Genomic DNA, 70,302 nt, shown 5'->3' with positions numbered 1-70,302 from the left:
CGGCACTTGCGACAGCAGAAGGCAGATGGCAGAAGGCAGAGGCAGCCGTGGGATGGACAAACGGACTGCGGCCGCACATCTGGTGGGACACAGCCAAGCCCTAAGAAGGAAGGCCAGGCTGGCACCTGCCACCTCACGGGAGAACTGAAGACGCTGTCATGCCCAGTGAACCTTGGCAGTCGCAGCTGAGACAGCAGCGTGCGGTTCCTGCACGGGAGCCACCAAGTTCAAGGGGGCAGAAAGCAGGACGGCGACGCCAGAGCCCGGCGCTGAGGGTGTCACGGGACCGAGCTCAGTTCAGCAGGAGGAACAGAGTGTAGGAGCTGGCGGGAGGCGGGGGGTGCACAGCCACGGGCCCATCTTCATGCCACCACACGGTGCGCTGAGCCACGGGGAAGGCGGTCGGTTTGTGTTACGTGTGTATTTTTTTTTAGAAGTTTTTTTAAAAAGACTCTATTTATTCATTTGACACAGAGAGAGAGAGAGAGAAAACAAGCAGGGGGAGCAGCAGAGGGAGAAGCAGGCTCCCCAGAGAGCAGGGAGCCTGATGCGGGGCTCGATCCCAGGACCCGGAGACCATGACCTGAGCAGAAGGCAAACGCTTTGCCAACTGAGTCCCCGGGTGCCCCATCACATGACATTGTGAAAACTGAAGAGGCAGAATGAGAAGCTGGAGACGGGGTAACAGAGGCCTAGACCTGGAGCAGGGGAGGGTGTGCAGGGTCCTCCAGGAAGAAATGACATCGTGGCTCTCACAGTGGAGGAGGGACAACAGGCTTGGCCCAGAGAGGCACGTCCCAGAAGGCAAGGGGTGGGAGAGGCTGTGTTCAGGTGGGAAGGAGCTGGTATTCTGGGGGGCTGAGAGGTCACAGAGCTCAAGGCAGAAAGCAGCTGGCAGGGTGGGGGGTCAGAGGGTACCCCCCACCCCGACAGGAGGCTGCTGGGCTCCCTAGGGCTGGCATGCCCCCAGCGTGACACAGCAAAGAGCACCCCGGTGGACGCCAGGCTCAGCACCCGCACCTGCTGGGACACCTCCCCAGGGTGGGCTCTCATTTAACAGACATCCACCCCTGCTGCCCGGAGCATAGGGCAGCCTTCGTCCACTCTCTTGGTGGTAAAATCTCCATCCCTTTGCACCCAAATAGGACCTTAGTCCCAAGAGGCTGCTCTAGGATCTCCCTGGGGAAGCCCAGCAAATCCTCAGGGCAGCGGGGTTCCAGGAGCCTTTGTGCACAGAGGGAAAGCTCCCCACCCACCCCCCGGCCGGGCACCCAGCCTGCCCACTTACCAGTACCAGGCGCGCTCTGTGTCACAACGGGGTCCTCATCACTCGGTCCTCCACTCCCTCTCCCTCCACCCATTCTTGGAGTCCTGGCCCCTGAGCCCGCAGCTACTGCTTTCCAGAAATCAGGGGCTACGCGGCAGCCTCCAGTCCCCCAGCTCCTTCAAATCTATGTCTTCTCTCTCTCTCTCTGCTTTGCGTCTTCTGGGTAATTAAACCAAAAGAGCCTAGAAAAACCCCTTCTAATCAATAATTCAAAGTGTTGGTCTCCTGTGACTTTTTTTTTTTTTTTCATTACAATTCTCTGGGTCAGGCATTCATGAATTCTACAGGATGGAGCCCCCTGCCGGGACACAAAAGTAGAATTAATGTTGTCTTTAGGTAATTATGTATTTTAAAATTATCCTTTTTTTTTCTCTAAGCAGCCAGAAAGACTTGTTTATGAATAAAGGGAAATGCTACGGTCTCATGAGTTGAGCACTTGTAAAGAAAGAGACATTGGAGTATTTGCTGAGGCAAGAAAGAGGTGAAAATAGCTCAAGCCCCGTTTAAAAAATTCTGACGTGACATTTCGGCTTTGTAACAAGCACCCCTGGGTGTCCTTTCCCCTCTGCTCACCCCACCCACCACCTCTCTCTTCCCGGCTGTGGGGACCATGCCAACACTCGTTCTCTCCTTCCTTCAATGTTCTATTTCACTAATGGGAGGCTGATTTTGTGCAGCGTGGCAAGGTGTACAATTTAAAATACCTCCCAACTCTACCACAGCTTGACGTGACCAGGTGAAGGTGTCTGGCCAGCAAGACACAAACAGGAGTCTACTGTGTGAGATCTCGGGGAAGACGAAGCCTACTCGGCTGGCATAGGCCCATGCCTTGCCTTTCCTCCTGCCTGGAATGTCAAAGTGATGGCTGGAGGAAGAGCAGCCACTCTGTAACCATGAGGATAAAACCCGCATGTGAAGAATGGCACAGCAGAGCGCTAAAAAACAAACCCAAACCCTAGCCCCAGCTGCACGGGTCCTGAACAGACTTCTCTGGGAGTCTTGTGATGTATGAGAAAGTAATTCCTGTGTGTTGAAGCCACTGTTAGCTCACTTTTCTGTTGCGCAGCCAGTGCAAGCCCCAAATGACACACATTTCTAGGTAAGAGGACATGCACAGAGCCAACTAGACCATCACAACTGCAGGAGCTCTCCCCGGCTGGACCTGGGATTTTGCCGACCCTGTGCCCGGGGGAGACGTGGCCATCGTCCGAGGTCATCCTCCACACTCCTGAATGGCTTCGCTGACCTGCAGGCTGGGAATGCAGAATCGAGTAACATGGTCTCTGAGGTCCACTACCTCCGGAGCCACAGTGAGCCCCTGCCATGGGGGTTCGAGCCCCACAACGACCCTGCTGGAGCCCAGGCTCCTCAAGCCCCCCACAGCGGCAAGCTCCCTGGTGCCCCCTGCTGCCGCCTGAGGTCACTGGCCTCACAGCCAGTCTGACAGGGCACCACCTCCCTCTCCAGCCCGTGGCACCCTCTCCCCTGCCTTGCCTCCTCTGCTCTTTGCTTCCACCCCGGGGGCCACTGTTTCCTCCCCCTCCTCGCTCCCTTGTGTTTGGTGGATTTCCATGAGACCCATCCCGGTCTCCTTCCTCCTGGGGCCTTCCCCAAGCCAGGCCATATGATTCCGGGTGCCAGGATTTGACCCCTTCTCTCTTCCGTGCTGCAGCCCCCACGACCTGCCGCACCTGACCGTGCCCTGCGAGGGCTCCGAAGACGCTGACACCTCAGGGTCCACACGTGAGGGCTCAACCACGTAAATCAAAGCCACCGAGAGGAGCACTTCACGCCCATGAGGACGGTGGTTATTTATTTATTTATTTATTTAGGCAAACCGGGAACAACCCACCTTGGCAAGGGCGTGAAGAAACTGTTGGCAGGAGCGTTAACTGGTGCAGCCGCTGCGGGAAACAGCAGGACGGCCCTTCAGAAATTAAGTACAGAATCTGCGCACCACCCAGCGGCTCTGCTCCTGGGCACGTGCCCCGAAGGGGGAAGGCGGGGTCTCCGACAGGTCTGTGTCCGCCCACGTTCAGAGCAGCAGCGCTCACAGGAGTTGAAACGTGGACATGACCCAGGGGTCCACACACAGATGAGGGGGGAGGAGAAGGTGGCCCTGCACGGTGCGAGACTGCTCAGCCCCGAAGAGGAAGGCCAGGCTGTGCCTGCCCACATGGGAGAACCCCGAAGACCTCACAGTGAGGGAGGGACGGCAGTCACTGGGAACGGAGGAGACAGCGGGGGCCAGGGCCGGGTGCCGAGCAGGAGGGGCTCGTGCTGGATGGGGACCGAGTTCCGGTGCGGGACGATGAGGACGTTCTGGTGACGGATGGTGGGGGCTTCCCACCCCCGGACGGCACACTCACTCAGGCACCGTGAAGAAAATACATTTTACGTCAAATGTATCTTACTACAATTTGTTCAATGTCTGTTTTACTCTCCGTCTTCCACCAACCTTCCCAGTGTGTGTGCGTTGCCGACGCGCTCACCTCCCCCAACTAGGGAATCGTCCTTCACCGCCCCCACCACTGCCCACCGGCCATCAGCAAGCGCTGTCCACACCTCCTGCGACTACCACCCAGTGTCAACCCGCCGCTCTTCACGGCCGCCACGGCGATCCAGCACGTCCTTGTGTCTACGTGGGCCGACGCTGGGGCCCCGCCCGCCCTCGCGGAGCCTTCCCGCCAGCGCAGGCCGCCTCCCTGCCTCCCACCGATCCACGGCTGCGGAACGCACCTGCAACCACGGCCAAGCCGCTCGGCGCACAGCCTCGCCCAATCCGTTCCCAACTCACTCTCCGCCCTCCCCTCCCACGCCCCATTCCCCATGGGCACAGCCCTCCAGCTACCCCACCGAGCACACCAGGGCCCTTGCTGCGGCGCTCCCATGCCTGGGCTGCGCTGAGCGCCAGTGCACCCTCCTTATCCTTCGGGTGCCTCCCGGGAAGCCGCCTCCTCAGACAGGCGTCCCCTGACCCCCGACCGAGGGAGCCCCTCTGCTGTTCTCAGTCACAACATCCATTTGCAATTCTGTGTCTGTGGACTTGTTTGACGTGCCTCCGTGACCGGACTGGGAGCTCCTAGAGGACATGATGGTCTCTGCCGGTCTGGCACACAGCAGGTGCTCAATAAACGCTTGCTGACCGAATGAAGACGTGGTACGCGGAGCTCTCCCGATCCGGCCAGGGGCCGGCAGCTCCGTCTGGGGCTGTGATTTCCCCAGAGAGAGTGGCTCACCCGTTGACCGTAGTCATGCACTGGGACCTGCGGTTTAGTGGCACTCGTTCCAAAGGGAAGAATGCTTCTGCCAGAGGGGACAACTGTGACTTGGCTGACCTAGAAGATGACTCCGTCATCAGCCACACTGGGCTCCTCTTGCCACCGAATCAGCAGGCCCGGGGCTTCCTGTGCTGGCTGGAATGACTGGTACTAACTGTCAAGGTTAAAACGGGTTGGTTCTGTGGCACGAAGGAGGAGGAGTGCGGTCCAATGCAGGATGTTCTCTGGGGTGCCTCTTGGGTCTCCCAGGTCCTGTGACCAAAGTCAACTGGAAAATAAGACCAACCCAATTCTAACGGGCACAGCCAGTGGTCAGCCAACTACAGCCCACAGGCCAACTGTGGCCCCCCACCTATTTCTGTCAATAAAGTTTTATTGGAACATGGCAGTAGCCACTGGTGTGTGTCGTCTTTGGCTGCTTCTGCAGTGTATGGCCCTCAAAGCCCGAATGTTTGCTATCTGACCCTTTACAAAACAGGTGTGCCAAATCCCGGCCTCGGCGCACCGCCCGGGGAGCCCGCCCAAGGCAAAGGGAATGTGGGGCCAGTAGTGGATTCAGTGGGAGGTAATGACAAAGACTGGCCACAACCAGTGGCCACTTGTAGAGATGAGGCCACAGTACATATGGCTGTTCCTTCCCATTTTGATATAAAAGCTTGTATAGACAAACCAAATGTATTTGATTTTCTCCCTCCATCAACCCTCTGTCGTCTACATGCGATCCACTCGCAGCAGTGAACCTTACATCTCGTGTGTACACAAGTCATACGTATGTCAGAGGGAAGTTTTCAATCAGCCAAGAGAAGACAAAACATTACACCAAGACAAAGAGCGACGTCACGTCCTCCTCTGGGGGTGGCTGGCGGGTTTGTCCATCTTGCGTTGTGTGAAGCGTGAGCTTTTACGCCTGCGTGTGGAGACAGAGTGTGTTCTAATGACACGCATGTGGGCGTCAAGTTGACGGAGGGGACCATGGTGAGGACCTTTCCCGGAGGCTGGGTCAGGCGGGTGGGGTCGGTGCGGGTCTGGGGAGCCGGAGGAAGGAGCAGCCGATCTGCTTAGCTGCACGGTCGCTGACCTGCGGGCCCAGCTGGCTGGTGTGACGCGGCACTGGGCCCCAGCCACCCTGTCGTCCCCAAGTCCTTCTTCAGCTTCCCCCGCTCCTGGCCCGGGCGTGCAGAGTCAGCCCCCGACAGAGGGCCCAGCTCTGCAGAGCCCCTGCCCCGTAGGTCGGAGGCCAGGAACAGACCCAGCCCCGGCCCATCCTCACGACTCCAGCTTGTACGGGGGTGTGGGCTGTCCTGTCCTCCCCACGGCCACCCTGTGGACTTCACGTGCCCACACGGGACCAACACCCACACTCCTAGAACTAGGCCTAGGACAGAAACAGATCCCCGTGTGGGCAGCCTCGCGGGGCGCTGTCTTCCTGAGCAAGCGGGCCTCGGCGGGGAGCGCCTCCGCATAGCCTTTTCCTATCCTGTGTAGAAAGGGTTAATGCATTTTGGTGAGACGGAGTGCGAAAAGGTCATTCTGCAAATATTCGAAAGCAATTTCATGAAACAGTGAGCTCTCATCCATCTGCTGTACCAGCCTGGCGGGCGCCGTGGAGCCCAGAGCCCGCGCGCCCGGTGACATGATGACTCCCACCGGGGAGGTCGCGTTGTCTCTTCCGGGGCTGAAATGAAAAGGTATACAGCCCACGGTACACGCGGGCCCGCGATGCCGGGGAGACTGCGGGAGCCGGCGCTGCTGTTTACGGAAGATCCGCGATAAATCAAGCCGTATAATTGCAGCCGAAGGTTTCATTTGTTCTTTAATGTTCCTCTGATCTTCTGGAAATGAAGGAATTTCACATAAAACAAGGAGTCTGATGAACTTTCTTCTCGCCCACAATTGGATCGTAAAGTCGGGTACGTGCAGTAATTAAAAGGACGGAGACAAAGGAGTCGGCGTCGGGCCTCTGCCAGGACCAAGGGGCTCGGCTCAGGGCACGTGGCACCAGAAAGGCCCCATGCGGGAAGGCTTTGTGGGCATTTGTTTGCTGGACCGAGGGAACTGTGTGCGAGGACCAGAGCCCGCACACAGCAATGGCCTTGAGTGGACGTCACTGATAAAGGTCAGGCTTCGAGCAGGGAGAGGAAGTGCCTGATTTTTACTTGAGTGAGTTCAGGCTTGCGCTCCATCTGCACATGGGCACGTCTGGTCCCCCCTCTCCACAGCTCCTCTGCACCAACGCAGCCTCACAGCTGGCCCACGAGTCCCCCATGTCCCGTTTCTGGGCTCCCTGCTCATGCCTGCCAGGCCCCTCCCAGCCCCAGCATCTGGCCACCAGGACTCCATGCGGAACCTGCAGTGGCCCGGGGGGCCCCTGAACGCAAGCAGCTCATTCATGGCCCCTTGGTGGCTTCTCCAGCAGCTGTCCATGCTCCGCCCTGCTCAGGACCACAACTGACCTCTGACCCTCACCTGGTAATGACCCGGTCCCACTGGTGGACCCTCTGTGTCCAGATCCCAGCCAGCTTACCGCAGCTGGTCACACCAGGTCCCTCCAGCCCCTGCCCTCTGTGGCCCATGCGAAGCTTCTCTGCAGCTCAGCAGGGAAACCGGGACGGGTTCCCGGACACGCGCTGACGACGGAGGAACCAGGACGGGTTCCTGGACACGCACTGACAACAGAGGAACCAGGACGGGTTCCCGGACACACGCTGACGACAGGGTAACCGGGACGGGTTCCCAGACATGAGCTGACGACAGAGTAACCAGGACGGGTTCCTGGACATGGGCTGACGACGGAGCTGCCGACGGCCTCTGGAAGGCTGGTCTCCTTTGAAAAGGGCTGCAGTGCGGTTGTGAGGACAAGAGACAACAACGGACTGAGGAGGGTCCGTCCCCAGCAAGGCCCCGAGCGCACCTGACCACACCTGCCTGGGGCAGATCCACATGCTCGGAGGCGGGGACCCTGTTGCTCACCGGACCCTGGGCTGACCTCGGGCTGGGGACACGGGCCGCCCCCTCATGCCAGCAAACAGACCACCTGCGCTTCGTCTCACTTCGAAAATCCGGTCTCTCGGATCTTTGCGCACGATGAAGCAGAGATACGGCCGTGCCAACGGTATCGTTCACATTCTTCCATTGATGGTTTTTACAAAACTCAACCGCCAGGATCTTTTCCCACAAAATGTAGTTATATTGTGACATACTGCTTTGTAAACAGTTTTTTTCTTTTTAATTTCAGAACTTGAACATTCCCTGTCTTTCAATATTTGTCAACAATACTTTTAGCCTCCTGGCGTCCACTGGCACAAATGAGCAGCCCGTCACGGCCACAGGGCTGAATTCCACGAGCTCACACCACTCACCCCTGCAAAAGCAGCTCCAGGCTGAACGCCCTTGTACGTGATGCTTTGCAAACAGCTTATATGATTTCAGGGAAAATGAGAATGCAGGGTCAAAAATCATGGCAAATTATAAGACTTTTGCTACATTTTGCCAAAATGCCTCCCAGAAAGACTGAAGAGCTCATACCCGCGGAGCAGTACATGAGAGTCCGTCTCCCCACACTGCTGCGCCCGTTAGCTTGTACCTCTCACATGGTCTCATCTGTGCTTTTGGTGGTTCATGCAATCGAACATTTGTCTCTTCTTTTATGAATTACCTTTGTGTGTCTGTTTCCACCGGGCAGAGCTCACAGTTTTTCTTCCCAATCTGGGGAGCACTTGCTGGGCAGCCTGTGGAGCAGGACAAGGAGAACCCGGAGTCCTGCTGGGTGGGCCAAGGGACGGCCTGTGACAGCCCCGCCCTCCTGGCTGAGCAACAACATGGCTGGGAGGTGGCTGGAGAGAATGTGTGGCTGGTATGACACAGGGAGGGAAGGGGAGAGGGTACCAGAGGCCCCGTTCCAATTCCAGAACAGGAAGAGGGGAGAAAGGGAGGGGAAGGGGGGAAGGGCAGGGAGAGAAAAGGTGAGGCGGTCTCAGGAAAGAGAAGTCTCCGCAGGATGGTAGGGAGTCCATGGACTAGAAAGGGCGTCTGCAGAGAGGCTCAGAGCCACACCCCAGTCCTAGGGCGGTCATCTGCAGACTGTTAAGCAGGACAACGGAGCTTACACCAGTGGTGGGAGGATGGGAGGTGGTGAGGGACCCCTATAGTTCCTGGACCACCACGTACCCTGGACATAGCCCTGACGCCCAGGATCTGGGCCCCTGCTCTTCTATCACACTCTGCTTTTTCACCAAAGCCACTGGAATCCCTGTAGCTCCGAGGCGTGCATCATCTCCTCTCAGACCGAAATGCTAGTGAAAGGCCAATCATTTTTCATTTCTGATTAAAATGTCACAGATGAAATTGGGAATAATTCAGCAAAGGAAGCTCCCACTCCTGTTGGTGCGGGAGGCAGACTGGCTTTGGGGGGGGGCAAGAAGCCACACCCTCCCTCTCTGCCCAGCAGCACCGCTGGGCTCCCTCCCCCCAACACGGAGGGGTCGCTGCATGCGTGGGCTCCTGGGGGTGACTGGAATACACGCGGGCAACCAGAGCACGACATTCCCGCTCAGGGCTCTCAAGAGCCCCCTGCTCAGCTTTTTCCAAGAATGCTCTGTTCGAGGTGCTTGGGACCACAGGCGCTTCTCCGCGGATTCTGACTCGGCATGCCTGGAGCAGGACCAGGAAAGCAGTATTTTAAAACAAGGGCCTTAGGTGTTTCTTACGATCAAGCAAAGAGCTGATTTTTGTCCAGCACTTCTCACATTAAAATTTAAAATTAAAGGGAGATTTATTTTATCTTTTTAAAGACTTTATTTTTTTATTTGAGAGAGAGCACAAGCAGGGGGAGCAGCAGAGGGAGAGGGAGAAGCAGGAACCCCTCTGCCTGCTTGTGATCTCTCTCTCTGTCAAATAAATAAATAAAACTCTTTTAAAAAATAAAAATAAAAATATCCTAGAGCAATAAAACACGGGAGGTCTTCAGGCGGCTCAGAGATCTCAGAAGGAAATCACAAAGGGGACCCGATACTCAGCACAGCTATCCACCTTGAAGCATCTGCTGATTCCTGGGAAAAATCTAAAAGCTGAGAAGCTGTGCTTTGTAGGAGCTGGTCAGAGGGAAGGAAGGACGAAATAGAACCAGCACCAAGGTGCTGTGAGGCCAAGCACAGCCCTTAGAGTCTGACCCCTGGGAGGGCAAGCATGGGGCTCAGGGTGAGCAGGGGAGGCTGGCATGCACCCCAAGCTTTCAGATGGGATCAAAGCCCAGCAGAAACAGACCGGCTTGCACGAGGACGGAGGCCTGGCTTCCAGTCTGCTCCATCCCAGGCTCGGTTAGGACCTTGGCCCCTCCCTCACTTCTGAAAGTACAAGCACACCCTCTCAGGAAGCAGATGGAGTCACCCAGACCCTCGAGTCACTTCACAGTTTTCACACATCGTATCCGACGTCTGGGAGCAAATCACACAACGGGAGAAGCAGAAGGCTCAGAACCAACAGAAGAAACAGACATAGAAATAGACCCAGAGAGACTCAATTTGGGAATTACCAGACAGACACTTTCAAAATAGCCGTGACAAAGATGTCCGAGAAAACGAAGGACCAGATGGAGAATGTTAGCAAAGAAAATTTTAAAAAGTTCCAACACAAGGATGCCTGGGGGCTCAGTCGGCTGACTGCGTCCGGCTCAGGTCATGATCTCAGGGTCCTGGGATCGAGCCCCGCATCAGGCTCCCTGCTCCATGGGGAGTCTGCTTCTCCCTCTGCTGCTGCTCCTGCTACTTGTAGGCTCTTTCTCTCTCTTTCCCTTTGACAAATAAATAAATAAATTTTTGAAAAAATAAAATGAAAGATCAAACACAAAGTCTAGCAGTGCAGGATCCAATCACCAGGACGGAGAACTCTGTGGGTACGTTTGGTTGCAAATCAGGCACAGCTGGAGAGAGGATCAGTGACTGCGAAGACAGGTGGGAAGTGAATACCGGGTTGGAAGAGCAGAGAGAAGAAACAACAGATGGGAAATCCTGGAGGGAGGCAGAGTGCACAGGACAGGACGGGGCGTGGAGGGGGCCTGGAGAGGAAAGAGCAAACAGGACGCGAGGAATCTGCACAGAGATAATGTCAGAATTCCCCGAACTGACCGAAGACATCAAACCATGCATGCGGGAAGGGCTACGAATCCTGAACAGGATACATACGAGGAAAACTGCGTCTAGGCACATCGAGCAAAACTGCTAAGAACCAAAAACAAACATAAAGCTCTATTTTTAAAAAAAAAGGTTAAAACTTAAATTTTATTAATTTGTTATTTGCTTGATTATTTATTAACAACCAGTGACCTCAGCGTCTCTGAGAATTGGGCCAGGACACGGGTGGGGGGTGGTGCTTTTTACAAATGTGGGTTCTAGGGCCTCTCCACTGGGAGAGACTGACTTAGTCAACTCGGGGCAAGGCTTGTGAATCAGCATTTCCACACGCCGCAGAGGTGATCCCGCTGCAGAGGGTCATGGAGCAGCTCGCCCTCACCCCTCAAGCCACAGGTCCAGGGCACCCCGTGAGCAGGTGGCGGCCTCGGGCAGTCTGGGAAGCCGTCTTCAGACCCCACACCCAGTGGACCCAGGGGCGCCGCAGGGAAGATGGGCACTCCCGAGTCGTAGAGGAAACCCCAGCCGGCCCGCCCAGCCCTACATGGAAGGAGCCACCCTCACTTGGCCCAGAATGCACCGCAGAGGCCCGTGACCTCTCTCCAGCCTCTCTGGCCAGGGCCTGAGGAAGGGCGCTCTCTCCCCAGCATTTCCACCTTAGCCCGGTGACTGACCGCCCCTTTTGCCCAACTGTGGGCCTGGGCACAGTGCCAAGCTCAAGCAGCCAAGCCCCCATGGAGCCCAGGCTCCAGACCCCAGAAGAACTCGCCGGGAGGGTGGGGGGTGCAGGAAGGGGTCAGGGGGTGGGGTGCGGGCAGTGAGAGGGACATGGGCTCACTTCCAGTCTGCAGCCACCGGGTACTTGGAATATGGCCCTGGCCTCGGTTTCCCCGACTATGGAACAGGCGTGTGGCACCTGAGAGCGCTGTGACACAGAATGCCACACCTAACGCTACATGGAACTATGTGGGAAGCAGCTGTTGGGCTTCGTGGGCTCTGGGAGGAGGACCACTGCCCTCTCCCTGCTCCCGCCGACCACCTGAGTTTCACACAAGGGACAGAGTGCGTTGGGTTCAGCCTTTCCCAGTTCCTGCCTTTGGGATCTGACTTCCCCACAGAAAAGAGTGCTCCCTGCCCCAGGCTAGGCTCTGGCTACCACCGGGGGTGGGGGGTCAGGGGGGCTGTGGGCGTCTGGCCAGTAGTACTCATGGTGGCAGGCAGGTGAGGGTGTCCAACGCGGGGACCTAGTGTGGGGTACACCCTCCCACCCATCCCTCCCACCCATGACTTCCATGGCGGCCACTGCCCCCGGCCTCCCTCTGAGTCCCTGCCTGGCTCTCAGCTCTGCCTGAACTCAGAGGAAGAAGAGAGCCCCGGTTGGTGGTCCAGGGACATGGAAGGCACTCCCCGAAAGCCTGCTACGTCCACAGCTCCCAGGGGCAGGGCCCTCCCACCCAACCTGGCGGAGCTCCTGGTCGGTGATGCACCTGCTGGGCCTCGGGGAAGACGTCCAGGTTGTAGATCCCCCTGCCTCCCCTCAGGGCTCTGAGCCACGGCACCCTATGCTTAGCCGCAGCTGACACATCCAAGCTCTTCCTCCGAGAAAAGCCGGATACTGTGACCCAAAAGGCACCTGCAGGTCCCCGGGGCTGGGACAGGAGCCCAGAACGTGGCAGGGAGCACTGTTTTCTGGAGGAGGAGGGGGATCAGACCCAAAGCAAGGGGGTGAACCAGGCACGGCGCACAGCCCGCCCCCAAGCAAGGGCCGTAACCTTGGGAGAGAGCACTGTTCAGCCAAGGGCAGTTCCAGGGGAGGGTCTCAGCTCGGGGCCAGCAGCTACCGCAGCCCTGCGAGAGGACAGGCAGCGCATGTCAGCACCCGGCCGCTTCCAACAGAGCTCGTTTCTCAAGTTCAGTGTTGGCCTGGAGCAAACCCCCAGCTGTCCTGTTCAGACATGACATGGTCCCAGACAACAACGTCTAATTTACTTTCTGCTCCTGGAGAACGCTCTCCAACAGCACGCAGAACCAGGTTCACCCATCCGCCACACATCACCGCCATCCGGAAACCGGGGGAGCACGACCCCGTCTCGGGGCCCTGGCGCGGCTGCTGCGCTGCGGGGCTCGGCTTTAGCAGCCGGTCCATACCTGCCTGCTTTCCGTGTGCAGTGACCACGGGAGAGGGCATCGGGTGGGACTTCTTCCAGCTGGAGTTCCTGCAGGTTCCACAGCAGGGACGATGGGTGACAGACAGCCACACACTCTAAGAGAAGGGACAGGACTGTTTTAGCCTGGGTCCTGGAAACACAGGGCCTGGGACAAGGAGTGCATGTGGAACGTGCCAGGGCCCTGGAGGGAGGCCCGAGAACAGGGAAGTAGGGGGCAGCTCACCCCAGGGGGTTGTCAAGCTGATCATGACCACGGGCAGAGGTCTGGCTCTGCCTGCCTGGCCGCTCCCCGAGGGGCAATGCAGAATGTGCCTCGTAACTGTCTGCCCCGAGGTTGGGAGCGGAGAGACGTTATCCCCTGCCTCCCACCCTGTACTGGTCACCAGCTGCCCCCTGCTGTGTGAATGTCACCATACATCCAGGTTTGTACATGCGCCAGAGTGACAGGGTTTTGCAAGGAGGAGGAGGAGGAGGGAAGGGAAGAGGAAGAGAATGGGGAGGAGGAAGATGGGGAGGGGGAGGAGGAGGAGGAGAGAAAGGAGGGGTAGCAGAGAAAAGAGGAAAAGAGGGGAAGAAGAGGAGGGAAGGGAGTAGTAGTGGGGGGAGAGGAGGACCAGTAGTGGAGGAGGAGGAGAGAGGAGGATGGGGAGGAGGAGGAGGGGAAGCAGAGGAGGGGGAGGAAGGGGAACAAGAAGGGGAGGAGGGAAAGGAGGAGTAGCAGGGGAAGGAGAGGAGGGAGAGGAGGGGAGGAGGAGGGGGAAGAGGAAATAAGGAGGAAAGGGAGGAAGAGGAGGAGGGAAAGGAGCAGCAGGCAGAAGAAGGGGAGCGGGGGAGGGAGACGGCGGGGGGTGGGGGGGCAGCAGGCAGAAGAAGGGGAGCAGGGGAGGGAGACGGGGAGGGAGACGGCAGGGGGGTGGGGGGCAGGAGGAGGAGAAGACAGCCGTGAAGAAGTCCCGAGTGCACGTGCCCCCAGTCCTGGGCAGATGTGGGCGCCTGGTAGCCCAGAAGGCGGAGGGGACCAGCGCGCACCACACTCCGGGCCCCGCGGCACACCTGACGGCGCTTCTGGCTCCAGCGACGGCACGTAGCTCCGGTGTCAGCGGTCGGTCGGCTCCAGCAGGCGACTCCGCGGCTTTCAGACAACCGCGCCGACCGCCGCGGCTGGCCAGGAGGACGCTCCCATCTCAGCTGAGCCGCCTGTCGTCTGTGACAGCTGCCTAGTCCCACGTTCTCTTTATCTCTGGGCCCCAGATATTAGACCCCTGGACTCTCAGCCTGTCTAAGAACCTCCTGCAGAACTCGTCTTACACGCTAATCCCAGCGCCCTGCCCCCAGAGCTCTGACTGAGGAGGGCCCTGCTCTAGCAGGTGACGGAGCAGGCAGACCTCGCACTCCCACGGAACGTCCCGTGGAGGCGGGAGTGTTTAACCCCTGCGCGCCTCGGGATGGCAGGCACCCGGACTGTCGCTAGGATGTCTAAGGAAGTGAATTTCAAATTTCCTTTAATTTTTTTTTAAATTTTAGAAGCCATCTGTGACTGGGGCTACTGTGGGGACAGCACAGCTCGGACCCTGCCGCTCAGCAGGCGCAGCCCAGCAGCAGCCACGGCACGGCCGGGAAAGGTCAGAAACGCAGAGTTCTGGGTGCACCTGACACCTGCTGAACGAGAGCCTGTACCCAGACCCCCGGGGTGATCTGTCTGTGGACAGACTTTCCGGAACACGCCGGTGCCGGACATGGCCACTGCCCAACCACCCGCTGCTCACTCGCCCCTCCCGTGACTCACCGACTCCAATTCCCGGCTGTGTGACCCAGCTCCCGCCCTTAGCGCTGGGGCCTGGCCTAACGAGCACTATGGGTCTGAGAGGAAAAGAGGCACGCGTGTGTGTCTGTGACGGGAGAGAGGAAGAGACATCCAGGCCGAGTCGGAAAGGCTTCTGCGTGCATGCCAAAGGCTCACACCTCCCTCGCTGAGCCACAGAAAACCATCTGGCATCGCGAAGCAGGCAAGTGACACAGGTCATGTTTTATGACAATCACGTGGGATGACATGGCGGACGGGGAGGAGCTGAGCACACTGATCTCCACCGTGCGCCCGTTCTTGTGCTCCGCATCACTTCAGGGAGTAACCCTCGCTGTCTTACCGCACTGCTGGACCTGAGTAACAGCAAAAATTCAGGACTTCCAGCAATGAATCTCTTCTACCGTGTATCTCTTCTACCGTGTATCTCTTCTACCGTGTATCTTTTCTACCGTATATCTCTTCCTCCGTGTATCTCAGTGTATCTCTTCTACGGTGTATCTCTTCTACGGTGTATCTCTTCTACTCTATCTACTCCTAGAGTCTCCCAACCCAGATCTCCAGAGTAACACAGTACTCGTTGTTGCTAAGCTTGGGAGGAAATAAACCCTTTTGCATTTGAGTCCCAAAGAGATTATTTCTCAGTGATAAACCAAATAAACACTCACCATTTACAGTCAAGCAAACTCTTTGGGGTCTGATTCACCATTGAAACGACGTTTGCTTCAAAAGCACACTTTGTAAATGTACCATGCTTAAGATCAAAAGTATAAAGAAGATATTCACAGGATACATTATAGCCCAAACCATGAAACAGGATGGATTTTCCTGCAGACACCTTGTCGATTGGTTTTCACATGGTCTGTTGTCCGAATCAACCACAAATACTAACATTAACCACAAATAATAAATCTTACGATGGAAAACAGCTGCTATGGCAGTGGGAAGAGGGAGGAAATGAAGTGGGGGACTGAGACGGTGTTTCTAGTTTTTTGTCTCGTCCTAGAAATCCCTCACTGCCCCCAGAGGGCCGGTACTGGTCCGCGGAGGCATGTGCCGGGGAAGAGCGAAGAGAGGGGTCTGCTGCTGCCCAGGTGACAGCGTTCTGGGACACGCTCCGTTTTCAGAGACCTGACTGACGTCGTTCCTTCTATTCAAATACTGTGAGCGGGAGAACAGCCCCCGGCAGAGCACCTGGACGAAGATGGGGAGACGGGTGCCGGGACACGGGCCAGAGACGCCAAGGTCACAGAGGGGCCGACACCAGCAGGAGACAAGACACAGGCCCTAGGTCAGGAGGGGCCAGGGGAGAGTGGGGGCCATCAAGTCACAAGCCCCCTTTGTGGACTGAGCCGCCAGACCAGCCCTCAAACCCACCCGGCCGTGTGCACGGGCCTCACAGCAATGGTGTCTCCACGTGAGGGACACACCCCAGGAGCCAGCTGGCGGTCCACTGGGGTTTGGGAAGAAGAAACTAGAATCTCTTTTTGTACTTACTTTTTTATCTTTGCAAGACAAGAAGTTTTGCTACAAGATCCAATACAGACTGACATCGGCCCCTTGTCGCACCTGCTGTCAGAAGTCCCGAGTCAGGCTGGTCTGCAAGTTGTGCTGGGGGAACAGGAGGGGAACGTGGGACATGGGTGGGGGGAGGGGGCTCGCTGTCAGCCTAGCGGGGCGTCCTGTGCTGCCCCAGGTACGAGGATCTACCCATGTGGCTCTCACTGAGCCAACCCTCTTAAAGTGCGTGAGTGGCTCTAGGAGACTCTGGCAGAGGAACAGCCAGCCAGAGAGTTCTCCGGAGGCAGCGGGAGTGAGCAGCAGCAGCTGGTGTCTCCGCTCCTGACGAAAGCTATTCGTCAGCCCCACGACAAGGAAAAGCGGTAACGTCTGCCCAGAAGGGAGCCCCCAAAGCTGAAATTTTCACCAGGACCCTCCAGCAGGAATCTGTGCTCATCGCAGCTAACAATGAGCCCCTTCCTATAGGACCACGGTTGCCAGAGGTTACAGACCCAGAAGACGAAGATGGACACCCACGATGCTTTTAGTAAGAGCCACTATCTCAGAAAATACTAACTCTAACCCGTCTTCAGCAGTGTTCACTGCAAGGAATCAGAAATGTTTGTAAGCCTTTAGAGAAGAACGCACAGACAGGAGCACGCCATCCACGAAAGACTCGTTCCTCCCGCCACGGAACTACGGGGAAACTCAGGAAACAGTCGAGGGGGACAAACCCTGAAAAGTAACATCTTCTACTAGATGACAGGGGAAAACACAGCGGACCATCCAAAGACGTAAGTTCTGGAATAAATTTTTCAGGGTGGGAGAGGCTGGATAAAAGGACAGAAGCTTCCAGCATGTCCCCGCTTATGGTCTCATCGTGAGAAGAACGAATGAAAAGCTGAGATGTTAAAGACGTCAAAGTCATGAGGAGGACAGGAGCCTCAGAATCAGCTGACGTGTTCACCAAGACCGTGTTTTAGGACAAACGACGTAAGCGAGGCCGGGACGGGACGCCTCTGGCTGGCATCTGCCTGTGCGGGGAGCGTGGTGGACCCCCATGAAGGCTCAGCCGCAGCATCAGCCCATCATTCAGGGACAAGAAGTGCACCACGTGACTGACGGCACCATGATTCTGTGCCACGGAGGACTCTACCGCACAGCGGACAACACTGATGATATTTTAGGCTAGGAGAGACCCAGGAGAAATATTCTGGTTCACCTACATTTCTCTGACAATCCCAGGATAAAATACTTTTTTTTTTTTTTAAAGATTTTATTTATTTATTTGTCAGAGAGATAGAGGACAGGCAGGCAGAGTGGCAGGTAGAGGCAGAGGGAGAAGCAGGCTCCCCGCTGAGCAGGGAGCCCAATGTGGGACTCAATCCCAGGACGCTGAGATCATGACCTGAGCCGAAGGCAGAGGCTTAACCAACTGAGCCACCCAGGCATCCCAGGATAAAATACTTTTAAAAAGAGCTGTGAAGCTTCAAGATAAATTTACATGTACCTTTTTTAAAAATTTTATTTATTTGTTTGGCAGAGAGAAAGAGCCAGAGAGCAAAAGTAGAGGCAGCGGCAAAGACAGAAGGAGAAACAGCTCCCCGCTGAGCAGGAAGCCTGGTGTGGGGCTTGATCCCAGGACCCCAGGATCATGATGTGAGCCGAAGGCAGACTCTTAGCTGACTTAGCCCCCCAGGCACCCCTGTGTGGACTTTAAACAGAGGTGAGTGCTCCACATTTTCTGACTTTTCTATGGTACAAATGGCCACCAGTGGCCCATTCCCTAAGCATACAGTGCCACAGAACATATAGCTGATCTTGTGGGGAGAAGTCACATTCCACTGAAGAGACAGAAGGGAAGGTCTGTGACACACAGCATGTGCTGGAAATGGTGATTTGGAAAATTCTCACCATTCCATGATCGTGCTGCCACAGACCACGTGTGGCACCTGTAAACACGTCCACGTCTGCACAACCAAAGCACCAGGGAGCAAGGCTGCTCTGACTCGATTCAGAGTCTTTCAAGTTTCATTAAGTTTCAAAGCCGCGTGCTGACCGAGGGAAGGTGCTGCGTCTTCTGAGTAACACACAGCAACGAGCGCGTCAGGACCATGGGTGTTCACGAGCCCAATCTCAATTTAAAAAGAAAAAAAGAGGGACGCCTGGGTGGCTCAGTTGGTTGGGCAGCTGCCTTCGGCTCAGGTCATGATCCCAGCGTGCTGGGATCGAGTCCCACATCGGGCTCCGTGCTCGTCAGGGAGCCTGCTTCTCCCTCTGCCTCTGCCTGCCATTCTGTCTGCCTGTGCTCGCTCTCCCTCTCTCTCTCTGACAGATAAATAAATAAAATCCTTAAAAAAAGAAAAAAAGAAAAAAAGAGGGGCGCCTGGGTGGCTCAGTGGGTTAAAACCTCTGCCTTCGGCTCAGGTCATGATCTCAGGGTCCTGGGATCGAGCCCCGCATCGGGCTCTCTGCTCAGTGGGGAGCCTGCTTCCCCCCACCCCACCGTCTGCCCCTCTGCCTACTTGTGATCTCTGTCTGTCACATAAATAAATTAAAAAAAAAAAAAAAAAGAAAAGAAAAAAAGACCTCCGCAAACTTGGTAGACAGCAGGGCCAGTTTCAGCAAGTGTCGCAGGGCTTGTGTACGGGTCCGTGCATCTCTGGAAGGTTTTGTTTTCAGCTATAAAGCCCTTCAAACCCAACACTGAGAGAAATGAAATTAGAACCAGGCATTTCAGTCATTCCAGGGAGATTAAAATAAGGTTTTCAAAAACAGTAAATTTCAAAAAATTTTCCATCACGGCTTTCCCTTTTGGAAATTCAGTGCATCACAGATTACAGATAACCGACGGCTTCTAGGGTCTCGTCTGTTTTATTTGTGCTTGTTTCCTGTTGTGCCTGGTGTTATCTGGAAAGAAACCTATTGTTCATTTTTAAACATATAAAACCTGCATTTGGGGAGGGGGCGCCCAGGCAGGAGAGAGCAGCCCTACAAGGGAGAGCAGGAGGTCGCGAGGGACGATGACCATGAGAGGTGAATGGGGCCGAGCAGCACAGACCACGGGACACGCACGGACCGGTCCAGAAGGGCCACACAGCCGGCGTAACAGAAACTGTTCTAGAAGAATCCAACTGGGAGACGAGGCTGAAGGACGGAATCTGGCAGCAGGTGGAGGCCAACGCGCAAAGCAGCCAGCGCACAACCCAGACCAGGCCGCCGCATGCTGTCCCCTCCTTCCTCGAGAATCTACCCATTATTATTTTGTGCCGGGGACTGGGGTGAGTCCCAGACCCCCATGACCTTGCCCGTGAGGAGCTCAAGGGCTCATGCAGGAGGTAAGTGCGCAAACACATGATGAAAATACTGTGTGACCAGCTGGATTTCAATGATCTCTGAATGAGAGAAAAGGAGAATGGGGCCCAGGACCCGGGCTTCTGCAGGGAGCTGTCCACACCTAGACGCACGCATGGCTCCTGGGTTAGTGGGACCGGGTGACTGGACATTCCTAGTCACGTGCGCCGGCGGCTCCCCTCTCCAGTTTACCTTCTCGGTAAGTCACACCCAGGTCTACGCAGGGCAGCATTGAGGACAGACGCTGGAGCTCTGCTACAGCCCCCATGGCCATTCGTCTCCGCCTGGCCCATCCCCTCACCCATGGCCGGATCACGCCGGCTCACTCCCTGGGCTCAAGTTCTTGTGCTCAGCCTCTGCTTATGCCCTGATGGGCACTACCTGTACTGTGGGGGTTTTCCCCTTCCCGATACGCTCTGCATGAGGACTACCACCCAGTCCTGGCCACCAGGGTCACCGCTTCTGGGCAGGAGACCCGCAGCCCCCCAGCCTTCCAGAATCTCATGAATCTCACAATTTTAAAACATTTTTTACTTCCATGCATAAATCACCAAATCAAATGCTATTATCCAAAGAACACGGATCCGTGGTATAAACACATTCCCTCATTCCCACGCTCTCCAACACCAACTGCGCACGCAGGCATCCACCACGTACGGGAAACGGCCAGCACTGTCCCTTCTCTTCGGAGCTCACGGTCTGGGGAAGAGGCAGATGTGACAGCCAACAGTCAATGCGCAGGACAGTGCGACAAGGAGGACACGACCGGGGCTGTTTACACGGGTGGAGGGACACTAACTCTGCCTGGGGCCACGGAGGAAGATGCCACACAAGATGAGATGCCCGAGCTGAGTCGTGAAGGGTAGATGGGAGCGTCCAGGTGAGCAAAAGGAGAGAGGGCATCGCGGCCCACAGGGCAAGCATGCGACCTGGTGCGAAAGGCAAGCGATACCCATGCCACTCGGGGAGGGGCACAGACGTGTGCGTCCGCAGAGGGGGCCTCCTGCAGGAGAAGGCAGCCGGCCGCTCCCTGTTACCTGTAGGCCCTGAATGGCCAGACTCCCAGACTCACGCTTTGTAAGGTCACTTGGACTGGAGTTTGGGAAACAGAGGACAGCGCCAGACTATGGGCAAAAGAGGCCAGAAGGGGGGTCTCCTGCAAATGCTGTGAGCCTGGACCCCAGGAGTGAGGGGTTGGGGACGGGAGAGGGGAGGGGACAGGTGACAGCGGCACTCCAGAGGTGAACGCCACGGGCCCCGGCACAGGCAGGGCGCGGGGGTGAGAGCAGCATCTAGGAAGATGCCCGGTTTCCGGTCACAAGCAAACCTCCTGAGCAGAATCCCGGCTCCCACGCTGGGAGGCCATCTGCCAGCCCACAGCCCACGGCGCGTTTCATTTCCAAAGCAGACACCACAAGCAAACAAGGTATTTCTAACCCACAGGACATTAGACCTTAAATCCTAAGTGACCAACACACAGAGACATGGAGATGGCACTAAAGCATTTAAATCCTAAAAGGTCTCGGTCTAGACTGTCAAGAGCTACAAAGTATCAGACATGGAATCGCAGGGGGAGCAAATGAAGTCACGACGAAGTGCTAGAACATTCCGGGGAAACTGCGCACACACGGACAGATCGGTGAACAGTTGCTGAGCCTGCCCAGCCTGCCCAAGACTGGGCAGGCCCAGGACAGGACGCGCTGAGACCGTGTCCCCACGGGGCGAGATCCCCGGCCCTCACCCTCGGTTGGGACCACAGCACCTCCCCAAAAGCTGCAGAGACTTCCTGACACGTCGCCAACCAACAAGACAGGCTGCAGATCACACCGTCATCGCCTGCGTTTTTATTCACGTCCTGGCCGGTTTGGGAAGGTGGTTTAGCATCAGCTGTTGTGCAATTACACTGGAAGGCAGGTGGCCTGCATGCACGAGGATATCCTGACGAGGCAGCGGACAGGCTCCGCTTTCCCCTGGGACACGGCCCATGGCCACGGGCGTCAGGGTTTAGGGGGACGGCTCTCGTACAGGACTTCGTCCACCTTCACGTCGTTCTCGTCCACGGGGACCTGCAGGCAGATCTGCTCTCGGAAGGCCAAGGCCATGGTGTAGGGCCCCACGTCCTGCTCCCGCAGACAGCGCTTCAGGTACGCGTCATAGTAGCCCCTGCCTCTCCCCAGGCGGTTCCCATGCTCGTCGAAGCCGAGACCTGGCACGAAGATGAGATCGAGGCCCCCTGCGGGAGAGAGGAGCACAGGTGAGAGGGTGAACAGTTTCTGGAAGAGACGGACCCCTCAGGAGTCTGTGTTCCACTGTGGAATGACATCTATCCTCTCCTCAACTGATGAAGAAACACACGACCGCTCTAGAAAATCCAGTGAGCACAGGTCAGAGAATCCGGGACGGACACTCAGCGGCTCTGGGAGCCCATCCCCATCTCTCCAGGCATTCTCCTGTGTACAGCTCGGATGACGTGGGTTTGCACCATGGAAGCCCATGGTGACGTGGATTTGTTTTACAATAGGGGATAGTGCTGTAAATGCACTTCCTCGTCCTTACAATTTTCTTGACAATGTTTGCCTTCCTCTGGCTTAGTGCCTTGCGAGATACAGCACAGCACACAGAGAGCGCGCAAAAGACATGATCGCCAACTGTGTGTGTCAACGGCAAGTCTTCCGGCCAACAGGCCACTACTAGCAGGTATGCTCTGGAGGAGAAGAGAGTCACACGTGGATTTGTGGCCACATGGGGGGTTGGCACCCCCAACCCCCGAGTAGTTCAAAGGTCAACCATATGTTTAAAAACGTCAGATTCCCAGACCCCATCCACACCTACAGAGAATTTCCTTGGATAGCGACTAAGAACATTTTTTCTTTCTTTTTTTAAGCATCTCTGCGATCCCACACACCGACCAGGATGGGGAGCCAGTGTCCCAGCACCGTGACAACTGGAGGGGCAAGAGAGGGTCAGAGAGAAGCTGGAACGGACGGAGCTGTCCTCCAAGTCAGCGATCAGGCAGATGAGGTCAGCTGTGGGGGGCGCCAAGGCCTGCGCGGCTGTCAGCTTCCCTGGACTCATGGGAGAGCAGGCTTCAGCCCAGACAGGGACATTTTAAAGGTACAAAAGGGGGCCCCAACGGTCCTCTGGCTGGAACCCTGCCAGGGAACACGGGGACCAGGAGTGGACACACATTATCGAAACAGAACAGGTTGCCGGGGCTCACGGTGCAAGGCAGGGTCTAGGAGGCAGCAAAACGCTGGCGACTGTGAGGGGCGTGGGGAGGTCCGTGAAGGAGGCAGGACAGACTGAGACGCGGCGACTGCGAGGGGCGTGGGGAGGTCCGTGAAGGAGGCAGGGCAGACGGCGTGGAGAGCCGCGTGGATGTGGTCAGTCCCGCTGGAGGGCCCTGCTAACATCCGGCAGCACGTATGTGGGACCAGCACAAATCAAGAGCCACCGCACATGCCCAACTCAGGGCTGGGCCCAGCGGCCTCCCCTGCTGGCTGCCTGAAGGCCGTGTGGGGGCCTCTGGCGAACTCGAGCTTGGCACGGACACACTCCCCACGCAGCCCGCCGCCAAGAACGTCCCATCTTGGAAGCTGTGACTCCTCGGGAACAGGGTGTTCGGGGAGAGGTGCTCAGACTGCCGGCCAGGCTGGCCCCCCGCGGGCCGCAGCTGCTCTGACTACGCGCAGACATGCGGCGTGAGCCCAGCGCACACCTGCCAAGCCGCGCCTGCCAGAAGCCCGCAGAGTCCGCCTCCGACCGCTGTCGTGAACTTCCGTGTAAACCGGCTTGTCTTTTCTGGCCAAACCTGCTCGCGGTCCTGGTCCCCGACTTTCCCTTTCCTCCCTGACCCTGGCCTGCTCCTCCTCCTCCAGTGGGATGAACGGGGGTACGTGCACAGAGACCGGGCTCGCTCTGGGTCCTCCCGTCGCCAGAGCACACTGGGGCTGAAAGCTCGGCTCTGTCATCTACACACGCACACACACACGCGCGCACACATGCACGCACATCGTTTCCCAGGCTCCTGCTGGAGATGGAGCTCAGCCAGAATAAAACGAGCGAGTGTGTGACCCCCATCTCCGCGGAAGCTCTGCCGACCGCCTGAAAGCAACAGGGACAGGGACAGGGCGCCCCCAAGGCCTCGCCAGAGGGAAAGGCCGTCTGCCGGCTGTTCGGGGAAGGACACATGGGAACCTTGGCGGGACCTGGGTTTTTAAGGATGTGGCAGAACTGGGTTCTGGTACGTTTCAGAAAGTAAGGGAAGGTCGCAGGAGCAGAGAGACGGGGGCGGGGGGGCACAGGGGAGAAGGACCCCACTGAAGAGGAGGGGGCATGAGAGAGGAGGTTGCCAGGTTGGGGTACGAAGGTTCAGGAGGGAGAGGCAAAGTGCCCCCCTCAGGTCGGCAGAAAACAAACAACCCGAACCCCCCACGGACAGAGGACCTGAGCAGACGGTTCTCTAGAGAAGACCAGAAAGGGCCAACAGACACGTGATTTCCGTACATTAATTTTGTATCTGGGACCTTACTGTAACCTTTTATCAACCCTAGCAGTTTTCGGCTGGAGTCTCTCGGATTTTTATATGTGGTACCACATCGTCTGCAGATAGTGGAGGCTTTACTTCTTCCACACCCATCTGGATGCCTTTTCTTTCTTTTTCTTGTCGAACTGCTGTGGTTAAAACACTCGGTACTACGTTGAATAACGCTGGTAAGAAGGGACATCCTCATCTTGTCCCTGATCTTGGGGGACAAGTTCTCCGTTCCTCCCCACGGACTGACGCTGGCCGCGGGTTTCTCCTCCATGGCCTTCACTGTGTGGAGGTTTGTGCCCGCAGATCCACTTTGTTTAGAGCCGTCATCAGGAATAGGTGCTGAATTTTGTCAGAGGCTTTTTCTGCAGTTGTCAGGGTGACCACGATTTGTATTCTTCATTTTGCTCACGTGAGGACCGTGTGGGCTGACCGGTGAGTACGGAGCCGTCCTCGATACGCCCCGGGATAAATCCCACTTGATCACCGGGAGTGATGCTGTTACTGTGTCGCTGAATGTGGTTTGCCAGTGTTTTGTTGAGGACTTTGGTTCCTGTGTTCATCAGGGATATCTTCTGTGTCTATAGTGTCTTCATCTGGGTTTGGTGGGAGGGTAATGCTGGCCTCACAGAACGAATCTGGAAGCATTTCTTCCTCTTTTTTTGGAATATTCGAGGAAAGTAAGTAGTAACTCGTCCTTAAATGTTTGGTAGATTTTCTTGTAACTCATCTGTCCCTGGACTCTTGTTTATTGGGAGATTTTTGTTTTTTCTTTTTGTTTTTGTTTCTGAAGTAGGTTCCATGCCTAGAGTGGAGCCCAACACCGGGCCTGAACTCACGACCTGAACATGACCTGAGCTGAGATCATGAGTCGGACGCTCAACCGACGGGGCCACCCAGGGGCCCCGGGGCAGCTTCTTGTTTACCAACTCAATTTCGTTACTAGTAACTGCGCTGTTGAGACTTCCTGTGTCTCCCTGATTCAGTTTTGGAGCTAAGAGGCACAGAAGGAGACGTTCAACGTCACTCGTCACCGGGGAAAAGCACATCAATACCCCAGTGACACGTCACCTTGTGCCTGCTGGGATGGCCATTTAAAACGCCGCATATAATGAACGTTGCTGAGGCCCTGGGGAGACCGGAACTCTGTGCATCATTGCCAGGAGCACAAGAAGGTGCAGCTCCTACGGCCAACAGTGCAAACCTTCCTTACAAAACTAGAAGTGGAACTAGGCATACTAGCCACAGAGCGCCCCTGGAACGCGGGTCTTAAAGAGGGCTTTGGGCACCCCTGTTCAGAGCAGCCTCCCTCACAACAGTCCAGAGGCAGAAACGCCCAAACGTCCGCTGACAGCTGCGTGGACAAGCACAGGGAGGCTCGCGCACGGGGTGCTACCCAGCTGTGGAAGGAAGGAGCCCGGACCTGCTATGGACGCGGAAGACACCAGGTTAACGAAGTAAACCAGGTGCAGAAGGACAAGTACCACACGAGTCCCACGCAGGCAGCGCCTGGAGCAGCCGAACTCAGACATGCTGTGGGGTCGCGGGAGCCGGGGAGGAGAAGACACGGGGGGGCTGCCCTGGCTGCCGGCCTCACCAGGCAGGACAAGAAGACACAGCGGATGCCTGCTGTCGCGCACTGTGCCCAGAGCCAACGTGGACGCCACTCTGAAAATTTTGTTAAGAGAGTGGCTCTCGGGGTGCCTGGGTAGCTCAGTGGGTTAAGCCTCTGCCTTCAGCTCAGGTCATGGTCTCAGGGTCCTGGGATGGAGCCCCACATTGGGCTCTCTGCTCTGCGGGGAGCCTGCTTCCCTTCCTCTCTCTCTGCCTGCCTCTCTGCCTATTTGTGATCTCTGTCAAACAAAAAAAAAAAAAAGAGAGAGAGAGAGAGAGAGAATGGCTCTCACGTTATGTGTTACTTACTACATTTTTTTAATGCAAAGATACCAAAAGGAAAGCCAGGAGGAAATCAAGATTTCCACCCGTCGATACGTGAGGAAGGGAAGCCAGAATTTCAGAGCATGCACCTCCAGGCCACTAGAAGAAGAGAAGGAAGAAAGGAGGCAGTGAGACAAGAAAATACCTTTCTCAAGTCCCTTGCAGTCCAGGTGGTCTCGCTCCCCCCAGTGTCACAGCCCCCACGTGCACTATAGCCCTCACGGCGCTCCCCTGGGTCTGGACGGAGGAGGCAACACCTAGAGATGGGAAGACGGCGAGTGTTACCTCGCACGGTCGCTGGAAGCAAGCTCTACAGTGAGTAAGCACGGAGAATGGCTCTGGGACTCTCAGGTGACAAGAGGCCGTGAGAGGGCCCTTCTCGGGTAGGAGTCCCGACGATCTGTTTGGGGTGTTGCTGCTGGATCCGCGGCCAACAGGACAGGTAGTATGACTCCCTTCAACCATGGGGTCACCTGCGGCCCCGGCTCCGGGTCCTCAGAAGCCCGCTCGGGCCTGCGTCTACATGACGAGTCCAAGCGTCCTCCTGAAGCGCGGAGTCTCCTTGCTTGACGTCCGTCTGCTGTCACCGCAGGTTCTTCCCGTGTCCTCCCCCTCGTCCCGCGCGCGCCCTCCTCCCCACGCACAGCCCGGGCCGCGTCACGCCATCACAGCACGGTCCTGCATACTTTCCCTCCCCAGAGGCAAGGCCCCGACGAGGCCTGAAGGTCACACACAGGCTTAACAAGCTCCCCTTGCACCCACCGGTCTGACCCTGGGCCGTCCCCACTAATGGGGGACCCCAGACCCTCCTGAATGCCCTGCAAGGTCAAAACCCGACAGAGACAGCAGGAAAAACGCTCGGTCTGTGCACAAGTCCTCCAAGTGCCTCTGGTGGCTCCGTTTCCACCGTGGGCTCCATGCGAGAGGGAAGTGACATAGGGCTCCACACGCATGGAGACCCCACCTGATTCCACTCAGTCGTGCGTGCCTCACAGACAGCCCCGCCGCGCCAGACTGTACCCACTGCTCAGAGCGCGCGCCCTGTAAGGCCCGAGACTGCCCCACACAGTCATGAAGGTGGTTCTGCGCTCCAGGGCCAAGGCTAAGCTTCAGACCCACATCCTGCATCTGCTCAGACCCGGGCTGCCCTCCGTCTGGGCGGGCTCTGGACCGCCAGTGCCCCCTGGAGACAGCCCCCGGTGGCGCTCGGCCCTGAGGCTCCTTCTCCACTGCTCTGCCTCTGGGAAGCTTTCCTGCTTCAGTCCCCTGAGCGAGGAGAGGCGGCTGGAAACAGTGCCCGCAGCAGAAGGCTGGCCGTGACCGTGAGACTAGGTGATGCCTGTAAATGCCTCCGCCCAGGGCCAGGCCAGGCTGCGTCTGATGAGAGGCTGTTGCCAAGCGCGCTCCTTTTCTCATTAAGAAATGTCAGACATTGTTGCTCGAGGCCGGTAGCTGAGGAAGTGGTGGGGGTCTGCAGTCTTTCAGAAGATCCTCCAGCCAGAGCCTTCCCACATCCCCTTGGAAGGGGCTGGCACCCGCGCTCTCAGCTCCGGGCGTGGAAGGAGGCGGGGGAGGGCTCTGTGCAGAACATTCCTCGTACAGTCAGAGAATAAACAATCCAGGCTCATGGCCACAGGGTCCTTACAACCACTTAACTCAGCCCCATGGTCCAAAAGCAACCACTAACGCATGTGGCTGTGCTCCAGGAAGGCTTATTCGAGGCCAGTGGCGGGTCCGCTGTGACCCGTGGGCTGCTGGCCACTGAGCCCGCCCTAGAACATAAGGGAGGAGTTTCAGGGAGAAGGGACCGGAACGCTGGCAGAAAGGATGAGTACAGTCAGGACAGGAAAATACGCAGTAGATTTGGCCACGAGGAAACCACAGGGGCGAGGGTGCACCCAGCAGGGACACGAGGACAGACACAAGGACACGAGGACAGACACGGGGACACGAGGACAGACACAGAGCCGCAGACCTTTATGCACCAAAACAGAAAGAACAGGAACTAGGCCCAGAAAGAAAACGAAGACAGAGGGTTTCCTCGGTGCCTAGACGGGGCCGGGAAGCACTGCGCTGGGTGCTGAGGACAGTCCGCCGGTGCTCGGCGTCCTCGTTCTCCCCAGCCGCGGAGGGGGCAGCTGGCCGTGGACCCTCTTCGGGCTCCCTGACCTCTGACTCCTGCCCTGGGTGGCCTGTCCTTGCCCTAATCCTGCAGAGAAGGCTGGAAATGAGGAATGTCAGAGCCTGGGAGCCCCGCAGCGCTGTTTCCTGCCCCTCCTCTCACTAGCACAGGGCCGGGGCCGAATCTGTGGGCCGTCCCCTCCAGGTGCCACTGCACCACCAGCAGGGCGCCCACCTGCACCAGTCTGCCCGAGCGTGCGTTCCTCCTGCAAGTCCAGCGGGCACCCGCCTCCAGGCCCTGCCTGTCTCGATCCCCCCTCAAACTCAGCCTTCGTCCTGACTCCCCCTGCTCAAAGCCTTGAGTTAATCAGAGTCTCTTAAAGACAACATCCAAGTTCTCTGACTGGGTCAGGGGAAGGACCCACACACCTCAGCCCCATCACGGCTCCAGCATGGTCTGTCCTGAAACGTGGGCAGTCCCGTTCCACAGAGGGGCCCACCGCCCCACAGCCCGGCCCCATGAGGTCCTGAGGGCCAGTCTCGGCTCCTGCTATGCTGTTCTCCACGCCGGCAAGGTCCTCTAATCGCTGTGTTGACCTGTCTGGTCGCGACAGTCCCGACGTGCACAAACATCAGTTAAACGTCCACGCAACACCCCCTGCCCATGAACTGTGGTGTGGCCTGCCCTTATCTGACACGGCGAGGAGGGGGAGGAGTCCCTTCCTTGCCTTCTGGGGACAGTTGTCTCCTTTTCCCAGAATGATGCCAAGTCCGGTTCTATTTCCTTGGAGAGAAAGCCAGAGTGAGGACAGAGCGACGTCTGACTAGATCCAAGTTGTCTCTGTTCGCGCCTCCCATGCACGGACTCTTCCCCACAGTCCAGCTTCTAGAAGGGAAGAGAGGGAGCAGCGGCTCCATGTCTCACGCGCCCACAACGGGGCAAGTGCCGTGCTACATGCTGGGGAGGGAGGGGTGACTAGATCGGCGGCTCAGCACATCCGCTGGGCGAGGCAGGAGGACGGGGCTCACACACCCAGTTCACGGACGGAGACCCGAGCTCCGCGCTCAGAGAACCCGAACGCCACCTTATGGGCGCTCAGCTCCGAAGAGAAACAGCTGAGGGCTGCCTCCCGGGGGCGTCGCTCCTGCCGCCAAGGGCACCCGCGGGGCCAGGCACAGGATGGAGGAAGCACAGGGAGGGCCGGTGTGCAGGCTTCTGGGGGCTGCGGGGCCTGGGTCCCAGGGCCAGCTCGTAGTAGCCGGGAGACGTCAGTCAAACTGCGTCGACCTGCAATCCGAGGTGGACAGCACGTGAGGACGTAAAGAGTTTCTCAGCCATTCAAGCCACGTGTCAACTTAACCGGTGGCTGTGACCAGACTCCCCAGCCCGCCGCTCATGACAGACGCGCCCTGGGGGTACAAGAAGCCGAAATCCTGAAATAAAATCCAGAACCAGAAATTCAGGAGGGCTCTTGCCACAGAAGTCGATACCAGATGCGTTGAGCTCATCAGGGTGCCTCTGAAAAAACAGAGGGACGCAGGACCCCTCCCCCGGGTCCCCCATCCTGGTGCACGGGGTCCCACAGTCACGGGATCGCAGTACAAATACGCACGATGTCCGACGGGTATGACCACGACGGTTCCAAGCGTTCACCTCCCTGCAAACGCAGGCTGCCCTGGGAGCAGGACGCTGAGGAGACCACCTCGGGCAGAGAGCTGGCTGTGCTCTTCCATTACACGGTAAACGCAGCGCCGCTCACCCGCCCTGCTGTGTCATGGGCCATTCTGGCCCTTTGGGACCCTCCATGCAGAATCAAATACACTGTAGTAAAAGCCATCTTTTTTTTTTAAGATTTTTCTTTACTGGGGCACCTGGGTGGCTCAGGAGGTTAAGCCTGAGAGAGAGGCAGGTCATGATCTCAGGGTCATGGGATCGAGCCCCGCATGGGGCTCTCTGCTCGGTGGGGAGCCTGATTCTCCCTCTACCGCTTCCCCTGCTTATGCTCTCTCTCCTCCTCTCTCTTTCTGTCAAATAAATAAATAAAATCTTTAAAAAAAAAAGATTTATTTATTCAGAGAGAGTCACGAGCAGAGGGAGGGGCAGAGAGAGAAACCCGAAGCTGACTTCCCGGTGAGTGAAGAGCGCAACACGGGACTCGCTCTCATGCTTCTGAGGTCGTGACCTGAGCCAAAATCAGGACTCAGATGCTCAACTGACTGAGCCCTCCCCAAAAATCATCTTTGAAAGACAATCATCTGTGATTGATCATTTCTGTGTTGTTACTCTAAAATCCACTCTTTGAACACAGGGCCTAACACTTATGTCAAAATACAGGGACTGTACTTGTCATGGGAGCACGGGAGCCATTCCCTCCGTGCTCCCCAGGCAGGCCACCACTCATCCGCTAACGAGGTCTTCAGGATGTGAGACGGTCTCTGCATGCCTTCGAGTTAAGCCTAAGTGTTGATGAGTTCCACGCTTTCATTCAACCCTGTGAACACGGACTACGTATCCAAATGAACAAAGCGGAGATGACGGGAATCAGACTCTTCTAGAGGGGCCGAAAGCCAAGACAGAAGCAGCGTGGGTGGTATTTGGTGACTTAGCTGCTGAGAGCGTCACCAACGGCACCCCCTCCCAACCAACCCAGGGAGCCTAGAAAACCTCAGGGACAACAGCACGGAAGCTGAGCTAAGGTAAACTATGAAGGCCAATCAGCCCCTAGAATATGGCTGAGCCTCTTCAGGACAGCTCGGGAAGGGTCCAAAGAAAACCGGCAACAGGGACCAGCTCTGGAGAAGCAAACTGGGGGAAAAGAGGACCTCCCTCACCTCAGTCCGTCCTTCTGCTGTTTGGATTTTTTACCACATTCATAGATAACCCAAAATTTTTAAAAGACTTATTTGAGGGAGCCAGCGACAGAAAGCGTGAGTGAGGAGAGGGACAGAGGGAGAGGGAGAGAGAGAATCTAACGCAGGCGCCCCACTGAGCGCAGAGCCCGACCTGGGGCTCGATCCCAGGACTCCAAGATCACAACCTGAGCTGAAATCAAGAGTGAGATGCTTAACCGACTGAGCCACCCAAAAACCCTCCCCCCAGATATTTTTAAAACCCTTTGGAAGTATCGACCCTCAACAATTTCCAGGACAAGGGCCTGGGAGGCCATTTGATGTGGCAGGTGAGCGTGCTTCCGGAAAGAATGCCGCGTGGGGACCCTGACCTACCAGTGACTCGCCAAGGAAAATATTCCTCAAATTGCCTGTCTCCCCCTAAAACTCGGTGTCCCCTCCCTAAGATGGAAACCATACCACCACCCGCAGCAGGGGTGACCAAACGAGCAGAGGCGGCATGTGAAGGCGCTAGCAGGTACTCAGCAAACACACGGTTGGTAAACTCTGGGCACGAGTAACCCGTTCTCTTCACAGTGACTCCGAAAGTCACTTCTTCTCCAGGAATGCAAACACGTGTAACAGGAATGCTGGGCCAGGGGAGGGTGACTCTCTAGAGCCACCTGCTGTCACAGTGAGAACTGTGCAGGCCAGAGATGCCCCAGGTCAGCCGGCACAGAGCAAGGAGCCAGGGCGACTCGCAAACACACTGTCCCCGAAACAGGTGTCACAGGAATCATTTTCCCCATTCCACCGGTCTCTCTCTTTGCCCAGGCCCCTAGAGGAGAATCTGCTTACAAATCCAGGAAATTAGAGTCACTCTTTGACAACCCCGTTTAAAAACCACGTAAGTGCCAGACGCTGTGGCAGAACATGACTGGCCAGATGACCTCCCAGTGTCTCCCCAACAGCCCCGCGAGGGCGGGAATTACTATCCTGGCTCTTCAAATCGGAAAACCAAGGCTCAAAGAGAACACGCATCTGCTCAAGGCCGTACGGGCAGGAAATGCGAGAGGCGGAGTATGGGCGCTGATTTCCCAGGGCTTGCAAGGTGTGGAGGCTCTTTGGTCCCTGCCTGGAGGGATAAAGCAGACAATGGACGTGCTCCTTACCAGCCCTGGTTGGGGGAGCGGGGGTCAGTCAAGCGGATACAACCACGTCTCAGTCAGGTTAAGGTCATGGTGAGAGGCAGACAGCACAGTCGAACTGGGGAAATCCAAGCAGTGAGTACGGGAGGGAGAGGTCAGAGGGCAGGCAGGGCTGAGAGGCGGCAGACAGCGGGCACGTTCCCCCACAGGGAGCCTTGGCCACCTCCAGGCCCGCAGGTGGAGAGATGGGAGCAGGGAGGGCAAGGCTCTAGGTACTGAGAGCTGTAGCCAGAAGGGCGGCTGGCCAGGACGGGGGTCTGGGCAGGGGAAGCACCGAGGGCAGGGGCAGGAGGGAGCAAACACCGAGCTCTCCCTCCCACACCCTCTGGTTTCTGTCGGGGCCTCCCGCTGGCTGAAGACCCAGAAGCCAGGACCAGGTGCCTGTGACGTGGTCCACGCAGGGGGACTTCCCCGGCACCAAGCAAGTGACAGAGACAGACAGCTGCTGGGGGGGAGGATGTGCAAAGGGACCCAACAAACAATTTATACCTGCCTGTGATCCGTGCTTACTTCGGGTTTGGGGAACTGGGTGTGTTTATTATTTCTTTACATTCCTCTGCACTGCTTGAGTAAGTCTCATCTTTATCGTCAGAACAAAGCTCTCTTCTTTTAGAACAGAAATCCTTTCAGAGCCCTCAGAAAACCTCTGCGTCTCCCTCTGAAGATGCGCTTCAAACACGTTTGCTTTTTTAGGTATATCCTACTGTATCGTAAAGTTAGCTAGCATGGCATACAAAAGTAAGCCCAAAACTTAATAAATGACTAAAAGTCCTTAGGAAATGATCATTTCATTTGCATTTCTTAAATCATCAACAGGACCAACAGCAAGCAAGGCACTAAGGACGCAAGAGGTAGCAGTGAGGTACCCCCAACAGAGTACGGGGCTCAGCCAACCACAGCGGGGGTCAGATCTGGCCCGTTGCCTGCTTTTGTAAACCAAGTTTCTTTCTTTATTTTTTATTTTATTTTATTTATTTATTTGAGAGAGAGAGTGAGAGAGACTAAGAGAGAGAAGCAGACTCCCCACTGAGCAGGGAGCCTGATACAGGCTCGATCCGAGGACCCTGAGATCGTGACCTGAGCAGAAGGCAGAGGCCTTAGCGACGGAGCCCCCCAGGTGCCCTGTAAATCAAGTTTCAATGGAACACAGCCACGCTCCGTGTCCACACAGAAACAGTGAGCTGCATGGCTACAGCAGAGAACGGAGGGCGCACGGAGCCCTTTACAGAAACCGTCTGCCATGCCTGCCCAGCTTTAGAACATCCCCGGTAGGTTACAAAGGAAAAATGGTAGCAATGTACCGCTATGAAGGAGAAACGGCAACAATGTACCCTTACAAAGAAGAACCCATAAGGGGGTACTGTTAGAAAGGAGAAACAGCAACAATGTACCCCTACAAAGGAGAAACAGTAGCCCTGGGGCTGCTACAAAGTTGCAACAGTAACAGCACAGCCCGGCTCCTCCCCACGGAGCAGACGCAGACCACAATTAGTCCTACCAGAGAAAGAGAATTAAACTGAACCCAAGACGTGCAGAAGGCCGTGCAGGAAACGGACCCGCGGCAGCGGCCTCATCCAAATGGCTCTCAGGGTCACATTCATTCTGGCTCCGAGCCTGCGACACTGTCCCTGCTGCTGGTCACCACGGGGCCCCTCGGAAGGCCTCTCCCACTGAGAAGACGCTGCGGGACGTCCTGCAATCCCCGCTAACTTCCGGCAGCCTCCGGCCGTGCGCGTCCCCTCGCCCACCTGCAACACCAGTGGACGGAATGATTCCGTTTCTCAGCTCGGTTTACGAGCAAAGCTTAGAGGTTTGGAGGACTTTAAGGACAATTCCTCATCCATCCATGTGACACAATCAAGAAATAAAGGAGGCCAACAATGGAAAAGCAAATGCCATATGACTGCACAGAAACGGAATCTCTGAAATAGCTGATTCACCAAGACGGGGAGCAGGAGGCTGTCTGCCAGGGCCCGGGGCTGTGGAGCTCGGGCAGAGGCTCCGACGGGCAAGAGGGAAGGTAGCCGAGGTCCGTTCTGCAAGGCCGTGCACATGTGGAATGTTCCCGAGCTCCACACGGAAAGGTGGCTGCTCAGGAAAATTCAGGTGCATGGGGCAGGCAGTTTGTCCCAGGCATAGGCCCTGCGAAGCCGGGCTCCAGGGACAGGAGGACCCTGGTGCACGGGAGAGCCATGAAGAACGGTCCCTCCCGCCAGGCAAACCCACAGGGGTTTCCGGAGCTGCCTGTGCTGTTCTCACTTTTCTGGAGATCAGCCCTCGAAGTCATCAGCCTGAATAACGACGGCATCGTCCCTCCGCCTCACGAGCTTATTAGCAAGATGGAAGCTTCTCCTGGTTTCCGCCATTTCTCTCGCCAGCACGTGAATGAGCACTTCGAAGTCCTGCAAACTCTCTGGCTCTGTACATTTTGCTAAAATAAACCACCCAGGGCACGGTATCTCTTCGCGACCCGGGAGGACTCGTGGCCTGGCTGCCATGAGCCGTGGATCACGTGCGACAGATTCCGCTACTGCAGGCCCGAGATAAGGTAACCGGGGACTTGGAAACAACAGTCGCTGGTGTTCACAGACGCCGTCTTCCGGCGGGTCCCAAGTGCCGTTCTCACTCCAGCCACCCCTGTGACCTGCTTCTGGAAGCCTTCTGGTTGGGGAGAAACCTGTCCTCGGAGCCTTTCACATTCCCCAACACCTGCTAGAGCGGCTGGACGGGAACGAGGAGAAAGGGCTCGCGGTGGCTCACCGGATGGACACACTTAACTCTCCGGATTCCAGGATCCAACACACCCGACACACGGTATGCACGCGGACGAGTGCGCACGTCTCACACCCCCACGCTGGGGTGACATAAGTAACGAGGGAAGAAGCGCAGGGGTGGGAGGAAGGCCGGCGTCCACGGAGAAGGGGGTTCACCCCGGCAAACCGGCACGTGGAGGGGCGCTGGCCCGACCAGCCGTGGAAGGCGGAGGAGGAGCCCGGCGCGTCAGGATGGAGAGGCCGGGACGGAGGACCAGGAACGCACGCAAAGAGCAGAGGCCCGGAGTCGGAGAAGCAGGAGTGCGTTCAGGGCCAGTGACCAGCTCTCTCTGGAAGGGCCCACCAGCGAGACATCTGGAAGCGCACGTTAGACCGCAGCGAGACACACCTCCAGTGACAAACCCACGTCATTCTGTGGGCTGAGCTGCTGACGCCCCGGCTCAGCCTCCAAGAGGAAGACCAGCGGCCCCAGAGCCCAAACGGACTGCGGCAGAATCCGAACTCACGAGGCATGTGGGGGAGTCACAGAGGGAGAGGACAGCATCCTCGAGACCTCAGGAAAGAACCTGACTTTCCTACTGTCCTAAACAAATTCTACATGGAATACCCCTAGTGAAGGGCGCTGGGCGGCTCCGTGGGCTGAGCGTCCGAGTCCTGATCTCAAGGTCATGAGATCGAGCCTTGCATCGGGCTCTGTACTGGGTGTGGAGTCTGCTTTAAAAAAAAATAAAAAATGTTCCTAGTTAAGCGATTTCATTCCTTGTTAAGATTTGTCACAAACCCGCCAGCTCCTCCCTCGTGCCAGCAGCACTGTCTCAGCGGGGCTCCTGGGGGCGGCCTCGGCGGCCAGGCCTCCAGACTACAAACCCGTCCCTGGACTCCTTAGCCAACAGGAAAACTGGATATCCCCCAGAGCTCCCTGAAACCTTTACAAGGAAGGACACGCCTGCATTTGGGTAGTGACTGCACAAATCTGCACGCGTGACAGAACCACACAGAAGCGCGTGTACGTGTCCTGCACACCGTGGCGTGCGCATGTATACAGGTGACACGGAGTTAGCTGCAGTGGGACCCGTGTCCCGTGGTCACCACTCCACCACAGATCTGGGAGATGCCACTGCGGAGGCAGGCTGGGGGAATAGAACCCAGCACCCCCCCACCAGCTGTTTCTGTAATTTATTATTTCAAAATAACAAGTTTCAAAAACGTTCAGAAAAAGCATCTCCTGCTGTGACCTCCAACTCCAAGAATCTCAAACCAAACCAGCTCCCATCTACCCTGGATCTCGCCTTCCTCGACAGACCTCAAGCTCGAAGCACAACAGAGCATCCCCCCTTGGCTGGGGTCTCCGTGTGTGGCCGACCTCGGGCTGTGAGCAGGTGACTCTCCCCGTAACGCAGCCCCGGCCGGCCCGTCAGTCGGTGGGTCGCAGCCCCGTGCGCACCATGCCGGCGCCCTCCCCTCACTCGGCTCCTCCTGCGGGCTTGGATGAGCTCACAGCAGTGGCTGAGTGTGGGACAACAGGTGTTCTGAGAGCAAGAGCGACCGCGCCCAGGCAACCTTCATCACAGTATCATTCTAACTGTGCCGTTTCATTATGAGTGTCTGTCATTCGCCTCCTATGGGGTCTTGTTTATTAATTCAACTTCACCTTAAGTATGTACAGACTGGAAAAAACATCGAGTACTTCAGGTCCTGGGCCTCCGTGGTTTCAGGCATCCTCTGGGGGGCGGGAACACAGCCCCTCATCTAAGGGAGAGTGGTTATAACGTATTCACTACTCGCCTGGACCCACGCGCTCTCCAGCCTGCCACATGCGTGTCCTGCCTGCCAAGTGTCTGTACTCAGGTGACTCCTAACTTTCCTTCAAGGCTCAACCCACCATGACTTCCTTCAGCTGCACCCAATGCACGGGGCTCTCACGGCCCCCGAGCCCAGGGAGTGCTGGGGCTCACCACAGGCGCCCGCTGGAGTCCTGCCTCTGCCCTACAGATGAACCCCCCCACCACGCTTCCCACGAGCAGACATGGACAAGGCGGTTGGCGGAGTAAAGGGAGGAGGTCGTTCTGAAACTCGGCATCACCCACTTTCTCACTTTGTCTAACGTGGCCTGTAAGTGCGCCTCTCACTTCCTGCCCTGATTTCTCACGATGCAGAACAAAAAACCTTTTTTCTCCTGCTTGGTGTCTTTGCTGGAAAAGATCACGGACTCCTGATGGCATGTGGAACCAAGTGGTTTCTAGGACATCCCCCCGACCTCACAAGCCAGGCCGTGCGGAGAGGGCGTACAGTTATCCCACTGTCCACACACAACAGCTAGTGTTCTATCCACAGCGGGACGAAGAAGGGACACTAGAACAAGGGTCATCCTCGCACCCAGTAATGCTACATTCAGGCAACAAAAGTTAGCTGTTTTCAGTTTGTTTCACCCAATTATTATAACCCAAGAACCTAACATCATCAAGAGTCTCTATAGAGCTACCCAGACAAATCAAACAGCATTCTTCCATTCCCCCAAAACGTAACTTCTAGGTGGGGCCTACACATTTTTCTTCTCTGTGACTTTGGTGGCTGACTTTTACCGTCATCTGGGTTTTACAAGAACATCTGGGTTTTGGCCTCGCCCCATGTGCCTGTGTGACCTCGGATGGGTCGTTTCCTGTCTAGGTCTGTGCCTCCAGCTGTAGGACGGAAGGAGTGAGTCAGAGGATCTCCGAAATCCCCTCCTGCCCAACAGCCCCCGGTGTGCTAGTTAAGTGAATAAAGAGGTGAGATGTGGGATACCGCAGAAAAAAACATCTCAGACCCACGCTGACATCTGCTGGAAACTGGGGAACCCTCAGCACCCACAAGTCCAACAGCCCTTAAGGACCCAGCCTGGGACACCTCACTTTGAACACATGACATCAGCGATGCAAGCTTCTCATTGCATTAAGTTTTCTGGGCGCCTGGGGGGCTCAGTAATTAAGCATCTGCCTTCAGCTCAGGTCATGATCCTGGAGTCCTGGGACTGAGTCCCGCATCAGGCTCCCTGCTCAGCAGAGACTGCTTCTCCCTCTGCCGCTCTCCCTGCTTGTGCTCTTTCTCTCTCTCTCAAATAAATGACATTTAAAAAAAAAATAAAGTTTTTTAATATTTGGTTTTCTAGGACTTAAGAAAACATTGAAGAAAATAACTTTAACGTTGCTTCCAAGACTTCTGGTCCCATCTGGAAATCTGAGCCCACGCTCCTCAGCTTTCCTGCACAACAAGAACTTGACAACACAATGGAAAAATATTCTACTCACAGTAACAAAAAATACTAATTGACTAGGAATGCACTTCACAAGCAACAAGCAGAAACAGTATGACTCAAACCAAACACGTCTACAGAGGAACCTGGAACAGGCCTGGGACAACGGGGGAGACCGCACTCCTACAGACACTTGAATGATGTAAAAAAATGTATTTCCCACAAACTAACCTCGAACTTTAACACAGTTCCAACCAAGATCTCTAGAGGATGTGGGGAAGAAACTGACAAGATAATTTTAAAGTTAATCTCAAAAATGAAGGGTTCATAATAGTCTGCTAAATTTTTCAAACTAAGAATTGTGGGGGCTGGACTCCCTCTAGCAGCATCACCGTGCACTGAGGGGTCACACCTGGCCACACCGATCGTACGTCAGGGTTGGGACACACCTGTGGAGGAGACCAACACATCCAGGAACAGACCCAAAACACACAAGAATGTAGTCCCTGAAAACGGTGGCATTTCAAAGGAGTGGGGAGAGGGCACATTATTTATGAAATGTTGTTGGGACATCTGACTATTTTTTTTAAGTAAAAAATTAGGTTCCTCTCCTATACATGAACACATGTTCAAAAAAAATTAATAATTTATTTTTTTAAGATTTTATTTATTTATTTGACAGACAGAGATCACAAGGAGGCAGAGAGGCAGGCGGGGGGGGGGGGAAGCAGGCTCCCTGCTGAGCAGAGAGTCCAATGCAGGGCTCGATCCCAGGACCCCGGGATCATGACCTGAGCTGAAGGTAGAGGCTTAACCCACTGAGCCACCCAGGTGTCCCCCAAATTAATATTTTAACATGAAAAAATAAAGTACTAGGATAAAATAAAAATTTTTATATTCTCTAGAATGTAGAAAGACTCTCTAAAAATGAAGCCAAAGGCAGAAATTGTAAAGGAAAAGACTGATCTCACTAATAAGGTTTTAATCCATCTGTACCCCTCAAAACAGAAACACACACAAAGTTAGAAAGAAAACGATAAAAACATTTACAGCATATACATGGCTGACTCGTGGCTAAATTTAATAAAGAATTGTTACCAACTGGAAAGGAAATGATGAACACAAAAAATATATTTACTCCCCAACATAAATGGGGCAAAGAATAGCACTTTACAAAAGACAAATTAGGTTAAAAAATACAAAGCTTAGCACAGATTTTGACATTTGCCATAACGAACATGTTAACCACTGCAGCTCTTCAAAGAAGGGAGAAGGAGATTAGAACGAGATTGGGGAATTCCTCTTGGTTAATTCTACAAAACAAAACCAGAAGCACTGGTGAGTCCACACCATTACTTCTAGGGCTGAGAATCCACGCAGCACGGGTGGTGAGATGCCCCAGGCAGGTTTCTCCGGAGGCTGCTGCCCACCTTCTTCAACGTGTGTCCGGGTTCCTGCCGTGGCGCCCCGTCTCCTCCCAACAGCGCCCCCCGGGGAACCAACCCCGCCTCACGCCGAAGGCCTGGCTCAGCCACGTCCTCCCAGACTCGTCAGACCGAGAGCGCCTCCACCCTGGACCCCCGTGGCCCCCCGTCGCCAGGCCTGCGGCCACCACCCCACAAGTGATGGGCATCACCGCCATCAACAGCGCCTGCTACGTCACGAGCAGGGTAGAAGCCTCACCCAGAGTTTCTCATGCAGCCCTCATGACGCCTCAGCGACACAGGCCTCGCTGTCTGCATCCCCAAATGAGGGGCCGAGACTCAGAGGGATGACGAGGTCTCCCGCGTCCCCTCGGCCAGTCCATGATGGAGCCAGGGACCAAACCCACTGCTCCCCCTGCCCTCCACACAGCGGGCTCCGTCCTCCGCAGTCTGCACCCCGGGTGCCCTGGACCCCGGACCTCGTGCGGCTTCTCCTTACAAGGCGTCGCCCGCGACCGGTATACGGTAAGGGCTCACGAGTGCGTGGACGTTTATCATCGCCGCGTTCGTCCATCTGTCCTGGGAAAGGAAACGGCCCTGTTCCGCACCGGAGGTGGGTGTGCGAAGCCGCTGGACGTGGGTGTGCGAAACCGCCAGACGTGGGTGTGCGAAGCTGCTCAGACATGGGTGTGTGAAGCCGCCAGAGGTGGGTGTGAGAAGCCGCAGGACGTGGTGTGCGAAGCCGCCAGAGGTGGGTGTGCGAAGCCGCTGGACGTGAGTGTGCAAAGCCCTAGGGCGTGGGTGTGCGAAGCCGGCAGAGGTGGGTGTGCGAAGCCGCCGGATGTGGGTGTGCGAAGCCACTGGACATGGGTGAAACCGCCAGAGGTGGGTGTGCAAAGCTGACGGATATGGGTGTGCGAAGCCGCTGGATGTGGGTGTGCGAAGCCGCGGGACGTGGGTGTGCGAAACCGCCAGACGTGAGTGTGCGAAGCCGCTCGGATGTGGGTGTGTGAAGCCGCCGGACGTGGGTGTGCGAAGCCGCTCGGACGTGGTTGTGCGAAGCCGCTCAGACATGGGTGTGCAAAGCCGGCAGAGGTGGATGTGCGAAGCCACCGGATGTGGGTGTGTGAAGCTGCCAGACTTGGGTGTGCAAAGCCGCCGGACGTGGTGTGCGAAGCCGCCAGAAGTGGGTGTGCGAAGCTGCTCGGACGTAGGTGTGCGAAGCCAGCAGAGGTGGGTGTGCGAAGCCACTGGATGTGGCTGTGCAAAGCCACTGGACATGGGTGTGTGAAACCGCCAGAGGTGGGTGTGCAAAGCTGACGGATATGGGTGTGCAAAGCCGCTGGACGTTGGTGTGTGAAACCGCCAGACATGGGTGTGCGAAACCGCCAGACATGAGTGTGCGAAGCCGCTCGGATGTGGGTGTGTGAAGCCGCCGGACCTGGGTGTGCAAAGCCGCTCGGACGTAGGTGTGCGAAGCAGGCAGCGGTGGGTGTGCGAAGCTGCCAGACGTGGGTGTGCGAAGCCGCACGGCCTCTCCCAGGAAGCACAAGGGACGCACCCACAGGACTTCCGCCCCCGTCCCCACTGCAAGGCTAAGCGGCCCAACAGAGCGACTCACGTGAATACGCAGACACGCGTCGCGGTGCTCTCTAGGCCGCTGCTTGTAACTTAGAAAAGGGAAGCAGCCTGATGTCCATCAGCACAGGACCGCTGCGGACAGAGCACATCGACACTTCGCGACCCCTGACAACACGGAGTCGATCGCCGTGTGCGGCCGTGCAAGTCATTCTAAGTTTTCTTAACAAGTGAAAAAGCGAAACGCAGAGCAGAAAGCAGAGCGTCACGCTGTCTGCACCGAGTTTAAGAAGAGCGCACACAGACGACGGAGGGGAACCCCGCAGCGTTCGCCGCGCTCAGGTCTGGGGAATGGATGGGGCAACTCTGACTGGTCATCGTGTCCCTCGTTCGACCTCCGAAATCACGGCCCCGCGCGCGTGATCGCTTCCACGAAGAGCGAAGGAGCTGCTGCTCCGCCCCGTGGGCTCGTCTTCCGCATCCCTCCTGCACTCGCGGAAACACCGCGCGGCGTGGACGGGCCCAGCCACCGGCAGCCTGAGCCCCGGGCCTTCCCGCTCTCCCGCTCGCAAACTGTATCCTCACTGTGAGGCCGTGGCGGCTTCCACGCGGCCGGGACTCCTCCCCGCCGACGGACAGAACGGTGTATGTAGGTCATGCCTGCCTTCAGCACTTTTCGCTTTACTGCCAAGCCCATGGAGGGTGCCCGAGAGGCCAGTCCTGCCGCGGGTGGCTCTTCCTTACAGCTTAGTGCTAGCGGACCGTGGAGCCACAAACACGAAGTTCACGATCGCCCCTGAAGGGCGAGAAGGCCCAGGCTGCTGGGCGAGCGCAGGCTGCGGTCGTATTTCTAATTTCCCGCTTCCCTCGATCATACGAGCCCCGAGAAAAGAGTGTCTCACCGCAAAACACAGCCTCCCTTTCATCTGTTTTTTCTACGGCAAAAGCTGATGGACGGAGAACGACCTGACCCGCGGCCTCTGGAGTCAAGCACGAGACGGACGCCCATTTCTGTGGACTTAGAGGCTGTTTTCTCCTTCTAGCTGACCCTTTCCAAATTTATACTTATATTTTCTCCCTACTTTTTGCAAACGATACTGATCTAAGAAATAATTTCAAGAACCCAGGACCTAGAGGGAATGACCACCACTCTGGCCCATGTCTGTCACAGTCTCATGGTCCACCCATTGGCTCCTGCTTATAAAATTGGGGTTCACCCCATCAGCGCAGAGTCCTACCCCCACGACTCCCGAATCCACGTCACTGTTTCCTAACCTCCGGATCTATGCACCCCACTAGCTACCTACAGCCACCCCTGGGGGCCCCAGAGCCCCCTCAACCAGGTTCACTCCTGCTCCCCACCCCTCCCACGCCCCCAGCTCGGTGAACAGCACCACACCCCAAAGCCGGGCTGTGCTCCAGTGGCCTGACGTGGTCCGTCACCAAGACAAACCCTGCCTGCGTCAGGGCCCATGTGTCCTCTCTGTCCGTCGAGTGGCAGCCACTTACCCTCCTGTTCCAGCACATTCCCTGCTGACACCGCTCCGTGTCTCGGTGGGCTTTGTCTCCCCAGCCCGCCCCCTCCTAGGGCTAGCAGCACGGTCTTTCCAAAACAGAGACTGTCCCCGTCACTCCCCTGATTACAGTATTTCGGGGGCCCCCCCCCCCCGCCAGCACCTGCAGGAAGAAAGTCAAGCCCAGATGCAGGACAGGTATGGTCCTGCACGAGTCGGGGCTGCGGGTGTCCACTGTGGAGGCAGCCCGAGGCCACAGCCAGTCGGGCGGAGCGTGGCAGAGGCCGCTGCTTGTCCATCTGCACCCCTATTCCCCTCTCACACCCACTTGCCCTCCCTCCCTCGTCGCGGAACCAGCACCTCACTCAGGAGCCCACGAACCCCACATGGCAAGACTCCTGCCAAGCCTCTTGTGTTTACCACACGGCCCCTGACAGAGAATGTGTGTGGACGGGGACAATCGCAGGTTCGTGCCCATGGCTGAAAACACAGCGTGGACGCGGGGACCATCGCCAGGAGAGTGAAGCCAGTCCTCTGTGCTCTTATCATCATCACCACCATCATAAAGACGGGGGAGGGAACTTCCGGGGTGACGGCTTCCAGCACAGGATTTTCAAAAGCAAAACTATGCTGCACTCGCGGTAAGGGTGTACAATGCCATTACCCGACATGCAGAGCACTAATGGCGGTGGGGGGGGGCAAGGAGCTTACAGCAGCTGAGTTGCTGTATTTGCGGGGGTTAACATTTAAGCTGGGCCTTGAAAAGGGATGATTCCGATCCCAGCACGCTGACAAAGACGAGGGGCATTTCAGGCTGAAGGCACAGAGGCCTTCTCAGAAAGAGGAAACACGTGGGCACCCACACACTCACACCTCTCCGCTCGGTATCGCTACGGAGGCGGGACTTCTGTTCCAGGCACAGCTGGAGTCCAAGCCAGGTGAGTTTTCGGGTCCCTCTGGCAGCTGTGGGAGGTGAGGATGGCAAGTGTCGGCAGGACGGCCGGGTGACAGGTCCCGCCACACCCTGGAGCGGAGAACTCAGCCCAGCACTAACCAGGCTCCACGGGCAAAGGGGAGATTTTCTCTCATCTACCGACTCGGCGTCCCTGAGGTCACCTCTTACCTTTGTGTTTCCACGCGGAAAATTCTCTGTTTTTCTAGAAAGAACATGTCATAATGCATCATAAAGGAACATCCCAGTCTTGTGGCCTTTCAAAATGCCATAATGAAGAATTGTAAAGGGTGTTTTGCTGCTGAAGGCATTCGAACAGGCGTTCCTGGCTCTTGCCACACAACAGAGGAATAAGATGGAGGGCTCCAGGGTCCCTGGGTCTGCCCAAGACTGTTCGTTAATCCTTAGGAGAGGGCTCTGGGGGGACGGAGGGACAGACAGACAGAGAATGAGAGACCCCTTGCTGGGCAAGACGAGGCACTGTCTCTGAGACCACGGGAAGCCGTGGTGGGGCTTGTCCGCACACAGCTCTCACCGTAAGGATCACAATTTACTTTGTTCTAATTCAAACTCCTCCTAAAAATTCTGCCTCTTCTCTGCATTGAATATAGACAAAAATGTACATAAGCCTAATGGACATTTTAATGTTTCTATCAGAGGTTAAAAAAATAAAAATTGAACAAGAAAAGGCGTTTAAAACTTGAGGTTCTGTACGTGGGGAGTTAAGTCACCCAGCTTAGTCCTTTGAATGACCCGTCCGTGAGCACCGGGACCCTCGATGAATCGTTACCCCGGGCCAGAGCACGGAGCCAGTTTGCCCATCTTGGCTGGCGTGACAGGCCCTAACCTCCAAGGAAGAATCTCTTCATCTTACTGGGCTGGGAAGGAACAAAAAGTGAATCACGCTCCGTGATACAAGCACATACTCCAAAGCTGCTCCCACAAAAGATGAAACAGAACATTTTGGAACAGCCCCAGGAAGCCCGTCCTGAGGGCGCTCATCATTCCAGCAAAGGCCCGGGGTGTCCCTCCTGAGCGTTTACTGGAATATAAAGTGGGAAAACGAGCATCTTGACGTCAAGACCGTGTGCTTTCAGACACGGGGATTCAGTGCGCTCTTCCCTGGGAAACCAGGACAACGTTCCCGCAAACTCGATCACGCAGGGTACCAGCCCCGGGAATCACGCTCATGCGGAAGGCAGTCGGGACAGAGAAGCACGGACCAGGGAGACCGCGGTCCTCATGAGGGAGGCTCTGGGAAGGGAAATGGCCCCCCACGGCCGCCAGAGGGGAGGCAGGAGAACAGGGGGACCCGCATCCCTAACCTCCCGCGAGTCCTTGGGCAGTCACTTGACCTCCCATCTGACAACCAGGCAGACGCAGTGAGGACTGCAGGGCCTGTCCCACCTCCCATTAGCGCCTACGTCCGGGGGCAGCCCTCCACTGTGCAGAGGTCCCCCGAAACTCCCGCACGTGCCCAGGGGACACGCTCCAAAGTTACAGGTGCTTTATTTTTAGTCGTGTTAATTTATTCTGAAAGTTCATGTAAAATTAGTGGAGGGGATTTTTGTGAAGCAAAAGAGACACATCAAAGGTCTGGAAACATCACTTCCAGTAAGAACACGAGCTGTCACTATAAATTCCCCCAAAGCATCCAACCACGGAAAACGTTAGGGCTGCTTATGTCTTGGCTTAGGAAATTCAGCAAAGAATGCCCGCGCACACTGGGACAGTCGTCCGTGGCAGCGTGGGAGTCCCCATGGGCCCGGCCGGGGAGGGCCCGTAGATGGGATTCTGCTCGATGCTCTGACCCGGGAGACGCAAGCCCCTCTCGGTCTGGTATCACCACCGGCACACAGCGTTCCAGAGCAGCCCCGTCCACAGCTCCTTTCTCCCCGTCGTGCACCCAGAGTGCATCAAGAGCTGTGTGCTGACCTCCACACCTCCCACGTCCCACCCGTCTTTCGCACGAACTGAGACACACAGACCCAAGGCCTGCACGCAGACACCCAGCGCGGCTATGGCGGCCGCAGCAGACCGCTGGGGAGCACGCGGCACCTCAACTTGAACTCTCAGTGTCCCCAAACCAGTGGGGGGACAAGGGCAAGTCCCAGGTTATTCCCTCCCAGGACTGGTGTCAGTCAACCCTTTACTCACAAACACCAAATAAAAATGTCACAGCATCTTATGAAACAAAGATTTCTATTGTTTTTTTTTAAAGATTTTATGCATTCATTTGACAGACAGAGATCACAAGGAGGCAGAGAGGCAGGCTGAGAGAGAGGGAGAAGCAGGCTTCCTGCTGAGCAGAGAGCCTGATGTGGGGCTCGATCCCAGGACCCTGAGATCATGACCCGAGCCAAAGGCAGAGGCTTTAACCCACTGAGCCACCCAGGCGCCCCGATTTCTATTGTTTTAACAAAGATTTTTATTTACTTATTTGAGAGGAAGCAGGAGCAGGGAGGAGAGGCAGAAGCAGACTTCCAGCTGAGCAAGGAGCTCGATACAGAACTCGATCCCAGGACCCCGGATCCTGACCTGAGCTGAAGGCAGATGCTCAACCGACTGAGCCCCCCAGGTGCCCCACCTTTATCACTAAGGAAATTACAAGGGCGTTAGGAACTCTGTGCCAGAAACCAGCACCAAAGACCGAATATATGTATTTTGTATAAATCACAGTTCCATGAAGTCTATCAATAATAAAGAAAATGCAGCCCCAAGGAGAAATAAAACAGGGGGTGCCCATGAGAAGCCAGGTGAGTGGGAATTACAGAAGGAAGGAGTGAGGTCTGGGGGGAAGTTAGGGAAGATCTGGAAAAGGCAGCTGAGTTCGGGAGTAGCAACCACCGTTTACCGAGTGCCAAGCCCGCGAGGGGCCACTCGAGGCACATCGCACACATCTGAGCCCATCCGTCTTCTCAACACAGGCAGTGGGGACCGAGCTCATCCGCAGTTGTCACATGAGGAACACGTGTACTTTGAGGCGGTAAGTAACTTGCCCGAATGGTAAGACCTAGACTAGAGCTCCGTCAGCCTGACTCAAGGGTGCTAGACCACAAGACACTGCCTGCGAGGGACACATGCGACCTCCCAGCCCCCAAGAAACGGGGGAGCAGAGTTCATGGCGGCGCCCACAGGATGCTCTGGGAAGACAGCTCAACGGCGGCATGCGTGACGCAGCCCAGCCAGGACACTGAGCCAGCGGAGCAGTGGCCGTGCCCTGAGCACACGGCAGACACGGCCCCCCGCGAGCTCCCCTACGGCCATCCGCGGGGGAGGGGACTGAGGCTCAGAGGCTGTAAGTGACCACCCCTGTCACACAGCAGAAAGGGGTCAAATGAGGTTTATTTGATTCCCATCTATGTTCTCGACGGCTGGGAACCTGTCGTCTGGCTGAAGAAGGAGTTGAGGAGGAAGGACAGGGAGGGCCCAGAGGGTGGCCTGGACGTTTCAGGGTTATCCGGTGTCCCTTCTTCTGGCAAGAATGAGCCAGCAGACACCAGGGTCTGCCTGGGGATACAGATCTAGCCAGGGCCCAGGGAAAGGCTTCAACAGCAGAGGTGACCTATGCCAGAAGGTATTTTAGGATGGTCAGTATGTCCCGAAGCCAGTCCGAAGTTTATTCCAATGGAACAGATCTGAAGAATGAAGACTGTAGACAAGATTCCCCCAAGGCTAGAATGAGAGGCGGGTGGTAAAGACAGTACAAAGAAAAATCTGGCGATATTGGAAAGCCGGATGGGTGGAAAGGAGACGAGGACGATCCTACGTTCCAAACCGTCGATGCACAGGAATAGGGGAAACACACAGAGAGTGATAAGGATGAACTCTGAGTTCCTTGGGGACCGTGGGATGTCTAAGTGGCAATGAAGTGCTGAATGGGGCAGCACGGAGCCCTGGGACAGGCTCGCACAGACCTGTCTCGGCGAGGACCACCAGCTCGTCCGCTCTGCGGCGATCGGACCCGTCCAGCCTGCTCCCCGCCCCGACCCATCACAGCTCACACACACCGGGCGCTCCATAAATATTTTCTGAATGAATGTTATGATCCGATCGAATTTTATTCGGCTTATCCTCAAGGATATCATGACTCTGTCCAACACCTCGATGAAATTCACACCCACTCTCTTTATTCTATTCTTTCCAAGGCCATGCAATCCTATTAGAGGAAGGAATGAGGTCCGTTTAACGGGAATTACTTTCAGTGAACCGAGGCTCACTCTCCCAGCAGCACGGACGGCGAACAGCGAGGAGGACGCCGCACTGGTTACGCTCGTCACGAACGTCCCGCTCGATTACTCTAAAGGTCGAGGACGAGAAAGTCTCCCTTGTGATCGTTCGTTCAAGTTACATCTCAGGGGCCCACATAGGTATGACTCCACAAAGAGCCTCTGGAAAGAGAAATAAAACAGCAGCACAGACAAAGTGATGGCAAACAGCCTGTGATATTCGACAGAATTTCAGAAAGGGGGCACCTGGGGGGCTCAGCGGCTTGAGCATCTTGGCTCAGGTCTCGATCTCAGGGTGGTGGAATCCAGCCCCACATCGGGCTCTACACTCAGCGGGGGGGTCTGCCTGAGACTCTCTCTCTCCCTCTGCTCCTCACTGCCCCCCCAAAACAATAAATAAATCTTAAACAAAAAAAAGAATTTCAGAAATGTCTGAAATGAGCAGAAGCTGGTCATGACAGTATAGGCGAGTGCAAACTTGGGACTGTCCAGTGTCCATTCCGCACGTTCCAACGCAGAGCCTGTTTCTCCCATAAGAAGTCACCACCGGACGCCAGGACCAGTGGTTGGAGCAGCGCAGCAGGCGCAAACCTGCAACCCTCCTTCTTGCTCCCAGTGAGCGGCCCAGGAGCTGGCCTCATCCACGTGCCGGGCTGCAGGGACCGATTTGGGGGATGGCCACTTGACCCGATTTGGGTCAGTGAGAAGAGCGGGATTTTACCCGTAGACTTGCTCCCTTCTGCCAGGAACGCGAACCGCAAGGCTGCTGTGGAACCGGAAGCCGCCACGGGCTGCCACGGGCCACCACGGGGCACCACGGGGCACCACGGGCACCTGGAACAGAAGCCAACCCAGATGAAGGCAGAGTCGGAGCGGATCCTGAGAGCCCTGACTGAGCCATATCAAAGCTAGCCCTTTGGGGGATTTTTCAGTCTCTGAACCAAAAAAATCCCATTTTCGATTATGTCAGGTTGAATCAGATGATGCACTTTCCCTGGAAAGACTCGTGGCTCACCTCATTGCCCGAGCAGCTCTCCCTCTGAGCGCAAGTTCGGAAAGGAGATGGCCCCTCCCTTCCACTTGGCGATCACTTTGTGTTGCTGGACACACAATGCAAGCAAACCCCATGGGACATTTTTAAGAACTTACGAGGGCAACGACAGACACCACAGCTCAGTCTTTCCAAGCCGTGATAACATGGGCAAACCAGAAGGAAACGGGCCACGAAAGCCACGCCAGGACGGGATGGTCTGCGCACTAGTCAGCTCGTCCCAGACACCGTGAAGCGAGATTCGCAGCTCGGCCCCAAAGCTGCCTCATGCTAAGCCGCTGATGCTGAGGAAACCCACGCACCTGCTCAAACATTTCTACCAACAGCAGCAAAGAGCCTCACCCCTCAGACTGGAGGGGCATGAAACCAGATCGCAGCCCCTCTGCCTTTGCAACCCAGACCACAAGTGTCCACCAAGAAGAACACACGGGGAAGCAACCGGTCCCGTAACTACGGCGTGGATAAGCGCGGCGGAGGAGGGCAGGAAACGAACCGCCTCCCGGGGGGATGTCTGTCTGCTCCGGGCCAAGCCCTGAACTTCCATATTCTCAGCGCTCTCTCCCGTTTCATGTGGCTCCTGCATCTGACAGGCGCTGCAGGCTGGGATCCTTCTCCGTTCGCGTACGTCTCCCCAGTTAGAGGGTGACCCCCTGGAGCCCAGGACCTCATCCTTCCACACCTAACAGTGTCTAACACGAAGAAGATCCTCTGGAAATGTCCCTTGGAAATTCTCAAAATGTAACGCCCTTGGCTAGCAATGAACTGAGAGTACAACGAGTAAGTCTGTCTTCCTCGCTCACAATTAAGAGCAGTTACTATCCGGGATGCCCCGGTGGCTCGGTCAGGAAAGCCTCTGCCTTTGGCTCTGGTCGTGTTCTCCTGGGATCGAGTCCCGCGTCGGGCTCTGCGCTCAGCACGGAGCTGTTCGAGATTCTCTCTCGCTCTCTCCTCCCCATCCACCCCGCCGCCACGCTGTGCACTTGTGCTCTCTCTTTCAAATTTAAAAAAAAAAAAAGTTAACTATTTACCAAATAGCTCCTCTGTGCCAAGTCACGTGCTCAAAACCACATGTAAATGATTTAGTCGTTGACTTGGACTGAGCTCATCGTAACGGGAAATGCAACTAGATGGAGAAGGAAGATCATGTCTCCTCCTAACTCTTCCCACTGCCGAACCTGAACAGAAACAGAACAACGGCGTACAGGTTCAGGGGGACACGCCTGGACTCAACCTAGGGAGGGCGCTCCAGAGTGGGCCAAGGGCTGGGCCCCGGGCAGACCCAGCGAAGGGCGTTTCAGCAGGGACACCTCCACGAGGTGGTTTGAGCACGGGAGGGGTGGCCAACATGGAGTCAGACAGAGCTGGACGTCCTGGTCCCCCGTAAGCCTGTGAGCCCACAGCAGCAGCTGCACTCAGTCTGAGTGATGTCCCAGCCTCAGCTACGAGCCTGGCTCATTACCAGCCCCTTATTGTCTCCTTGTCCTCCAGTGCCTGCGGCCTCTCCCCACGCAGACACATGGCCGTCCCGCGATGTCGGGGTTCCTCTGGCCTACCGAAGCAGATGGCAGGGCTGGGTGATAGAGGGGGAGCTAAGGTCGCCAAGCAGATGACACCCCCACCACGATGAGCCCTGACTCAATGCCCTCCCATCCCATCCTGTTGCTTTGGTGGGTCACAGTGTTAGGCTGGAAGGGAGCAGAACTAGGGAGGCGACCGCACAACACTGGCTGCCCTGCGGTTCCTTGCAGCCGTGTAAGTCTTAGTCAAACACACACTTTCAAGAAGGTCTGAGCCAGCGTCAGACAAGCTAGTACCCCCGGCTTGTTTTGCTTTCAGCTCTCCAACAGCTTGTTAGCCATTAAATCTCCCATGTGGCTGTTGGTGAGGGGAGAGCATGTGCAAAGGTCCAGCGGTAAGGAAAGCCGGCAGGGCTGGGAGACAGACTCAGAGTGGCCGGAACCTGGGTTACACAGAGCGGGGCTGGAAACAGGTGAAAACGGACGGACGTGCAGCGCCAAGTTGGGAAGAGCCTCATAAGGAGGGTCCGTTCCCCCCCCAAACCGCCCCGGGACAGCAGGAGGTCGCTGAGACGCTTGAAACAGGGCGGAGAAGCAATCAGATGTGTGTCTCGGAAATCTCGTCTCATATACTGTGTGGAGAGCGGACCGACAGGGAGGAGCGGTACGAGAAGGGACAGGAGCAGCGCGAGGAGGCTGTGTGGACAGCACTGGTAGCTCGGACTGCCATCCCGAGGAGCGGACACCCTCAACAAACACTCAGTAGGGACACCAGGAGGACTTGGCCACAGCTCGCATGAGGGACGTGAGAGAGGGAGGAGGGACGGGGGAGTCAAGGACGATCCTGAGACTCCTGGCATGGCCAGGCACGGGGCTGACGGCACCAGGCACTAAGAGGGACACGTGACGGGCCAAGGGGGACAGGATTCAGCCTGGAGCAGCCTAAAGCCGGTGACAACCAAGAGGAGATGTCGTCCAGAAGGCAACTGGTCGGTCTGAAGGTTCATCAGAAAAGCTCATTAGCATTAATGTTAATGTGCTCATTAATATACAGAACATAAGGGAGGTCATGGGAAGTGATGACATTCTCCAGGGGAAATGTCCAGTCTGAACCCGGGTAAGGGCTAGAGTGGGTACATAGGCACCCGAACCCAGATGCCTTCCTCTCAGCTTACCGGGGGCATCTTGCCCTAAGCCGCGTGATCAGGGCATCTCGGAAGGGAAGTGCCACACTGTCCGTCCCCATAGGGAAAGCGGCCCCTACGACCCGCACATCACCATTGGGTCACCGTCTGCCAGCACCCTGGGATGCCGGTTCCAATACCGCAAGCACTCACCTGTCGACAAGGCTTCCTCCCGAACCTCGTCTTCTCTGGGCTGATGAATGTTCCAGGACGTTTTGGGAAGCGCGGAGATTTCCTCGGGCGAGGCCAACCTCACCATATCCATGTGATTGCTCTGGAACTGGTACCGCGGGATGAAGCAGGTTTTGCCTTGCCGGAAAATGTCCTTGATGATCTCCTCTGTCTCGATCTCGTCTGGCATGCTCAGGAAGATGGAAATTCTTTTGGACTTTTGATACTGACTGTGGGCCATCACCTAAATGGGAAACGGCAGTCACGTTGATTCCCCAAGGTGACACTTTCGAACACCAGTGGCTACCCCTTTGCAGTTTTTACCCTTTCTCCCTTCTCCCTCCGCCTTCTCCAGCTTCTTGAAATACAAGTCACCAAGGGAGAGCAGAGCGGCCGAGGGGGCTGGGCGGGCCTGCGTCCTGAAGCCCAGGGCTTAGTTCTGAACCCAGTAATGACCTCTCTGACCCTTACCATCTTTCTCACATGCCTGCTCCAGCAGGAGTGACAACTCATTAAAAAGTCACTGTCGCCTTGCAGAATCCCAAGCCTGCTGTCCAGCCACCTCCGGTCACCCCACACACCACCCTGAGCGCCCCCGCCTGGCTTCCACTCTGAACCTCGGCTTCCACTCTGAACCTCGGCTCCCACGCGCTTTCTCACTCCCTGGATCGTCAGGCTCGCCTCCCCTTAAATTCTGCCCATTTTAGCCAACTCAGGCGCTCGCTTTTCCTGACTTCTGCAGCACACTTACGACACTTAAAGTGCACGGAACACTTACTCATGTATTATCAGGCTGATCACTAATTGTCTCACGAGTCCCAATGGCAGTATTGTGACCAGGCGGTAAGCTCCCGGGAGCAGAGGACAAGCCTGTTCTTCTTCAGCTCTGACGACCTCTGTCCCCACCTCCTACAACTCTCCTGTCCAGATGTTAAAGAGTTTACAGAGATGGGAGGAGGGGCTCTTGGAGAGGTACAGTCCTTCTAGAAACAAGTACCAGGTTGCGAGAAGGCCCCCAGGTGGGGAAACGCCATCATGCTCAGTTTCGCCAGGCCTCAGAGCAGCTAATCTCCGAACTGCCCCAGACTCACAAGTCAGCTCTCAGCTCCCCTTCTTTTCCTGTTCCTCTGAGCTAAGAAGACAAATACAAATACGGCGACCCTGGCCGATAAACAGGTCTGGCAGAAAGAAGACCGACACAGAGAGCCAGGGCAGTCCTAATGGAAAGGAGTACGTAGCGTTCAGCAGACGGAGCGCACCAGACTGGGGCCAAGGAAGCGAGCTCCATCCTCCTGGGAAGTCACAACGCTGTTACGAGTCCTGATATAAGGCGAAATGAAAAGAAATGCAACCCCCAGACCCTGGGAAGACCTGCAGCTCCTGGCACCCAGGAGATTTTTGAGAAAGTTACGGTCTGTCGTGTCTGTTCTCTTTAAAGAGAATATGAAGCACCAAGAGCTGAATAAGCAGAAACAGAAATCAGTTAAATTCAGTGCGAAACCGTGAATATGCATTTATCATCCTTGTTCCTGACATCTCATTTATGTGACAATAATGAAGCACAAAAACAGAAAACCATTATGGCACCGAGAACAGGAGAACAGACACTTGACTAATTTCTGTGAGACGAAGAGGAGATGGGACGGTATTTCCAGATAAACAGCAGCAGACACAACGCTCAGACGACGTGGCTGTGAGGCTGGCAGAACCCCTCCCCCCACAGTGACGGCAAAAGGCAAAGGAGATCCTGGGAGCTGTCACACCTTCATTCATAAACACAAGTCCACAATAAAGGTTCAGCAAACATTTTAGAACGTCAAAACACAAAAGAGAAGGAATAAAAGGGGGAAGGGTGACCCAGTGGGAAACCGAGATAATTCAGAGAATGGGAAATTTTTAAATTCTAATTAGTTTTCTCAGACAAATTCAAGATAATTGCATCTATAAGGTAACAACATGCTATGGAAAGAAAGCAATCCGAAAACTGAGAAATGATCATTGAAAATTAAAATTAAGGATACCAAAATTTAGAAGTTCAGGAGAAAGCCTTAAAGTAGGGAAAAAAAAAAAAAAAGAAAAAAGAAATGGGGAAAGTTAAAAAAAGAAAGAAAGAAAGAAAGATTCTTCAAAGACGCAGAAAGTCAGTGTAGGATTTTCACTAGCTGATTCATAGGAATTGCAGAAAGGCACAAAGGAAAAGAAGTAACTGAAGATATAACAGAAAAAGATACCAGTCTTCAGACTGAACGGAGGTCATGGGTGCTGAGGAGAACAAGGAATATATTTTTAAACTTGAAATTCAAACTAGCAGTGAAATATGAGGGTAAAGACTTTTTCTAATGTATAAAGTCTTAAAAACTTTACCCCCATAGATATTTCTAAAAAGAAAAAAATTACTTGAGAATATACTCTAGTAAGATGGACAGAAAGAAATCCAACCAAGAAGACACTGGGTTTGCAGCAGCCCAACTGAGAAGCAGGGTGGGAGGAAGTCCAGGCTGTGCACTGGGCTACAGCAGAGGGAGCAGGGGCCTGGAGTGCTCTCAGGAAGAAAACTGATTTATTTAAACAGACAAAATGAAAAAGAATCTGCTGGTAAGATAAAGGCATATTCTTGTTTTGCCAAAAAGGAAAAACAAAGGCGATCAGAAACTCCTTGAAAAACACAGAGCTAAATTAGAAACGTAGACTCCAAACAGGAGCAGACTAAAGCCTGTCACGATTTTGAGCAATTCTAGAGCATAACGAAGGATAGAGTTCTCAGCAGTGACACTGGAAACATTCTCTGCCTAGCCACACACATCCAGCGACAGAGAATCATACATCCTTTTCTGATAACCATACAACTTGGTTCTACAATGAATACTATCTATGTAATCAATACACTGTAAATACTATTCCCTAAAATTCCAAATTTGGAAATCAGCCACTGAAAATGCTCCGTACACTCATTCTAATTATAAAACAATACAAATATTAGAAAACTTGATAATTTAAGTATGATGATATAGGGGTCAGAAACTGGCAGATGGAACAGAAGACAGGTATAGGGCACCAATGTCCTTATTTAGTTGGGGAGTCAAGATGTAACACAAAGTTGAATTTCTTCACCGTACATTGCTTTTCTGATAAACTTCTAAATTATAAAAAAAAAGGTGCTGTGTCATTAAGAATAAATGTGCCTTGTAAAATACATTATTGCGAGAATGGCATCACTTAACACCTTTGTTGACTGTGCACTATGGCAAAATACTGCTCTAATCCCAGCACCTGGAGGTCTCCAGCCATGACCCCCTGGTTGGTCATGAAATCAAGGGCAGGTTACAAGCGGCTTTTTAAATAAAACAGAACATATTGAAATTCACTGTATAAAGTAAGAATTGTGAAACCCTGGGCTGTGAAACATTTCTTCTGTATGTGTATCTGTAGGGGGTACAATGTACCGAGGACGGAGGGTCCTGGGTCTGCTTTTCAACGTTTCTCTACTCTGATGTCAGCTATGACTTGTCACCCTGTTCTGTCACTGGTTCAGCGTCTGTACAGCTACTACTTCCACATGTAATTTACAAACTCTCATCTTCTGCAGAGAAACAGCTCATCTTCGTCTTCCCCGCGCCTTTCCCAAGTCTGCTCCAGGCCTTGTGCGCCTCTGCCTAGTGAGGTCAAACCCCCATTCTGCAAGCACGAGGACTGCTCTCCTTTCCTGGACCCTCTGAGCTCCATCCCACCCGTTGCCAGGTTGCACGGGTTCTCAACTGCGCAGACTCCCGTTTCCCAAAATGCTCCCATATGCTTCTCCTAAAGGCTACATGGAAAGGGCGTGCAGGGGCGCCCTACTGGCTCAGTCCGTGAAGCACCTGACTCCTGATCTCTGGGTTGTGAATTCAAGTCCCACATTGGGTGTAGAGATTAATTAAAAACAAAAGCTTAAAAAAAAAATGTGGGGATGCCTGGGTGGCTCAGTGGGTTAAAGCCTCTGCCTTCGGCTCAGGTCATGATCTCAGGGTCCTGGGATCGAGCCCCGCTTCTTCGGGCTCTCTGCTCAGCGGGGAGCCTGCTTCCCCCTCTCTCTCTGCCTGCCTCTCTACCTACTTGTGATCTCTGTCTGTCAAATAAATAAATAAAATATTTAAAAGTAAATAAATAAAATAAAATGCATCGGAGCCAGGTTAGACGGGGACCTGTGGAGCTGCGGAGGCTGTCCCCCCTCCACCTGGGTCAGACGATCCTGCCCGCGCCGGCCCACGCTCCGCCCTCACAGACAGAACCCATCGTCCACTACAGGTGCGTGGCCCGCGTCTCCCTGGGGTGCTCCCTCGCTCGGGGCTCATCACACGGGTGACACCGCGGTCCCCTGTTCCTGCGGGCGCCGGCGCGGTGACCCGCGGGGACCTCGCCCCCGGGAACGGGTCGGGGACTGGGCGGGAAGGCCGAGATCGGGTGCCCGCGGCGGTTCCTGCAGGAACCGCTGGGAAGTCCGAGCCGCTCCGCAGACTGGGGGCCGTAGCCCCGCCCCCGCGGGCTCCCCTCCCGGCGGCGCGCGAGCGCACAGGTGCACGCGCGCGCACGGCACCCCCCGGGCGGCCGCGCGCTTCTCCGCTCGCGTCCCCGAGGCGACTGGACTCTGCGCCGCGGGTCCCGCTGCGGGGGACTCGGGGGCCCCTCGGGGCTCAGGGCCCGCGCTCAGCGCGCCGGAGCTTCCTGCCCCCACCCCGCTCTCACCTCGGCCGGCTGTCATCCGCCTCCACCCTCCTCAGCCCTCCTCAGCCCCGGACCCCCTAGCCGCACGCTCCCCAGGCGGAAGGACGTGCGCGCCCCCGAACCGCCCGCGGAGAAACGTGCGCGCGCCCGGAGGGTCCTCCCCGCCCCTGCAGAGGGACGTGCGCGCCCCCGGAGGGGTCCTCCCGCGCCTGCGGAGGGACGTGCGCGCGCCGGCCAGCTGCGCCTGCGCAGGCCGCCGATCCAGAGCGGCCCGGCAGTCCGGTGAGCGTGGCGGTCCGCTGCGGTGGCCGCCCTCGCGGTCTCCTACCTCCTGGGCCAGGAGGCGGGACTGGCGCAGCCGCTCCTCGGCGCTCATCGCCCGCAGACGCTGCTTCAGCTCGGCCCGCAGGCTCCGCTTGGCGCTGCTCACGGCCGCCGCCGCCGCCATCTCCGGGGCGCCCCGTGTTCGTCCCCGCTTCCGGGTCGCGGGCGCCCGCCCCCAGCACGCCTCCCGCCGGGGACTCCGCGCGGCCTGGGCAGGGTCTGAGGTCGGCCGGGTCCGGGGGAGGGTCCGGGGGAGGGTCCGGGGGAGGGGCGGCCCGGGGGAGGGGGAGGGTCCGGGCCTAGTGAGGCCGCGGGGAAGGGTCCGAGGTGGGCGGGGGACCCCAGGGGGCGGGTCCTGGGGAGGGGCGGCTCCGGGGGAGGGCCCGAGGTGGGCGGGGGCCCCCGGGAGAGGGTTAGGCCTCAGGGCCGCCCCGGGGAGGTTCTGGGCTCCGTGCGTCCCCAAGGAAGGGGGAGGGTCGGTGGAGGGGGGTTGTGTCCTGCGGGGCAGAGAGCGAGTGACCGCCTGGCCCCAGCTTCCCGGCCCGCTGTGGCCCGTCCTGAGTTCGGGAGGGGGCGCGGCCCGGGCGCTGGCCTAGGTTGCTGTGAGTGAGCCTTGGGGCCTGAGCGGCCGGGTGGGTCTGACCAGCGCGCAGGGGCCGCGAAGAGAAGTCCACAGAGTGCCCAGACCTGCTGGTTAAAGGGAACATGATTGTTGTTGGGTTTTGGTTTTTTGGGAAAAACACTTTTCTCTCTTTTTCTTTCCCAGTGGGTGGGAGGGAGCCGGTTTGTAACTGAGCGACAGGACAGACCGTTGAAGCTGCGGGTGCCTTTTGTGCTCACCTCTGGAGAATTCAGGACTTGGAGTAAGTGCCCAGTGCGAGACAGGGTCAAGGTCCGGCGTGTGCTCACAGTTCGGTGCCTGGCCCTGGGGCCTCCGGAGCAATGAGCAGATGGAGACCCCGAGTTCCCTCCGTGTGCAGGTGTTTACCTGGACTGGGAGGAAGGAAGACCATAATCCCAGGGACTCCGTTGGGGAAAGGCTCTTACACTCTAGATTGACCCCTCGCGCGTTGACAGCAGTGAGCCGATGAAAAGGTGAGGGGGGTTGTCATTTAGTAGATGAGGAGACTGAACTGTACAATAATTAGAAGTTGAGAAAATTTAGTGAGTTTTATGTTAATCAGTTTTACCGTTTACTGAAGTTCCTGTGGGAAAACAAGCATTCAAGCATAGCCAGCGAAACAGAAGATGAAAGGCCACCCGGAACCGGCCCTTCCAGACCTTGAAACATACCGTAAAACCCACGTAACTGCAACGGTTCGGGATTGCCACCCAGTAGAACAATGGAATAGAGCAGAAGCTCAGAAATAGACCTGAAGCCATATGGCAGTGTAGTATATGACAAAGATGGCATCTCAGGTCACGGGGCCAGCACCATCTGTGTAACAAATGGTCCTAGGAGAGCTGGACAGCCATTTCTTAAAAGGTAAAATTATGTCCATATCTCCCACCATATATAAGAAAAAACTCCAAACAGATGAAGGTTGTAGTGTACAACCTAAGACTGTGGGAGAGAGGGTGGTTCCCCCACAACGGCAGTGTGGGAAAGGCGGTGAGAGAGAAGACTGGTAAGTTCGACTGCAGACGAGTGTCTTGTAACTTTGCATGGCACCTAACACAAGAGACCACTGACAAACGAGAGGAGATACGAGCAGCCTAAACCGCAGACACGGGGTTAATTTCTTTTAATAAAGAACTCTTTAAACGCTGGGTTCCAGGGCAGTTAGGCCCGAAAAATAATAACGGGCAGCCAGCCTGGAAAGAAAGAAGTAAACCTTCTCTGCAGACGGCATGACCACGTGTACAGGGAATCCTGAGGAACCCATGAGAAAGCTGTGAGGACTAGTACACTGGGGCTCGGCGAGGGCGCAGGATAGGAGACCGGCCTCCCAGCCTGGGGCTGTTCGCATGGGATGTGTTGCTGGTTCTTCCGGTCCTGCAGCAGCTCCTGGCCTTTGGATTCAAATCAGGACCACGGCTCTGGAGATGTTGCTGGCTCCAACATCACGTACGCCCGTCCTTTGTAAGTGTGGAACCAGCCCTACTGGTTCCTTCGAGCTACACACACAGCTGACCCTCAGACAACATGGGCATTCGGAGCACTGACCCCTACACAGTCACCTCTCCAAAAACTTAACTACGAATACCCCACCAGTGAGGGAAGCCTTGCAGACCACATGCACAGTTGATGAACACCTAGTTTGTGTATGTGTTGCAGACTGTGCTGACGATATAGTGAGCCAGGGAAGCCATGAGAGAAAATACATTTATAGTACTGGACCATACCAGAGAAAAATCTTATGTGTAAGTGAGCCCACGCAGTTCCTGCCTTTGTTGGTTACTGATCAACTACATACTTATATATAAAACAGGAGATAATGTAAGTAGGAGATTTATATGTATATCTCATATGTCATTAAATGCCTATAATAATAGGTGTATATAACAAGATGTAAGTTATACATAAAAAGACTATATGTATAAATCTCCAATTGATTCCCTTTCTCCAGAGAAGCCCAATACAGATTTTTGTAATAATCCAGAGGGTCTCAAATTTGAAAAACAATTCCATTTGCAATAGCATAAAAAAAATACTTAGAAATAAGTTTAGCAAGTGTTAGAGTTCTGGAAACTACATGGCATTGTTGAGAGAAAGGAGACCTGTATAAATTGAAGGACAACCCATATTCATGGGTTGGAAGACTTACTATTACGATAGCCCTGCTCCTTAAACTGATCTGTAGAGTCAACGCAATACCTATGAAATTTGGCTTTTTTGCAAAAATCAACAAACTTACTGTAAAATTCTCATGATAAAACAAGAAACCCAGAATAACCAAAACAGTCTTGAGAAAAGAGAACAAAGTTGGAAAACTCACAGAACTGAAGTCGAGAAGTTAATACAAAGCTACAGTAATCAAGGCAGTGTGGTCCTGGTATAAGGAAGAGAAGGATAGGTAAATGGCATAGAATCGAGAGCCCAGAAATAAACATTCACATTCATGGTCACTTGATTTTCCTGAGAAAGAGAGCCAAGATGATTCTATCGGGAAAGAATGGTTTTCTCCAACAAACAGTGATGGGATGTGGAAAACAAGGAAGTGGGATCCTTACCTAACACCATATTCACAATTTAACTCAAAGTAGATCAAAGGCCTAAAGGTAAGTGCTGAAACAAAACTCTTAGAAGAAAACGTAGGCGTAAATGTTTATTACCGTGGATTAGGTAGTGCTTCCTTAGTTACGGCACCAGACACAAGCAACAAAAGAAAAATAATTCGGACTTCATCAAAATTAAGCATGTTAGTACGTTAAAGGACACCATCGCATATACAAGGGAATTAAATCCAGACTATGTAAAGAACCCTTACAACTCAGCAGTAAAAGAAAGTCATCTAAACAGGCCAGAGACTTCAGTACAGAGAAGTCTCCGCCTAAGATGGCTACAAAGCACGGAGAAAGATAGCAGCATCCTTTGTCCTTAGAGAACCGCAAACCCAAACCAGAAAGGGACACCGCGCGCGCGCGCGCACGGCTATAATCAGAAACACAGAGAGTGTCGGGGAGGGTGTAAAGACAAGAGCCCTCCTGCTCCTGGGAACCTGGGACGCTACAGCAGGGATGGGCCCAGTGACAGAGGCCACATACTGTACGGTCCGTTTGTATGAAATACCCAGGACGGGCAAATCCACATAGACAGCAGGTAAGGGAGTGGTCGCCCGGGGCTGAGGCAGGAGTACGGGGCTTCTGTTTGGGGTGATTAGAATGTTCTAAAGTTACACGGAGAGGCTAGTTGCGAAGCACTGTGCATAAACTAAAAACTGCTGAATTGTGCATTTTAAAAGGGTGATTTTAATGTCCATTACATCGCCATGAAATAAAGAACAACAGAAAAGAAAATCTACACGTATCTGCTCATTTCTGAAAGAAAAAAATGCAGTAAACATAAACTGGAAACAAACGATGGGTCCCCCATAGGGCACGGGTGAGGGTTAGGGTGGGGCAGTGGTAAGGGAGTAGCCCAGTGACGGGGACAACGATATTTCGATGACACTGGTCTGGGTAGCTCTGATCCTCAGAACCACGCCAACATCTGCATGCACACATCCGCACAGCCAGGAACAGGGCAAGTGGGACAAAACGGACGTGCGCTGTGCTGGTTGACCTACCACAAATGGAGGAGGAGGAAAGAACCGACTTAAGTAACTTCCGGAGGCAGCATTCTGACTGTCCCCTGTAAAAGTGGGGGCCGAGGCAGCTGTACCCTGACAGCGCACTCCAGTTAAGACATTCATTTCTCATCGGGTTATAAATCAGTAATTGTGAAACTACTTTATTTTGTTCCAGAACTGAGCAAATAAGGAAATACGTCATAGATAATGAGAGCACCAGTGTCTCCCCATCAGAAAAAACAAGTACAAATAAGGAAGGAGTAAAGGTTGGAATGAGCCCTGTTATGTTGCCTTGGAATGGGAAGTGTTGGTATAAATTTGTGATTTTCAATAGACACAAATGGACAGAGAGAGAGAGATGTACATTTGATGCACGGACTTAGGTTCCCTAGTTATGTCCGTGAGAGCATGCAGAAGCAGTGACCCACCAGAGCAATGAAATCTAGCATCCAGATCTTGGTTTCTGAGTGTCGTTCTACAACAAGGAATAGGGCTTCCAGCGTTGAGACAGGAGCAAGATGGGCCTGGAACAGCTCATGGCGCCACATGGTAAGGAAGTGATCCCAGCAGAAGGGAGCGCATCAGAAGGGAGCCGGGACCCAAACTGGAGTTCCCAGCAGCCTAAGCTGGGACAATCTGAGCAACAAAATAGTAATTTTACTCTATACCCCATGAAATAAAATAAATATCCATGGTCCATAGTGATTGATAAATGGATAATGATAAATAAATAAAATAACAAGTAGACATAGCTCCTTGTCCTATAATTCTAGTTAATAAATGTCGAAGGAATGGTGGAAATTGAGAATCACATTAGGCAAAATTTGCACTTACAATCAATCAGTGCAGGCAAGAACCATTGATAGGGGCTAAAATCAGTGGGCAAAAGAAGAAAACAAAAAGATCGTTTTTGTGGTCTCCAAGTATCGCCACATAAGATACTTAATGGATGTTAACATGTGATAAGACATATGTGCCCCCTAATATGGCCCACTGAAGACACAAATTCGTTTATGTGGTATTCCTTCTTGCCAGAAAAATCAGGAAAACCTCAATCATAAAAAACATCAAACCCAAATTGAGAGACATTCTCTAAACACCTGACCAGCACTCTTTAGAAATCTCAAGGTCATGAAAGGCCAAGAAACTTAGGGACCGGAGATGAAGGAGATGGGACAGTTAAGGACATTGAGCCGTCCTTGGGCTTCTGGACCAGAGAAAGGGCATTGGTGGGAAACCAGTGGGATTCAGGTAAGGTTTGCATGTGGTTTGTACATTACGTAATGGTGTGGTATCGACATTAGTTTCTTTGGAAAGAAAGCCATACCATGATTACGAGGGATGCTATTGGAAGTTAGATGAAGGGTATACAGGAAGTCTGTTTTTGCAAATTTTTCTGTAAGATTAAAATTAGTTCAAAAAACCTTCTAAGTAAATAAACTTGGTGGAAGCATGGGATGGGAGAGATGATCCTGTGAAAAAACTAGGTTTTCACTGACCCAAGTGTACGTCAACACACGTTTCCTAACCACCTGTTACAGCAGCTCCTAACTCCTCTCCCAGTGACCAAAGTCTCCTACAATCCGGTTCCCGCACTTCCCTTCTTAGGAAGAAAACACTCTCGTCCTATCACTGTCTCTAGAACCTTCCTCTGGCGAAAGCCTGTCATCATTGGACCCTGCTCCCCTCAGTGACCCATGTGGTCCTGTCGCCGTCTGCTCCCTGGCGCGGTGCGCTGTGCTGCCCGAGACCCCCCAGGCATAGCTGACCACAGAGCTGTCCCAGTGCACTGAGGGAGAACGTTTATTCACCAGAAGTCCTCCTGGGAAAGCACCATGTATATGACCTTTCTTACTTTTTCTTTTTTTTTAAAGATTTATTTATTTATTTATTTATTTATTTATTTATTTATTTATTTGACAGACAGAGATCACAAGCAGGCAGAGAGGCAGGCGGAGAGAGAGGGGGAAGCAGACGCCCGGCTGAGCAGAGGGCCCGATGCGGGGCTTGATCCCAGGACCCTGGGATCATGACCTGAGCGGAAGGCAGAGGCTTAATCCAGTGAGCCACCCAGGCACCCCTATGACCTTTCTTTAAGAAGAAATACTTTGACTTGGGCACTTGGGTCATGGACCGAAAGCCACAATCACAGAAAGATGGTCCCTAACCTGTGGTGTGTAAGACGGGCAGAGGCGCATCCGTTGGTTCCCAGAGGGAAGGGGGGAGTCAAACAGAGCCCGTGGCGGAGCTAACATGGTGGGTTCCCGTGCACTGGAGGGAAGAGAAAGGGAGAAAAGTCCCTGGAGGCACCCGCCAGGGAGAGGAGCTCTGGAACGTCCAGGAGGGACTTCCTCGCTTGTGCGCTCTCTGGTGCTTGACGTGAAACCTCCCGCCGACTCCCTGGCAGCATCGCCCATGGTCCTTGTGGCAGGGCTGTGTGAGAAGACTGTCGGGGTGCACGGTGGCCTGCCCAGTCCGGGGCAGAGGCGAGCGGCCGTCGGAGCGAGAGGAGCACGTTGGCGACGGCCGGGGGGTACAGAGGCTGCTCTGCTTCCTCCTGCGCAGAGTCCTGGGCCTAGAAACTGTGACATTGGTGTTACTGTGATGTTTTCACGGAAAGGAAATAGGTTTGGACATGCCACGTGGCTCGCCCAGGCTCACTACGTGGGGGGCTGCTATGTGAAAGAAATCAGGACCTCCAAAACCCATGCTAACCCGCCTCCTCTGTCCCAGCCATGTCCCAGCCGCCGGGGACTGTCAGCCTGGGGCCGTGGGTAGCAGTGGCTTGTATCCTTGGTGCTCAGCCCTGGGCCTGGGACGGCGTGGGTGCTGGGGGATGCTGGGTCAGAGCAAACTCAGTGGGGGAGCAGCCGGCTGAATCTGGGAAAACCTCAAGCTCTGCTGGAAGTCGGGGTCCGGAGGAAAGAGCCCACACGCTCTGCACCGGTCAGACCTCAGCTGAGTGCCAAGCGACTGGACACACTAGGGAATATTCAGAAAAGGGTGGCTCCCTCAGCTCTACGTGGCAGGTAGCCATTCCAGAAATCTAACAAGAAAACTCATAATGTCACCAAGAAAACCCACTGATTTGCGGCCGTGACACCGAGCTGGTTGCACACGTTCCATCCGACAGGTTGTGTGGAAACTTGCAAGTGGGTGAGGACGGGCAGGTGCGAAGGAGGAGGAGCGGAAATGAATAGTTTCCACTGTCAGGAAGGAAGCACACACTGAATTCACTTACATACATGGCCTCATTCTTACGTGTATAGACCCAAGACAATTTCCATCAGCACACCAAAACGTCGTGCATCTACCCATGCCTGCTACTTCGAGCACAGTCTGTGAGCCAGCAACATCGGCACCACCGGGAACCTCGTCTGGCACGCAGGGTCTTGGGCCTGAATCTGTATTTTAATCTTAACAGATCCCCAAGTGATTTGTACTCATATTAAAGTTCAGGACACACTGCCACAGCCTAGTGTCTAAACCAAGTGGCAGTTTGCAGGAAGAACTAGAACGACCGAGCAGACTGTTAGTACAGTCAGCCTGCACACATCATTCCCTCCGTCTAGACAGCTCCGGGTCTCATGACCGCGGCTCCTCCCCCATCACAAGCTCCGCCCCCCGCACAAGGAAGTGGCCTCCCCGCTGACATCCTGAGGTTGAGTAAGCACTGACCCCACAGCGGAGAGGTGAGAGAGTTTTCTAAGAAGAAACAATTACGGGCAAAGGCCCTAGAGGAAACAACCGTGGGGCATTCCAGAGGAACCGAGAGATGGCTGGAGAGCCTCATGGGCAGAGAGAGGCAGGAGATAAGGCCGAGGTGCTGGGTCCGGAGGACGGGGGTGGTTTTCATTTGTCTCCGCGTTTTGTGTTTTTTTTAAGATTTTATTTATTTGACAGAGAGATCGCAAGTAGGCAGAGAGGCCGGCCAGGGCGGGGAAGCATGCTCCCTGCTGAGCAGAGAGCCCGATGCGAGGCTGGATCCCAGGACCCTGAGATCATGACCTGAGCCGAAGGCAGAGGCTTAACCCACTGAGCCACCCAGGCACCCCCCCTCTGTGAGTTCTGACAAGGGCACACACCTCCCTGAAGGTGTGGGACAGTCTCACCAGCCCAGGAAGACCTTTCCCGCCCGGCCCCAGCTCCAGCCCAGGGCAGCCACTCATCCACTCTCCGCCACCGCCTGTCCGACCTGCTCTGGTTTCCTGCGGACGACGCAGCCACGGGGTGCTCCTCCGTGACCAGCAACTTTCACACGCGACTTTCTCCACCTCTTGCACAAGCTGGAGCCCCGTGCCCGGTGCTTGCCGAGTCACAGCCCCCAACATAGACACGCACACATGTGCAGTGTGTGAAGTGCTTGGGTGTCTCCGGTCTTTCTGCCGGTGTGAGTGACATGGCTGGGGATAGCGTGGACGTGTTTTACTTCTGTCGAGTGGCCCTGGGGTCACTGTGTGTTTCCGGTGAGAAGAGTCTCTCGTGCTGTTTTCCAAAAACATACAGTTTTCCCTGTGCCCGTCGCGCACGAGAGACCCTCGGCTCCGTGTCTCCCCAGAGCCTGGTGCTGTCGGTCCTTCCCAAGGGAGTTGTTTGGGACCGTGTGCGTCTCATGGTGTGTCCAGCGCAAGTTCCGCCGCGACCAGTGGCGTCTGGCGTCTTTCCTGCGCGCACCCGGCCTCCTGCTTTCCTGAGCTGTGTGCTCCGGGCTGGCGTCCGTTTCTAAACTGGGTTGGTGGTTGTGTCGGCACTGAACTGTACGTGTTACATATGCTCCGTTCAGGGCCTCCGCCAGGTGCTGCTGTGGCGTGTCACCTCCCAATCTGTGCCTTGCGATTTTGAGTTGAACACCTTTATTGGGATATAATTCTAAATTGTCTTTATAAGAGAAAGTTTTTAGGTTTTTGGGGTTTTTTCCTTTTCTGGTGCATGTTTTTGTGTTGTGCCCAAAAACCTTTACCTGCTCCAAGGTTGTGAAGATTTTCTCCTGTGTTTCCTCTGGGGTTTTTATAGTTTTCCCTTATATTTAGGTCTGTATTTGTTTCACTTTCATCTTTCTGTGTGGCATTGGGGAAGAAATGAGGATCAAAGCACCTGCCCCACCCCCACCCCCCACCCCCCGTATTTTTTCAGTAATAAAACACACAGGGAGGAGGCGCCTGGGTGGCTCAGTGGGTTAACGCCTCTGCCTTGGCTCCGGTCATGATCTCAGGGTCCTGGGATCGAGCCCCGCATCGAGCTCTCTGCTCAGCAGGGAGCATGCTTCTCTCTCTCCCTCTCTGCCTGCCTCTCTGCCTACCTGTGATGTCTGTCTGTCAAATAAATAAATAAAATCTTAAACACACACACACACACACACACACACACACACACACGGAGCTGTAGTTTGAAAGGCCAGGTCACAACCAACCAGAAGTTTCCTGCCTTCCCAGCAGTTTTTACTCTGTTAATGAGATCATTGTGGCATAAAAGCCTGGGTTTAGGGGCACGTGGGGGGCTCAGTTGGTGAAACGTCCAGCTCTTGATTTCCGCTCAGGTCCTGGGATCGAGCCCCATGTTGGGGAGTCTCTCTCTCCCTCCTCCTTGCCCCTACCCTCCACTCATGCTCTCAAGCTCTTAAAAACAAACAAACAAACAAAAACAGGCTTTGCGGTTTCTTGTGCAAATGTATTTCAGGTAGCCATACCCACACACACACTTCCTGTTCTGTCCATTCATGACTCGCCACTTAGTTCTGATTCACAGGAACAGGACGGTAACTCCCCCCACTGAGCAGGGGCCGGGAGCACCGAGGGAAACAACAGGTAGAGATGCTCCCTGTTCCAGACAGACGCACGCCCCAGGGCCCAGGTGCTTGGCTCTCCGATGCGATTTGAGAAATCAGCTAGAGTGACTTCTGCCAAAAATGTTGCCCTCCTGACTTGCCCTGGTGTCCTAACCCACATTGTTAAGGATCCCGGGGGACGAGTAACTACAGAGAACACACTGATGGCCACCACAGGAGAGGTGGGGGCATGCTGGGGGTAACGGGATGGGGATGAGGGAGTGCATTTGTCATGATGAAATAAAGTACAATAAAATAAGAAACTCTCTGGTTCTCCGGGTCTCTACTCCGCAGCGGCCATGGGGAGCACGAGACCAGGGCTGAGAGCCTGCGTGTGAAGTCTCCGTGCGGGCTTGTGCAGTAGACCTCCACCGCAGGACAAGTGGTTTCTGAAGGGCTCTCTTCAAATCAGCTTTAAAAAAAGAATCACAGGGGAAGTGAAGCCTGAATCAGCTGACATCCCCTGGGAGAAGGCCCAGAGCCTGAGAGCAAGGGGTCTCGATTCTGTATTAGATCGGCTACTCCCTAAGCGAGGTGATGGAAGCCCTGGGGAGGGGCAGGGGTTGGGACAGAGACCGTCAGGGGACGACGAGGAAGCATGGGGAGGTCTGGAACAAAGTGTGGTGCTCCTGTCCTGCCGTCAAAGTTGCTGACCTGCCGTTAGAACTCAGGATGTAACAAAAGACATAATTTTCTCATTTAGGAACTTTTAAAAAAAATGTCTTTATTTGGTGTGGGGGGCGGTGCCCAGGGAGAGGGAGGGAGACGCCTCAGCCTCCCCACCGAAGGCGGAGCCCAATATGGGGCTTGAGCTCACGACCCCAGGATCATGACCTGAGCTGAAACCAGGAGTCAGATGCTTCACCAACTGGGCCATCCAGGTGCCCCTAATTTGTGAACTTTTTTAAGGGGAAAGTTGAATAATGGTTCAAAAATGAGTCACTGACCAAAGTGTCTCTGTTCTGACTACCCAAGTGTCCTGCGTCTGCCACTGCCGTCTATCTGTCCTCTCTGAACGGTGGGCCACGGAGCAGGGTCGGTGGGGGCGGGCAGCAGAGGAAACCCCTCCGCACCCAGGGTCACGAGGGCCACAGGGGAGCAGGACACGGACTCGCCCCCACGTGGTCTCCACGAGTGACACGGAAAATGACTTCTGGGTAACGGGCGCAGCCTCCAGAAACTCAGCCACGGGGCAGGAAAGGCGTCCCCTTCCTGCCCTCGTCCTCTCGATTCAGTACCTGCCCCTGTCTTGAGCTTCGCCCTTCCACTCGGACACAGGCAGGACACAGATGACGCACTGAAGCAAATACACAATTTATTCACTAAAACGAGAACAAAATTTCCATCACATGGAAACGTCAAGTTACATAACCAAATTTGTTTATTTAGAAATAGAAGTAAGTGTTGGCAACGCTTTTTGTAGAAGTCAAGGAAATGGGGTGGGTTTCACAACGGGGAGTGTCCCTGTGGGCCGGTCAGTAGTATTGCTTCAGGAGAGAGAACATTTCACACATCTTTCCTGTAACTTCCAGAAAGGTCAGCCAGCCGGACTTGGGCTCGAACTTCTTTACAAAGCCGTCCTCCTGTTGGGGAATAAATTTCACAGTTTAAAAATCACGAGACAGGGGCACCTGGGTGGCTCAGTGGGTTAAAGCCTCTGCTTTCGGCTCGGGCCATGATCCTGGTGTCCTGGGATCGAGCCCAGCGTCGGGCTCTCCGCTCAGCAGGCAGCCTGCTTCCTCTTCTCCTTTCTGCCTGCCTCTCTGCCTACTTGTGATCTCTGTCAAGTGAATAGGTAAAGTCTTTTTAAAAAAAGAAAAAAAATCACGAGACAGATTAGAGGGGTGAAAAGCAAAGAAACTGCCACTTCACTAAATCAGACATGGTCTCATCGGCACCCACACAGGCCTCCCCCCATCCATCCGCACCATCGCTGGGAGCAGTGCTCTCCAATGGAAACACAGCGCGGGCTACAGAGGGAAGTTCAAGTTCGTAGCAGCCACATTTCTAAAGTACGAGGAAACACGTAAAGTTAATTTAAAGAATATATTTATCTAAAATATTATGATTTCAAATAAATAAATAAATAAAATAATATGATATCAATATGTAATCAATACGAAAATTATTGAGCTGTTTTACATTCTTTGCCCAAACGCTTTGCGATACGCTGTGCGTTTTGCACTTAGACCCCATCTGAAATCAGCCCAGCCACATCTCAAGTGTCCATCGGCCGCATGCTGGACAGCACAGCTCTGGAGGACAGGAAGTCTCACTCCTCTTTTTCGGTTGTCTGACGTAGAACTGTGCACTGATGTTTGTAAACAGGACGGGGGCTAGCGATAAAGCCGGGTGCAACAGGGCCTCTGAGCCCGAGAAGAGCTGGTTGTCTCTATCCTGATTCATTCCATCTCTGATCACAGTTTTAAAACAACAGTGTGAACTGCGCACTGTACTTCTGGACTGTGATCGTAGAGCGTCCTGACTGCACAGAACTTCTGAGATCACCCAGCCCAATACCTGCTCTTATTTTGACAAACGAGGAAACTGAGGCCGCAGAGAACGTGAGTGGCCTGAGGTCACCGACCTTAGCTCCTGGACCTGGAAGGGAAGGCAAACCCCATTCTTTTCATTCCATGAGCTTCCGAACAACCACCCAAAGAATCAGAAAACTGTTGGAATCATTTTTTAAGTGTTCCCCCAGTGTGCTGGTCAGCCTCCAGCAAGGTCCGGATTCTGGGGTGACGGGCCTTCACGCCACTCCTGGCATAGGTGACCACACGGGAAAGGACACGCAGCGTATCTCGGGCAGCTGGAAGAGGCCCGCTGGTCCATGTCTGCCACCGTCTGCCCGAGCGTGGCCAGAGCACAGACTGACACGGTCGGGAGCACTTCCCAGGCAAAGGGTCGCCCAAGAAAAGCAGCTTCTGCTCATGCATGTGTCAGGTGTGGTCCTGCTCTGAGACAGGACATCCCAGCCTAACCAGGGGGACAGGCTGCTTCCTCTCTCCAGACTCACACACGCACACGCTTCTCGCTAGAGGTATGTGCGCCCCTCACTGCTTCCCTTCCCAGGATTCATGAAGCCCACGGGAACGGGGCACCGCCAGATGGCCGCTGCCACCGTGACCGGGATCACTGTCTGTGACGATGGGGCAGTTAACGTCTCACATAACATTCCACTTCTCCACCAAAGAGAGCCAGCGCGGGGAAACCGGTGAATTTGGCTCTAGGAAGATTAGAAAAGCCATGAGGAGCTACAATTAAGAGGAGAGAATTCACAGTAGCTGAGCCTGCAAGTGGCCGTCCACGGCCGACGCGCGGGCCACCCAGACGCGCACATCCCCAGGGTGGGACGCTGGTCAGCCTTGAGAAGGAGAGATGTTCTGACCCCGGCCGCCCTGGGGAC

At 55.1% G+C, this 70,302-nt stretch overlaps 2 protein-coding genes across 4 annotated transcripts in view; both read right to left on the bottom strand.

The window, feature by feature from the left end:
* Positions 1-21,377: 21,377 nt before the first annotated feature.
* On the bottom strand, positions 21,378-57,061 carry LOC111152567 (methenyltetrahydrofolate synthetase). 3 transcript variants are annotated; one of them, XM_022511047.1, is made up of 3 exons: positions 56,842-57,061; positions 51,795-52,056; positions 21,378-21,789 (listed from the first exon to the last, which is right to left on the bottom strand). In XM_022511047.1, exons 1-3 carry the CDS (start codon positions 56,959-56,961, stop codon positions 21,554-21,556), a joined length of 618 nt encoding a protein of 205 aa, XP_022366755.1. In that variant the 5' UTR covers positions 56,962-57,061; the 3' UTR covers positions 21,378-21,553. The 3 variants fall into 3 exon arrangements, with proteins under 3 accessions (XP_022366755.1, XP_022366756.1, XP_022366757.1); XM_022511048.1 differs by lacking the exon at positions 56,842-57,061 and adding an exon at positions 56,535-56,603; XM_022511049.1 differs by lacking the exon at positions 56,842-57,061 and adding an exon at positions 52,591-52,607.
* Positions 57,062-68,188: 11,127 nt separating this feature from the next.
* Positions 68,189-70,302, bottom strand: part of LOC111152662 (bcl-2-related protein A1-like) — an 8,273-nt gene continuing 6,159 nt past the window's right edge. Inside the window, exon 2 of the mRNA XM_022511209.1 lies at positions 68,189-68,476. Coding sequence (XP_022366917.1) covers positions 68,369-68,476 — 108 coding nt within the window. The 3' untranslated portion in view covers positions 68,189-68,368. The remainder of the gene's footprint in view (positions 68,477-70,302) is intronic.

The sequence above is a fragment of the Enhydra lutris genome, unplaced genomic scaffold (assembly GCF_002288905.1).
Source record: "Enhydra lutris kenyoni isolate GAN:26980312 unplaced genomic scaffold, ASM228890v2 scaffoldscaffold29, whole genome shotgun sequence".
NCBI classification, from domain to species: domain Eukaryota; kingdom Metazoa; phylum Chordata; class Mammalia; order Carnivora; family Mustelidae; genus Enhydra; species Enhydra lutris.
Note: the sequence above shows the minus strand (reverse complement) of the source record. Positions and strands in the feature narration are given on the sequence as shown.

Bases quoted from the DNA above. Each gene is read 5' to 3' on its own strand.
- LOC111152567 (XM_022511047.1), bottom strand. From the start codon at position 56,961: ATGGCGGCGGCGGCGGCCGTGAGCAGCGCCAAGCGGAGCCTGCGGGCC. The intron at 52,057-56,841 runs GTAGGAGACCGC...TTTCCCATTTAG, and splicing joins CCCGCCTCCTGGCCCAGGAG to GTGATGGCCCACAGTCAGTA. The intron at 21,790-51,794 runs GTGAGTGCTTGC...TCTCTCCCGCAG, and splicing joins GGAGGAAGCCTTGTCGACAG to GGGGCCTCGATCTCATCTTC.